This window comes from Miscanthus floridulus, chromosome 8 (assembly GCF_019320115.1).
Source record: "Miscanthus floridulus cultivar M001 chromosome 8, ASM1932011v1, whole genome shotgun sequence".
Lineage (NCBI taxonomy): Eukaryota > Viridiplantae > Streptophyta > Magnoliopsida > Poales > Poaceae > Miscanthus > Miscanthus floridulus.
Window position 1 is genome coordinate 64143902 of NC_089587.1, and position 72089 is coordinate 64215990.

Below are 72089 nucleotides of genomic sequence, written 5' to 3' on the forward strand. Positions count from 1 at the left end.
GAAAGTGCACTTCTCAAGGTTACCAAACAAACGTGCATCACGTAGAGCATTGAAAACAGCACGTAAGTGATCAAGGTGTTCATCCATGGATTTGCTATAAATCAGTATATCATCAAAGTAGACGATAACAAATTTCCCAATGAAAGCACGCAAAACCTCGTTCATTAATCTCATGAAAGTACTAGGTGCATTAGTTAACCCAAAAGGCATGACTAACCACTCATATAGACCGAACTTGGTTTTGAAAGCAGTTTTCCATTCATCTCCCAATTTCATACGAATCTGGTGGTACCCACTACGCAAATCAACCTTTGAAAACACAACAGCACCACTCAATTCATCAAGCATATCATCTAATCGTGGAATAGGGTGTCGATATCGAATGGTGATATTATTAATAGCCCTACAATCAACACACATGCGCCATGTTCCATCTTTCTTAGGCACTAAAATCACTGGAACAGCACAAGGACTAAGAGACTCACGCACATAACCTTTGTCTAGTAGTTCTTGCACTTGTCGCTGAATTTCCTTTGTTTCCTCCGGATTGGTCCTATATGGCGCACGGTTTGGCAAAGATGCTCCAGGGATAAGATCAATTTGGTGCTCAATCCCTCGTATTGGTGGCAGCCCCGCTGGTATCTCAATGGGGAACACATCAGAATACTCCTGCAAAATGTTAGCAACAGCAGGGGGCAAAGAACGTTGCATATCCTCAAATGAAATCAAAGCATCCTTGCATACCAAAGCATAAGCAACAGAGGTGGATGCATTGAACTCATTAATATCAGATTTCGTAGCAAGCATACAACGTCCTTTCAATTTTATCTCATCTTTGTCATCAACAACAGATTTGTCACTCTCACTCTTTGCTTTTGCAGCCTTAGTAACATCAGATTGCATAATAGCTTCAGGAGACATAGGATGCAACACAATTTTTCGATCATGGTATAGAAACGAATATTGATTTGATCTACCATGATGCATCGAATCCCTATCAAATTGCCATGGTCTACCTAGCAGAATATTGCAAGCTTGCATAGGCACAACATCACATTCAACAATATCTTTGTATGATCCGATGGCAAAATCGATTCGCACAAGTCTCGTTACCTTTGCCTTACCACTGTTGTTCAGCCATTGGATGTAGTAGGGATGGGGGTGTGGTTTGGTGGTGAGGGCGAGCTTCTTTACCATGTCGCTACTTGCCAAGTTGTTGCAGCTACCTCCATCAATGATCATGCGGCACGAACGCTCCTTGATGACACACTTTGTTTGGAATAAAGTGTGTCGCTGATTTTGCTCCGCCTTCTCCATTTGTGCACTAAGCACTCGCTGTACAATCAAGCTCTCATAGTGCTCCGCGTCACCTGCATTAATGTGTTCTTCTATGTGTTCCTCACTACCTGCATAGTCAGCCGCAAGCAATGCAAGTGTATCTTCATCAAAATCACTAGCAGATGAGCACTCACCATCATCTTTGACAATCATAACACGCTTGTTTGGGCAGTCACGCATCATATGGCCATATCCCTTGCACCGATGACATTGTATGTTGCTTGTTCTACCTGTCGATGCCACGGATGAAGTACTCGCAGCCGGCTTTTGCGCTGTCTTCGCTACTGAATTGGTGGGGGCAGCTCGAGTCTTGTCACTAGATGATGGCGTAGGAGTACGTGTAGACGGAGTTGTAGACGTGCGCGGCTGCCATGAACTAGCTTTCCCTGCAGAAACATTAGTCCTTGCGCCAGCACGTCGTCCCTGCACTTCCCGTTCAGCTTTACAAGCAAGATGAAACAGTTTGGTTACGTTATTGTATTCTTTGTAAGCGAGGATATCCTGAATTTCCCGATTTAACCCACCTAAAAATCTAGCCATAGCAGGTTCCTCATCCTCCTCTAATTTACAACGCAACATACCCGTTTGTAATTCCTGATAGTATTCTTCTACACTTTTAGAACCTTGTCTCAATTGCTGCAACTTATTTATCATATCACGGGCATAGTAAGATGGAACAAATCTAGCTCTCATGGCTCGTTTCAGCGCATCCCAAGTTTTAGGTATGTTATTAGGATTTTTCTTGCCATATTCAATCCACCAAACAGAAGCAAAATCTGTGAACTCACTAGTAGCAGCCCTAACACGTGTGTTCTCAGGAAATTCATGGCATGCAAACTTTTGATCAACAGCAATCTCCCAAGTAATGTATGCATCAGGGTCATATTTACCATCAAAAGGAGGTATTTTAAATTTAATCTTACTGAAAGCATCATCATTATTGTGTACCTCGCGTCGGCGGCGGCCACCCATACCTCTACGGTTGTGACGTAGGCGACGTCGATCACGAGTGTCTCGATCATCATGTTCAGTATCACCTGTGTATTCTTCATCATAACTACCATCCTCTCGATCTTCCTCCTTCTTTTCTTCTTTATGCTGGTCTTTATCATTGTTGTGGAGGTCATCAAAACGCCTCAGCAGAGCAGCAAGGCTTTTGTCCACACTAGCAATGGACTGCTCCAAACCTGCAAGCTTGTTGTTGGCGGCAATCTGCGTAGCCTCCAACTGCCCAAGTTTGTCATTTGTCACCTGCAAGTCATTATCAAGTCCCTCCGTGTGCAACTTCACTTTCCTTTCAAAATGTTGTATGATGCCCTTTGTGCGAGGCGAATGTGGAATTTGGTTATCTTCGTCGGTCCCTGGCATGGTTCAAAGACAAAGACAACAAGAAGACAAGTGAAGAAATAAAAGCCCTACAACTACTAGGATGTAGCTACAGCAAGTCGCTCACTCTCCACCTATTACACAAGTTCTTACCAGTTCTTATCTTGCTCGACAGGAGGGGTCATCTACCAACAAGTCTGCAGCAATGGATGAAGTGTATCGGTGCCGCAGCACGAGACCTGTCAAGCTGTAGAATATGTGGAGCTATAGGTGGGCTGAAACAAGGAACGAACTAGCACCACGTTAGTTACAAAAAGCAAGCTGAATAATCGTTCAACCGGCGGTACTGTGCTGGTCCTAGTCTAGACCGTGCTAGAGACGCGAGCCTGGACACAAAGGAGAGCACAACACACCACCCGAAGTGAACAAAAAATCTCTAAGATCAGCCCCTTTCTCTTCTTTTCTTTTGCTTCTTTCTCTTTTTTTTTTCTTTTTTTTTTTGAATAATTTTTTTTTCAGGGGGCACTCAAAACTGATTATATGAACAAGAACACTTCCAAAGAGTAACTCAGCACACACACTTTTTCCAAAAGGGCAGGGGTATTCCGGTAAGCCACTCGTTTAGATATGAATACTTGCTGCGTGGTTCGTTTGATATTTGTAGCACAGGGTGAACTGATTCCTCGTCCGATTGGAACTTCCAATTCTACTCGGACTTGGCCAACAGCGAGGAATACCCGATTCCTTGATCCGACTCAAACTTGAAAACCTACTTGGATTCGGCCAACAGAGAGGAACAACCGATTCCTTGTCCGATTCGAACTTCAAACCCTACTTGGATTCGGCCAACAGAGAGACTATATGATAGCGCGTGTTGTGATAGAACGTGACAAGAACTCGAAACTCTAAAGGACTAAAACTAAGACCAGCAACTTGACACAACCGATGCAACCGACGACTCAACAAGCCCTAACTAGGTAGCACTAGCCACGGCCCAAAGGTCTATAGGATTGTAGGAAACTAATCTACTATTTTTTTGGCTTTTTTGGACTGTAGGAAAAATAAAAACAGCGAAGAATTACAAGTCTCTCACCGATAAACCTTGCTCTGATTACCAATTGATATGAACCCGCTAGGGTTTATGGACGATCTTTCGATGAGAGGCGTGAGATCACTCGATTTGGTGGATGGAGATGACGTTCACGGCCCGACTACAGCCTTCCAAGACCGCGCCTTAGCAACCGATACACCACCTCCAAAGGCCGTCACGATCTTGTGGAGCGCGACAACCAGCCACTAGGGCTCCCGTCCTGCAAGCAATCGAAGAACTAGCAAGAACAAGGAAACAAGCACTGAATTTGCAAGATGAGATTGAAAACCTCAAACTGAATCTTATTATGAGTGGGGTTCCGAAGACAAGGAGACGGGCGGCTGGATCAGCACGCGCGCCTACAAGCAAGTAGCAAAGGCTAAACTTGATCTAAACAAAACCCAAGTGTTCCTGGTGGCGGCTAAGGGGTATATGACGTGTGGAGGACGACCACAAGAGAGTTTGGGTCGTGCTCCAACCCTAGGACGCGTCCCTACTGGACTCTAAACGATACAAGCCCATTGGGCTAACTTAAGGTGGCGCAGCACCCTGGACAGAATAGACCTCTCGGTGATTTTTGGACTGTTGACGCCGTTTCTGAGCAGGTATAAGTATGAGGTCAGATCCGTATGAAAGTAGACTTTATTAGCTTTCCAACAAGTCCAGAATCACCCCAATCCGAATCCGTATGTAACCGTGGCGACCGTCGCAAGTTGGAGGTGTGCTGCAGTCCGAATCCAGCCTACGCAAGTCCTTTTCCCTTTCGGTCTTCTCCTTGATTCCTAATCAAAACAAGAGTGCACGTGTCTCCAAGATCTAAACAGGATGGACAAGAGCTCAAGAAGGAACTCACTTGATGATTAAGTGTTCGAGCACGAGCACGGGTAATAGGACCAGCAGGTGTCGGCGTGGACGGCGTGGATGTATGATCGGTGTTGATGTCCTCATCACAATGCTCGCAGATCAAAGTGTTCCTGTTTGTACTCATCCCACACACGTACACTTTCTTTATTCCACAAAATGAGAAGTTCGTCAATAAGTGGTCTTAGGTACACATCGATGTCATTGCCAGGTTGCTTCGGGCCTTGGATGAGCACAGGCATCATAATGAACTTTCGCTTCATGCATAACCAAGGAGGAATGTTGTAGATACTTAGAGTAACAGGCCAAGTGCTATGACTACTGTTCTGCTCTCCAAAAGGATTGATACCATCTGTACTTAAAGCAAACCTTAAGTTTCTTGCATCATTTGCAAACTCCGGGAATTCTCTGTCGATTGCTCTCCACTGGGACCCATCAGCAGGGTGTCTCAACATATTGTCTACCTTACGGTCTTCTTTGTGCCATCGTAACAATTTTGCATGTTCTTTGTTTCTGAATAGACGTTTCAAGGGTGGTATTATAGGAGCATACCACATAACCTTGGTAGGGATTTTCTTACGCGGACGTTCGCCCTCAACATCACCAGGGTCATCTTGCCTGATCTTATACCGCGATGCATGGCATACCAGGCATGCATCCAATTTCTTGTACTCTTTGCCACGGTACAGGATGCAGTCATTAGGACATGCATGTATCTTCTCTATTTCTAGCCCCATAGGACAGACAACTTGTTTTGCTTCGTAGGTAGTGGCGGGCAATTCATTGTACTTCGGAAGCATCTTCTTTTGGATTTTTAGTAACTCTCCAAATCCCTTGTCAGATACACCATTCTTTGCCTTCCATTGCAGCAATTCTAGTGTGGTTCCCAACTTTTTCTGCCCTGCATCACAAGTTGGGTACAACAATTTCTTGTGATCTTCTAGCATCCGCTCGAACTTGATCTTCTCCTTTTCACTTTCACATTCTCTTTGTGCGTCACGAATGACCTGACAAAGATCATCAGCCGGCTCATCTTCTGTGGCTACCTCTTCTTCAGCTTCTCCCATTGCAGTATCATTGAAGCACGCACCATCAGGAATAATATCATTGTCGTCCCATTGTTCTTCTTCACATTCTTCCATTACAACACCGGTTTCTCCGTGCTTTGTCCAACAAATATAGTTTGGCATGAAACTCGACTTAAACAAGTGTGAATGAAGAGTCCTTGAGCAAGGATATTCCACCGTATTCTTACATATGGCACATGGGCAGCACATGAAACCGTCGCGTTTGTTTGCCTCGGCCGCACGTAACAAAGAATGCACGCCGTCAATGAACTCTTGGGAGTGGCGATCAGCATTATACATCCAATGACGGCTCATTTGCATTACATGACATACATATTAAAACCTAGATCATAATTAATTATTTATACAACATGCGTGCCACCACAAAAGATACAAATTTATGAAAGCATCGCTACAATGTAGACAATCCCAACTACCACTAAAAGAACTAAAGCTAAAATACATTTCAGGAGCACAAGGATTTCGCGACCAATCTCAACTAAAACAGACAGATCCCCCGATTGTGCAACATCTTTGGGCTTCTTTGGCTGGATCACCGCCTCATTAGCTGCCGTATCTGCCTGTTGTGCAAGATATTTTTGCATGAGTTCAACATACTCTTCCTCCCAGTAGAAGCCTGAACATCGTCCACTGCCATCCCACTGAAATTAAAACAAAAAAATTAGAACTTTAATCACAACCATCATGAAAATAGGTATAAACTAACCATAATCATTAAATACGATAAAATAACTCACATTGCGATCCGGACACTTATAGAAGATACGATCCTTGTTGGGACCCTCCTTCTTCACTCGGTACTCCATCACAATCTTCGTCTCATCATGACACTTGCCGCATGGAATGAGAGGAAGGCCCGGCCTAAGTCGCTTTGAAAACCCATGAGAGGCCGAGGACCCAGAAGCAGTTGCCATCTACTCTCTATACTCATTTTTTAATACACTATAAATTTCTCCTTTTATAAACAAATAAAATTAACAAACTATAAAATTATCTAGATCTCTAAACAATGATATTTTTAATGGTCATTGTGTTCTCGTCTTTTACTGCGGCAGGTAAGTAATTCACATGATATTTCCGCAAATTAACAGAAGAATGGGAGTGTACACACATAACAGACTACTGCGACGATATCGGGACGTGTGAATAAATAACCATCCGTACTAGTTGACCTTGCTTACGTGATCATCTCGGCGAGCATTTCTCCACCGGACGGCACCGTACTTGGCCACGGAAGAGCTCCAATTCTACGAGGAAGGGAACACGGTCTTCCACGACCGTTGCCGCTCTCCCTCGTAGAATCAAAGCTCCTCCTTGACGTCCGTTACCGCTCGGCAGAGAACATGCTCGCCGAAATGAACACGGTCCGCTAGTTCAACTAGTATGGATTTTCTATAATTTTCTAACTATTTTCTAAGTTTTTCATTTCATAAAAAGTTAAAATAAAAAGTACGGTGATTGACAGACTACTGCGACGATATCGGGACATGTGAATAAATAACCATCCGTACTAGTTGAACTTGCTTACGTGATCATCTCGGCGAGCATTTCTCCACCGGACGGCACCGTACTTGGTCAAGGAAGAGCTCCGATTCTACGAGGAAGGGAACACGGTCTCCCACGACCGTTGTCGCTCTCCCTCGTAGAATCAAAGCTCCTCCTAGATGTCCGTTACCGCTCGACAGAGAACATGCTTGCCGAGCTGAACACGGTCCGCAAGTTCAACTAGTACGGATTTTCTATAATTTTCTAACTATTTTCTAAGTTTTTATTTATATATACTACGTTTAGGTACGGTGATTGATAGACTACTGCGACGATATCGGGACATGTGAATAAATAACCATCCGTACTAGTTGACCTTGCTTACGGATCATCTCGGCGAGCATTTCTCCAGCGGACGGCACCGTACTTGGTCAAGGAAGAGCTCCGATTCTACGAGGAAGGGAACACGGTCTTCCACGACCGTTGTCGCTCTCCCTCGTAGAATCAAAGCTCCTCCTTGACGTCCGTTACCGCTCGGCAGAGAACATGCTCGCCGAGCTGAACACGGTCCGCAAGTTCAACTAGTACGGATTTGCTATAATTTTCTAAGTTTATATTTATATATACTTTAACCTTCTTTCATGTAAATATGCAAGCTTGAAGTGATTTTGAGCTCAAATTGCTTAAAAATGAAAAAAACCACAATAAAGAACCATAAATATATATAGTGAACAAAATGGCATAAGAAAATGGTGAAAATGAGAGTATGAGATTGGTAACCTTTACAACTGAAGAATCGACGGAGGAATCGAAGAAATCGACGGAGGAATCGAAGAATGGATGGAGGAACAATGGAGGGAGGGAGGAAGCAAGAACACTACTGCAGTGAGCTTCAAAATGTGCTGAGCTCGGGCTCGGGGAGGAAGGAGGAGACGGCCGATTTATAAAGGGAACATTTAGTCCCGGTTGGTGGATCCAACCGGGACTAAAGGTAACTTTCCAACCCCGGGCGCAGCCACGGCCCGGGAGTAGACCTTTACTCCCGGTTGGAGCCACTAACCGGGAGTAAAAGTATACCTTTAGTCCCGGTTGGTGGCTCCAACCGGGACTAAAGGTCCCTGCCACCTCTGTCTGGCGCAGTAGCCGTTGGGCAGGGACCTTTAGTCCCGGTTGGAGCCTCCAACCGGGACTAAAGGTATTTCTAGTCCCGGGGGCAAAAAATTCCGGGACTAGAGCCCATTTTGGCCGAGGATCAAAAGTCTGTTCTCTACTAGTGACAATTGCTGTCGTGCTGGCAAGGTTGTCATCCCCCCGTCTCTTCCTCGGCCGGAGCCCTTAGCAACACTTGCACGGTTTGATGGCGATGCACGGTCCAATAGATTTATGAAGAACATCAGGCAGTATAACTGCTTGTTTGCTTTCACATCCATGGGTGCGAATATCGATCGCACGATTAATGATGGCCACGGTCCTCCTGTGTTCAAAATCTGTGGTCAGACTACGATGGCATGGCTATATGTAGGGAATTTGGACCACCAGATTTTTTCGTTACCTTCACATGTAATCCTTCTTGAGGCGGGGCAACGAGCAACAGATCGAGCTGATATCATTGTGAGTGTTTAATATGAAATTGGAGGATCTCCTACACGATATAAAAAAGGGGACGTCTTTGGTCCATGCAGTACGTGCAGGTATCTACACTGCACTCCTTATTCCTGTTTTGCTTGGCTGTGGTACCAACCCCAAATGTCTTTGCGTTCGTCTATTGACGCTTTACTGAATCCATGCCCTTTCGCATGGCCTTTTCATTTCCAGTTCTTCATACCGTAGAATTCCAAAAGCGGGGGCTTCCACATGCACACATCATTATGTGGACATCTGCAGACACTTCGGAGCCAACACCATCGCTGATTAATTCTTTTATCTCTGCCGAGATACCTGATCCCTCTACTGATGCTCTGGGATATGCTCTTGTTGCGGAGCATATGGTCCATGGACCTTGTGGGTCGTAAAATGGCACCTGCCCTTGTATAAAGAAGGGGAAGTGCTCCAAATATTACCCAAAGCCCTACCAAGAAGAGACGTCAGTCGATGCAGATGGCTTTGCTGTTTACCAGTGTTCTCAAAACAGCTTATATATTGAAAAGGGAGGGTGCCAGTTGGATAACCGATGGATTGTCCCCTTCAATAGCTTTTTGTTGAAGAAGTATCAGGCCCACATCAATGTTGAATGGTGCAACAAAACAACTTTTATCAAGTACCTTTTCAAGTATGTAACCAAAGGTGCAGATTGCAGTAAAATATACCTTGAAAGGGTTAGAAATGCAGAAGATGCTCCGTATGATAAGGAAACTAGAACCGTCAACGAAGTCAAGGAGTATCTAGACGGCAGGTACATTTGTGAGCAGGATGCCTGCTGGCGGGTATTTGGATTTGATATTTACCCAGACAAGGGGGCCTGCTCCTCCCCCAGGAGCGCCGTCCACGTCGCCCGAAATTCCCACCACCGTCCGATCTGTCATCGTATGGCCAAGATTGCTTATAGCCGCTTCCGTTAGAATCAACTTCTTATAACTCCTCGTCGTCGCAGTTGCTCTGGCTAGCTTCTGCAGCTTCTCGTCAGGACCCCAGCCACTAAATATATACCTGGCTCCCGCTTCTCATTCCCTCATTCCAGATTCTTCTGACAAGGGGGCCTACTCCTCCGCCAGGAGCGCCGTCCACGTCGCCCGAAATTCCCACCACCGTCCGATCTGTCATCGTATGGCCAAGATTGCCTATAGCCGCTTCCGTTAGAATCAACTTCTTATAACTCCTCGTCGTCGCAGTTGCTCTGGCTAGCTTCTGCAGCTTCTCGTCAGGACCCCAGCCACTAAATATATACCTGGCTCCCGCTTCTCATTCCCTCATTCCAGATTCTTCTCCTGGCTTCCTCCTCTCTCCCCATCGGTCTCTCTCTGTCCCGACGCACGGAGGGGCGACAACGGCACCACCGGATGCGACTGCTGTGTGGCGGCGGGTGCCACCCTCCTTCGCCTCCTCCTCCTCCTCCGTCCAACCTCTGCTGCCACTCACCTCCGTTTTCCCCTCCCCTTTCTCTCTCTCCTTTCCTTTTGATGGCGTGACCGACCAAACCCTAGCTGCGCCATCGATATCCTCGTATGGAGGTACGACATCCTCTATCTCTCTCTGACCCTCTCACTTTCCATGCTCGTGGAGGTTGGTCGCGATTGCGGGTGTCCTGATTGCACGCCCAAGATTGTTGGGATAGGGGTTATGGTGGTTTCAGATGACAGATTTGTCTGTACCTTCTTTGTCTTTGGGGAGGAAATATATAGTCCTCGTCATAATTTGTAAGTATTCTTCTATCTGCAGCATGGACTTCTTCCAGTTTCATAGATAAGTGTTTCTAAATGCGTTCAGTGTTATATGATTTACCTTTAGTCACCAAGTGTTCTTCAATCTACAGCATGACCGAGTGATTATTGGTGCTGTAGCATAATTTTGATGCTCCTATGTATGAGACTGAAGTTTCTTTTCAAATTATATGTGTATGTGCGTGCTTGCTTTGCCCCTAATAGTTGTTTTCATGATATAGTGCCCGTTTTTATATGTATAATCTATTTATTTAGCATGATATGTCAAGCATAAATTTCATAATTATATCTTCAACACAATGATATTCATTAATAAATAGAACGTTTGAGACGGTGCTTATGCATAATTTATTTATCATGGATGTGTCAATAACAAATTCCTTAGTTATTTTCAATACAATGAGCATTATTAGTAAATAGAATATTTGAAGTAGTGCTAATTCCCGGTGCTGTTTTTTATACATGTTTTTTATGTGGACAGGGTGTGGTAAATCTCATTCCTTTGGAAACCAATGGAGCTACAGGCAATATATATAGGTGTGTGTAGCCTTGCTAAAGTATGTTCAGTTATTGTTGATTCTTAGATATCTATTGCACTCCTTTTGGGGGTTTTTATACTATACACATTACTATGGATCTTGCTTCTTGCCATGTGAAGAGAGCAGTTAAATGATAAATATATGTTCCACTTAACTGCTGTTTCTAGAATTTTATGCCATCAATTTAGGTGTGCTTCCCTAGATTTGTGTATCTACGATAAAAAACAGGTCACCCTCCATGTGTACAGCCACATCATGGCTCTCAACTAAATTTTTTTTTCTCCCATGTCAGGTTCATGTTGCTGTCATTTTTATCCAAAAGTTTGTCCATTGTTGTACATGTAACCCCCCCAATTTAGCTTCTTGCCATGTGAAGAGAGCAGTTAAATGATAAATATCTGTTCCACTTAACTGTTGTTTCTAGAATTTTATGCCATCAATTTAGGTCTGTTTGTTTACTTAACAATTTAACTTATTGTGCCTATTTATTGTTGTCTATGCAGCTCACATGTAGATAAATTGTGATGTGCCGTGTAGGCACAATATGAATACTTTATGTGCGGTATCTTTCTTGCATGCCTCCTCCTTCTGTTGTTATTTGTTTTCTTTTCCTTTTTCACAATGCTATTTCTGGTTACGTGTTACACAATGTTATTATTTCTATATATTTCCTTCAGATTTCAGCTAGACTCATATTTCTTTTAGATTTCAGCTAGGCTCCTTAAAGAGGTGTATTTTCCTTCCTTTGTTTTCCAGTGTTAAAGAGGTGTATATTCCTTCCTTTGTTTTGCAGGGTACGCTTCATCTAACTCAGACTATAAGCTCTTTTTTTACATTTTAGCTACTCTACTCAAACAAGGTATATGTATATATAGTGGTTCTTTGAAGTTCGAATATATGGTACCATCTACAATTCTAAAATATTTGAGTCTAAGTACATTTCACACTATGAGAATGAGAAGCAATTTCAAGCCCAGGCAATTCCAATAATTACTGGTCCTACACACAAAAAAGAGGTTCAACTCCAATCGATCAGCTATTTAGTCCATTGCATTTGCTTAAAAAAGTTGGGACTCTTATCTACGATTGTCTCCATGTTACTGCTTTTTATTATTGGACCACAAACATTATTTCTATAGTTCTTTTCATACACATCAGTTCATTATGTTAATGAAGGTCAATGTCGTCCTGTCCATATTTTTAGGTTCATCAAGTGTCTGGGCAGCACAGGTAAAAAAGATTCAGCACATATTTTCAGGTTCATTCCTATCATATTGTCTCAATTTGGTTAGTTCATGGTTTCATCTGTGATTCGTATTTATTTTGGTGGGTTCAAGTTTGATTTCATACATGTTCAATATTGAGAATAGTGCTTTGCCGTTTCTACAGTTTTGCAGTGAATAGAGTTTTTCTTAGAGAGTCAAGATTCATAGTTTTGGAGTGAGTTCGTAACAAATCTTTTTGCAGGATTGGCGCTGCGGACAAAGTCAAAGGCACTACCTGTTGCCTTGCCACGCTTTGGTCTGGTATATTTTTCCCTACCTGCAAATGCTATTCGAATTCATATATAATCAACATATCTTTTTAGCTAGCAATAATGCATTCCGTTTAGTACCAAATGTTTAAAGCTCACAACTACCGATGGATTGGTTGCAGTTCATTTGAAGATTGGTTGTTCCTTTACAATGGCAAGGCCAATATAGATTAACCTATTGTCATTACTGTAGGTCCTGGTAGAAACCTTGCGTGGATTTTTTTTAATGCTCAGATTATTAGCTCATTTTGTTGTTCCTCCAGATTAACTAAATCTGCAATAAAAACACTTGCTTACATGATGCTGCTGTGAATGAAAAATTGGATCATCAAGCAATTAGCTTCCATCTTCTTGAGAAGCAATCTATTCCAATTGGACCGTTTCGATGGTTCACTACGGTGCCAACAATGACTATGCACAACCGTGTTGGTTTAAACTATGAATCTATATAAAAAGTTCATAGTTTATATGATCTAATAAACTGTTGACATTCTCCCATATGACTATGCACAGCCGTGGTGGTTTGCAAACAGAAATGTCACTAGGAATTACTATTATTTATGTCGCAGTTTTCTCTGATCTATATAGGCACTGCAGTTGTATATCCTATTTCTATAGCGCTTTCCACTCCATTTTTTTCATTTCTTTCTACTTTGGTCAATTGGTTATTCCTGTTTTTTTGGCATCTCTTTCTACCTACTCTGTTTTGTGTATTTTTGAGGCACCAATGACAGTTGCCTGCTTACTTGCTTATGATCACTGCCTGCGAATTCCTGCTAATCGCTAATTGGGTTTGGGTACTGCGATAATATTGCCTGCTGAGGACCTTGTCGACAAGATCAGAAGACCAAACTTAGTGGATATCCAGGTGAGTACAGCCATCAACTTCTATATGTTGTTTCTCCACAGAAATATGCTGCTTGGGTGCGATGCGCGCTTTCCTACTTAGCTTCTTCTTGACCGATGTTCCCATATGATAGGCATTGCATAAATAAGATTATCCATTCACATTTTATTTTTAGGTACAAAGTAGCTGATGGGTTCCTAGGCTAACACTTTATTCTGATTGCAGGTGTGTGCCACTTCATATATTTGATTATATGTATAGTTATCTCATGGAGACAGCCTATCATGGCCAGTAATACTTGCCTGCAGCAGCCTTTTTTCCTTTGAATTATGTTTTTAAAATAAGACTGGTTTTGCTATTGACATGGCAAATTATCTTTTTCTCGATTTTGATGATCTTGGTCCACATGACTACTAGCCCTAGAAGGTGTAGCTTTATGGTTACAAAAATGTTGCTTCATTTTTTCTATAGTGACTCTTTTTTTTGGCTTCCAGCATGATTCAAATTCAGGTACTTATAACAGTTGTTATGCCTTTTCATAGTCAACGTTGATTTTCTTGTGTAGTTTCCCTTTGTCGATATATGTAGACTGACTGTCAATGTATTCTTCTTATATACATATATAGGAGTAGGCCATGTCGGGTGATATTGTAGGTTCAGAGGTAGACACCAAGGGTCAGCACATACGGCAAGGTGCTGCATTTGTCAGATAGGACAATGCCATTTCTGCTGCAGTTTTAGATTGCTACTGTCCAGCTTCCAATTGGAAGAACAAACATATGACTTCACAAAACGATCTGACAAACTAACTGTGGTATTTATTCTTTGCATTCAGTTCCAATTCATCTTGTGGTTCGTACTAATTAAGAGAAAAGAAAAAGACAGTTCTTCAGCCAATACAAATGCATGCTGAGGGTTGTTTCTAGGAACACTAATTATTTACGAGCCCTGTGAGTAGAATAAAAAATCCTTTGTTCTTTAGGTTTCAGAGAAGTACATACTGAATTTAAATTTAAGGGTTATTTGATTGTTCCCTGGTTTCAGTCATCTTTTGGTGGGCATACGTTCACCTATGTTGCATTGAACTGAGATTGTTTTGCTCCACTATGATATCTGCTTCCAATCTATGGTTAATTTGTACTCATACTGCTTATATTTTTTCCTGAATATTTTTTGCTTCCTTCCTGCACAGGTTGGTATTTCTTCTTTTTGTTGCGTACTTGCATTATTAACAGCATTTGTGTCTCCACTCCATGTTGGATTCCTTCATATGCATGTCGCATGTTGCTACCTTGTGGGTCATTTAGGCTTCCTCTCATTTATGTCGACCTTTTCTATTTTCCCATCTATTTACGCCTGCTGCTTGCTGAGATCAGTGCTGTGAAATTTTTACTCCCCTCAGATGTCTTCAGCTAATGTCACCTTCTTTGCTTTTGTCCCTTGCTTTTTCGGACCAGGTAGGTACTGCTATAGCCATCCATGCTTTTTCGGACCAGATAGATCCTGCTATATTCATGTCGTCGATATTTATCTTATTCATATGCGTTCGGCTAATGTTACCTCTTTGCTCATGTTTTGAATTGGAAACAGCAGCCCACACGCATGCCCCACCAAATTTGCACTGAGCTTAAGCATAGTGTGGTAGTTTCCAAGGTACAGTGCCTTCATGCCCCTCATATGTTACATGAAATGCAGATGTCGTAACATAGCCCAACTCTAAAAAATCGATTTTAGTTGTCACCAGATGTGGGTCAATCACTACATTGTTCTCCATGTCGTTGATGTTCATTTAGAGACCAAAGAAAATCATGACATACCATGTTCTAGGTTTGTTTTTCCACTCTTGCTATCATTACCGTTCTTAACCTTGCATGTTTGACAGTGCCAAAAGGTGCATTGGAAGACTTTAGGCAAATGTCATGGGTTAGTGGCTTTATATTGGGAAATGCGTGCTATCCGTGTGGAATATCAATTAGAATAAATTACAGTCGTAGAATCTGTAACTGTTTTCCACTGATACAAACTGTGATTCATTTGTTATGTGTCATTTGTTTCTAGGTCTGGAAGATGAGCTGGCAGAATACGTGGACAACAGATAGCGTTCCAAGTTGCTTCCAGTAATAACTGCCCACATACTGTTCCAAGCTATGTCCAGTAATAATTATGGCCAGGTATGACGCTTTTTTTCTTCCTTTCTCCCCTTTTTTGTGACTTCTTAGTCTGTACGCATCTTTCTCTTCAAACTACTATGAGGGAATTATGAATGCAGTTATTTTTTAATAAACGCAAAAGCCAAGGGCATGCTGCAAAGAAAGAATCCTATATCGTTGGATAAAATGTACCCAAGCCAACCAAGTTCAACATCTTTATCTGCGGACAAGAATCATGCCATTGAACCAGTGGTGTCTGATCATGAAAAGTGTGAGAAGAGTGAAAGTTCCCTTTCCGATAGATTCTCTAAGAGGTTGGCGTCCATTTTCCTTTCTGTGTTGCCACTGACAATCCAGGTTTTTACTGAAGGAGTCACTACAGGCTTCTCCCATTGCTAGGTGTTCAGATCTGGCTGGGGTCAAGTGCAGTTCATGAATCATATGTAAATCCCTCCTGGACAAGGCAACCATCATTCCTGAACATCAAAGAGTAACAGGTACCCCTCAATTTGCCTCCCTCCGTTTATTTCTATCCAAATTCCAATTTCGCTCAACCTTCTCTTGCAAGCATACATGCACACAATTGATCGGAAGGTTATTTTTGAGATGTCTTGATTTGAGTGCACACGATTTTAATAGCAGATCATTAGGTACATGCGGTCCAATAGCCTTAACTAGGTTCTAAGAAAGATAATCTGGCAGGATAGAGGATGTGTTCCATGTGCATACTTCCCGAAAGGAGTCCATCAAAGGATCGGATCGTATGATTCATTGTTTCCCAACTGATACCAGGAGGATCAAATGAAAGTGCAGATTAACCAATTTTTTTTCTCCATATCAAATACTTGCATGTTAGCATCAGGGCTTGGATTGTGAAATAACAGTTTGGTTCAGAAAATTGGTTGTGTATCTCCAGTTTCCTTACATTGAGTTTTATCAGTTGTTAAAATTTCAGATAGGTTCACAAACTATTTACTCTATCTACCGCTGTTCTTAATCTATATTTGGCTGTGTAATGTTACCAACTACATACATGTCTACTTGACTGTTAACTCGGTTGTACATCGAATGTTTCAATATATATTTTCGACTGTGAACTTACCTATCCCTACGAACGCGCGCAATGGCACGCGCCTTTCACTAGTGTTCCATACATATCAAGTTAGAAGATTCACATATTGTATCCATATTCAAATACTTAAATCGGTTGTATATGCTATTGATCTATTCATATCTTATTTGTATCTGAATCAAAAAAGATTATAGCTATCTTTATTCGTATTCGTAGGTATAATATGTCCATATTTGACCGTTTGTACCTCTCTAGATGGTACCCTGGTGGATGGTGCTGCTATATGGCCGGGTTGTCAGGGACAGGGCATCATTGTGTGCCACACAGAACTAAATATTCGTCCTGTTCTGCAGCACTACTTCAGCAGTATTTTTTCAGCAAACGAACAATGTTTTCCTCTCATAATATTTTAGCATAAGCCAAACTTCAGCGAAACGAACAGGGTCATGTGTACCACTAGTCCACAGACATTTCCCCGCTGTCGAGAGAATGCTTGTGCATCTGCCCAATGAAAATTTCATAACGTTTAAAGCTAGGACTAAGATGCATAGAGTTCTTTCACAAGATTTCCTGCGGCGTACGATGCTAACTCAATGGTTTATGGTTAACCAAACACATCCTGGAGCGAGGGACCTAACATACATACAGTTTCCTTCAAGGTGGAGATGGGAACCAGAATCAAGATCGTGGAAGGAAAAGTTGTTGTGCTCGGTGGAGATATCCGACAAATATTACCTGTCATTGAAAATGGAACCCGAGCAGAGGTCGTTAGCTCTGCTATAATAAACTCCACACTCTGGTCGTACGTCACAGTACTAGAATTAACCCAAAATATGCGCCTCTTATCTTCAGGTGAAGATTCAGCCTCTGAACCAGCCCTCGCTGCCTTTAGCAAATGGATACTAGATGTAGGTGAAGGAAAAGTTGAATCTACAGCAAGAGATGGTGAGCTTGAGGAATCGTGGATTAAAATACCAGATGATCTCCTCCTCAAGGCACAGGAGGACAAGTTGGAATGCATTGTAAATGCCATTTATCCTTACCTCCAAACAGAGTACCACAATGACATATATTGTCCCCCTTCAACACTTGGTAGGACTTATCATCGTCTCCATCTTCGAAACTACTTGATATGTCACTTGATGATGCATTTGTTGCCTTCTCTTCTTTTTTGTTCTTCTTCCTAGCTTCTCTCCTTCTTCTTCTTGCTTCTCTTATGAGCTTTCTTTCTTCTTTTCTTGCTTCTTGTCTTCTAACCGCTGCTGCTCTTTCTTCTTCTCTCTTGCTTCTCTTTTGAGCTTTCTTGCCTCCATCCTTCTTCTTCTCTCATTGTCATTGAGAGCTCTTTCGGCATCGGTAGCCTCAAGATGTGGTAGTATGGTGTTGCTTGCTGTTGATGCGCTCAACTCACCGTTGTCCGTGTCGACATCCACTAGCTTCACGCCACTAGTTCCTCCTTCGGGCTCCATACCTCACGCTGTGAAGCGCTCACGAGGTAACCTGCTTTGATACCACTTGTAGGATCTCTGGTTAGCCTAGAGGGGGGGGTGAATTGGCCTGTTAAAATAAACACTCAAATTTTTATCAAATTCAACCTGAGGCACTGCCGCTCTGACCTCGCGGCACTGCTGGACTGCGGCACTGCCGGGCCAAAACAACGGCACTACAGCACCTGCAGACAACTTCGAGTCACAGTTCAGAATCAGTGAATAAAAACTTGAATCGGAGAAATTCCTTAGCTTCCTGCAGGTATGTGATTCACAGATCGAGAGCTAGAAATGGTAGGAACACCACACATAAGTAGATCGACCACAAACCCTAGAAATCACGTCAATGACAATATGAAATGCAAATAATATAGATCAAGCACAAGATGACACAATGATTTATCCTGTGGTTCGACTCGCCACCAAGGCTTGCCTACGTCCACGTTGTTGAGGTTAGCCACTAAGGCTTAGGGCTTTGCAACCCTTCCTCATTCTCAAGTCAAGAGACTCAACTCTTGAGATGAGGGGTAAGTTTACTAGCTTCAAGAGATGGTTACAAACCTCCTGGGGCTGCCACACAAGTTGGCAAACTCCACGGGCGACGCTCTAGTCGGTTAGGAGCCAAGCTCCAAGAGTAATAAACACAACTGCCGGTGAAAACGTGAACCAAGTGCTCTTTTGAGTTGGGGAATCAAAGGATCTGCTCTCTAATTGAGTTTGGGACCTTTTTCTCTCAAGGATTGATGGGCAAATCAAGAAATAATGCTTAGGAGCTCAAGGTCACCAATGGAGGAGAGAGAGAAGGGCACTCTTCTGTTCTTGGCTGAGCTATGAGTGGGAGAGAGAAGAGAGATGTTGAGGAGGAAGGGGAAAAGGTATAAGTACCCCCAGCCCCAATGGTCACTTAAGTCGTGGTAGTGCCGCACTGCGGCAGTGCCTCTCTCCAGGTGCGGCACTGTCGCACTAGGCAAGACAGCAAGGGTAAGAGTAAAGTGTTGGTTGTCTTGGCTGAGTAACTAAGGATTTATGTGTAAGATTGAGCACTTGGTAGCACATGTTAGCTTAAGCATTGTGTCCCCCTTTATAGTATGGCTTTTCTTATACTCAAATTCAAAATATAAAAGAATTTAATCCTTCTTTGAGTTTGAAGCCATCAACATTTGTAATTGGGGGCTCCTCCATTTCGTGTAACATCCTCGAATATAGATTCCCTGCTTGTCATCTCGATAAATCTCATTAGTTCTCTAATTGCGTGGTCATTATCATAAAAACCCACAATTAGGGCTTGATTGCATTTTCACAAATTCACCCATCCACTTTAGCTGCTGCATATTACCCCAACTTCTTGCCAGCATGGCGATCAAGCACCCACCAGCAAGGGCAACCTAGCAACCTTCGCCCAGAAGCCAACCTCACATACATAAACCCCAGACCTCCGCACATCACATTCATTGAAACAAACCAGCCACACCAAATCCACAACAGGCAGGTGGAAGCCCTACCACCACCACCGCCGCCAACCCCATCACAATTAGCTGCCCCAAAAATGAACACAATCCAGAAAACTAGCTTAACCCACATACACCCCTACCCACAATCGGCATGATACTACCAATAGCCAGAGGCTCCTCAATAGAGTTCCAGACCAACAAACAGAAGAAAGATCATTTCAGTCTTGTCAACAACATAGCAGTGCAAGGGCTAGTAAGATGCACAGAATGGTCGAAGACACCTCTAACATTTTTAGAACAAGACCTCAAGCTAGAAAGCTACCCACATACTGATGCCATGGTGATCAAGGCCAATATAGTAGGCTGAGAAATCGATAGGGTTCTGATCGACTCAGGAAGCTCTGCAGACATAATTTTATCAATGCCTTCGATCAGATGAAGTTGAGCAGAAGCCAGCTCTAGCCTTCGGACTCCCCATTGATTGGCTTTGGGGGAAAAAGAATTGATGCCTTAGGAAAAATCTCTCTGCTAGTGTCCTTCAGAGGCTAGGAGAATGCAAGAACAAAGTACGTGACCTTTGATGTGGTCGACCTCTATTACCCATACAATGCCATCTTCGGTAGGGGGTTCGTAAACAAATTCAACACGGCCATCCACATGGGATATTTGTGCATAAAGATGCCCACCCTGCATGGTGCCATCATAATCCACGATAGTCAGAAGGAAGCAAGAAATATAGAAAGAGCCATATAAACAAGTCACAACGCAACATCAATTCCGTTGAGACAGCTAAGAACAACACCTAGGAGCCTCCGGACATGCCAAAGGGCAAAACCAATCTTAAAGGTCAGGAGGAAACAAAGTCAGTACCACTGGAGGATGTAGTTCCAGACAGGAAGGTTACCATTGGGGAAAATCTTTCCAAGGAAGAAGAAGCAGAGCTCATAGAAACTCTAGCAAAGAACAAAGACGTCTTCGCCTAGTTAGCCTCTGACCTTCAAGGAGTCAGCAGGGACATTATATAGCACTCGCCCGATATTAACCGCAAAATCAAGCCAAGAAAGGAGAGACAAAGGAAAATGTCAGAAGATAGAATCCTAGCAGCGAAGGCCGAAGTGCAAAGACTGCTAGATGCAAATGTCATCAGAGAAGTTAAATATTCATATTGTCCAACAAATGTAGTTTTAGTAACAAAGAAGAATGGTAAAATGAGGATGTGCATAGATTTCACAGATCTGAATAAAGCCTGCAAGGAAGATCCATTCCCACTGCCAAGAATAGATGCCTCCATCGATAAGGCCGTGGGCTACAGACGCTTTCCCTCCTGGATTACTTCTCCGGGTATCATTAGATCTGGCTCAACAAAGAAGATGAGGAAAAAAACTAGTTTCACTACTCCCTTTGGAACATATTGCTATGTCAGAATGCCTGAAGGGCTAAAAAATGCAGGATCAACCTTCACTAGAATGACCACCGCAGTTCTCGGGCCACAGCTACAAAAAAACATCATAGCCTACGTCGATGACATTGTGGTCATGAGCAAGAATGAAGAAGATCACATTGCAGATCTCAAAGAGACCTTCGTCAATCTCAGAGCAGCAGGGCTCAAGCTAAACCCAGAAAAATGTGTCTTCGGCGTAAGCTGAGGAAAAATGCTCGGGTACATTATAGGACCCGAAGGCATAAGGGCAAATCCTAAAAAGACGGAGGCCATAATCTCAATGATAGAACCATCAACCAAGAAGGAGGTCCAGAAGCTTACAGGAAGAATAGAAGCACTAAACATATTCCTTTCAAAATTAGCAGAGCATAGCCTTCCATTCCTCAAAGCTCTAAGAGGAGGAGACAAGGTGGAATGGGGGCCCGAACAGTCCAAAGCTTTCCAGCAGCTTAAAAATTATAAGGCCAACAAACTCTTAGTCACCGTGCCAAGTCCGGGGGCACCATTGATATTGTATGTCATAGCCTCTGACCACGTAGTCAGTGGAGTACTTGTCCAGGGGAAAGAAGGAAACTAAAAAATCATCCAGCAGCCTGTCTACTACATCTCAGAAGCCCAATCAGGAGCAAAGTTGAACTACTCAGAAATCAAGAAAATAGCCTATGCCGTCCTCGTTTCATCAAGAAAGTTAAAGCACTACTCCCAAGCACACATAATTACAGTACCATCATCCCAGCCGCTCGGAGACATATTTAGTAACAAAGAAGCCTCTGGAAGAATTGGAAAATGGGCAACGGAATTATCCCAGTTTGGCCTAAACTATGTGTCAAGAACAGCAATAAAATCGCAAGCACTAGCAGACTTCATGGCAGATTGGACACCTTCGGCATATCAAAACTCAAAACCTCAAGCTTAGGTCTAGACACTCTGTATAGATGGGGCCTGGGGGCATCTGGGAGTAGGAGTCTCCATCGTGCTGATTGCACCCTCAGGCCCCCGATCAAAATACATAGCCAGATTAGCATTCAAAGCAACAAACAATATAGCAGAGTATGAAGGCCTCATACTAAGACTCAACAAAGCAAAGGCACTTGGCGCCAAAAGAATACTAGTGAAAACAGATTCCCAGGTTGTGGTAGGTCAAGTTGAAAAAGAATACACAGCACAAGAGCTAGAGTTAGTCAGGTACTTGGCAACAGTGAGAGCTCTAGAGGGGAGGTTCCTGAGAAAATACATACCAAGAGCAGAAAATTTAGAAGCAGATGAGTTGGCGAAGGCAGCAGCAAACAACCTGCCCATGCCAGAAGGAATGTTCTACCAAGAACTACAAAAACCAGCAACAGAAGGAACCCCAAAAGCATTCAAATAAATCCTAGTCACTGAGTCCAAAGACTAGAGGCAGCTGATCATTGATCAGATAAACAATGTGCACCACTCAAAAGATGAAGCAAGCATAGCAAGAATGGCAGCTAGAGCAAGAAGCCATACACTAGTAGATGGGTTCCTAAACAAGAAAGGCGTAGTCCAGGCACTACTCAAGTGCATAGCTCAGGGCAAAGGCAGAGAATTCCTCTAAGAAATTCACTCAGGAATATGTGGATCTCACATAGGTCCAAGAGCACTGTTCGCAAAGGCCATCAGGCAAGGATTCTACTGGCCCACCCACATCAAAGACGTAGAAGAAATTGTCAAGACATGTGAAGCATGCCAGAGCAGCTCCCCACACTAGTCAAAGCCTTCAGCAGCAGTGCAGGTCATCCCACCCACCTGGCCATTGCAAAGATGGGGTATGGACCTTGTTCGGACAATACCACCTTCGCAAGGGGGGAACAAGTTTGCGGTGGTAGCAAATCGAGTACTTCACAAGATGGACTGAAGCAAAACCACTAGCAACTATCACATCAGAATCAGTGAAAAAGTTCTTCTGGTAGAACATCATCTGCAGATTTGGGGTACCAAGAACACTTACAGTGGACAATGAAAAGCAATTTGACTCAGATAAATTCAAAAAGTTCTGTAAGAGCCTAGGGACAACTATAGCCTTCGCATCAGCCTACCATCCGAAATCAAATGGAGTAGTAGAAAGAGCTAATAGGGTAGTGTTCTCAGCAATTACGAAGACATTATTCAATCTCCGTAAAGGAAAATGGGTGGAGGAGCTGCCGAAGGTGGTGTGGTCTCATAACACCACAACATCTAGGGCAACGGGCGTTACACTGTTCAAGCTCCTATATGAAGAGGAAGCAATGCTACTGAAAGAAGCCAAGCATCAGAGCCTCTGGGTGATGAAACATGCTTTGACAACAGACGAAGAATATTCTAAAGAAACAATTGAAGGCACAAGACTAGAAGCAGTAGAAAACATCAGTAAATACCAAGACCAAACTAGGAAGTGGAGAGATAGCAAAGTAGTCAAAAAGCACATACAGGACGGAGACCTAGTCCTAAGAAGGAAACCAAATGCAGCTAGTATGGGAAAGCTTCAACCAAAGTGGGAAGGTCCCTACACGGCGAAGGCCGCGGGAAGACCAGGGGTCATTCTACCTGATAGATGTCGAAGGCAGGACATCTACTCATACCTAGAACATCGATAACTTACGTAGATTTTACATATTATTGTAAGAGGATGACCTCCACGGAAGTATAAGCGAAGGTCACCTCAGTACTTTCCCGTGCTTTGTTCCTTCTTACTTTACATTCCATGTAAAAGGGCCTATACTCTTTTCCTCACAAAGGGGGACTCCTAGCGGAGGTGAGGTTTTTAACGAGGCAGGACCCATGTAAAAACCCTCTAAAATATAAAGAGGAATTCCCCCAGAAAAACTATGCGAAAGAAATGTCAAAGTGGCTAGCAACGAAGCCACAACATCCGACAGCTCAATCATGAAGAAAATAGGACCTCTCGCCACCAATAGCCGAAGGCTACATGGTGGGGAACGCCCTCCATGGCTAACATAGCCCACTACCTTGATGAAGACCTGTCCACCATCAGGCATCAAGGGAACAAAACTTGGCCAAAAGGCCACAACCCCGACCAAGACCTGCCTTCGGCGCAAGCATCAGGGAAAAACCTGGCAAAGACCTATCCATTTCAGGCACCAGGTGGCCACCAAAATATAGTGGCTGAAGTATAGGAGCACTAAAAACTAAAGATATCAAAAGTACAAAGAATCTGCTAGACCTAAATACAAATTAAACACACAATCCATAGACTTAAACATTAGCCAACAACCAGAATTTATGGCGATCAATGATCGAGGACTATAAAAAGCAGCGCCCCCTCACCCTAACCCTAGTCAGCATAACACAATAGCACAAACACAACACCCCCTCAGGGGGAGAGTCACAATCTAAAAACCTTACCATGATATACAGCAAAGCAACCAAATCATGGAGGTAGGGGTGTCCTTAGCAAATCAAGACATAGCAGATACCGTGCGAAGGCTCGTAAAATTAGCAGCTCACGCTGCCTAGCGAAGACCACAGAGAGGTAGTACGCATCTGCCACATAGTGTTGTATAGCCACCAATGTGTGTTGTGCAGCCACAGCTCGCCAAGAACCGATCAGTACCGGAGGTTGCAGAAGGGTATCGCACAAAGACTCGTAAGATCCCCCCGCAACCAAAGACACTAAGCTATTGGGACACGCCTCAGCCAAGTTCAATGGGAGCACATCTACCTTAGGAAGACCAAAGACAAAACTTTCAGCACCTAGGCACAAGCGAAGACAGCGCTACGAGCATGAGTTCAACGACATCCGATGAATGCTCAAATTGAGCTAGAGCCTCCGCAAAAGGCACAAGATCAAATACGAGTACCTCAGCTTCTTCGCGTTCACGAGCCGAGCACACCTCTAACAACTCGCAGAGAAGAAAAGGCGGAGGATAGAGCAAGAAAATAAGCGCCATTAGCTAGAACTCTTTGGTATAAACAATAATTGTAACTAGATTCTACAATCAAACAAGTGTCCAAGCTGACTTTGAATAAAACTTTATGTGGCTTATAACAAGTGCCTTCGTAGCACAATCATCAAAACAGATAAAACTCAAACCTACAAAAGGCCCAAAGGCAATAAAGGGCAAAACAGAAAAAGCGTTAGCCCTGGCCAAAACACGCAAATACATTATGAAGGCACGAAGGCCCCTTGGATAACACAATATAAACTCAGATCCTAAACTGGCGAATGTGGCCCTCGCCAGGCAAGGGACCTAACAAATTTGGCACGTTCGTCATCAATATCATCCATAACAAAGGCCCACATTTCGACAATAGAAGTTTGAGGAAAAGAATCACGCTAATAATCCCACAATTCACCGCTAATGTAAACTCCATCTTGCATAAAGGTCAAAGGAGTCACGTCCTGCACAGGCCCCTGGAGGCAACCTGCACAGGACAATATTTATAGTAAGTTTCAAGAGATGAAGGCACCAACTAAAAACACAAAAGTCTACTACATACAGGAAGAATACATTCTAGTGACCATCGCCTTCGGCTATCACTAAAAACGATAAAACTAAAAACCTAAATTAGACCTCCGGAGCCTCTGGGGCGGAGGCCGTTTCCCTAGGCTTCTCAACTCCGGCTGCAGGAGTAGCTTCCTAGTTGGTCACCATTTGAGATTCTGAAGCTTGGGCCTCCGCAGCAACACAACGAGCCCCCGCCTTCTTCAAATCCTATATCAAGAAACAAAAAACACATAAACATAAAAATGTGCAAAATAGAGAAAGCAAAAGAACAACTACAAAAGGGATAGTTGTTAATTAACGAACCGTAGCCCGATGTGCCTCCGCCAAGGAACGAGCGTCCACCGGCCAAACCTAAGCCAGAAGGATTTCATGAAGCTCCTCATCGCCTTGGTCAGATTCACCGACAATTCCCCAAGATCAGCCGGGCTCTTGAACTCCTTCCTATCCTTCAAAACCTCTACATGACTGCAACCATACTTTATTAAAGTCTTTGAGAGGTTGGTAGCCGAGGAGAGCGCCCCAAAATCAACGGCACCCCCAACAAAACTTGGGAGCTTGGCAAAGTTAGACTTCATCTAGGCAAAAATGCCATACGTCGAAGGCTCGGCGGGCAAGGAAGACGCAACTCCACCAATCTCGCCAAGCGCGTTCACATATAGGTCGACAGTCGGGAGGACCCAATCGCCTTCGCCTCCTCCAGATGGTTGGTTAGCAATTCCACCTGAGCGCCCAAAGCATAGCTAGATTGTCTCTCTGTATCAACCTCCTCGTGAAGGCTAGCGGTGGCATCATTGGCCTTTTGTGCACGTTCTAGGGCTAACTGTTCCACAACCTTCGACCGATCAGGAGCCTTGCTCAAAGACTCTATTTTGCCCTTCAGCTAATCAAAATCTTTTTGATCCGCGCGAAGGCCAACAACCTCCTCAGGAAGCTATTTCTTCTCAGCTTCAACCTTGTCCAGCTCAGCCTGGAGAGCCTCGAGGGCCATATCACAATTCATGACTTCTTGTGTAGCTCATTCCTCAAGAGCCTCTGCCATATAATGACTGTGAAGAGAAAAAAAATTACCAACAAGAAAAGGTAGCAAAAAGGAAAAGCAAACACAAAAGCCACCAACACTTACCAAGCATTGCTGCTCCAAGTTGTACCGCAGCAACTGGTAGAACTTCACCTTCTTGAAATGGTGACGCGCTCGGCCTACCAAAAAAGGAAGCATAAGCAACGTAAGGAAGAAACTACAAAACAGTGAGAAAGACGCAAATAACCTCCTATCTCCTTATAAAGAGCACTTAGATACTCCGCCCACCCACTTAGTGTGTCAGCAGAGCTCCCTATAGGACACACCAGACAAATAAGTGTTAGCGCCTCAAACAAATGGAGAAAATAAAGATAAGCAGACCAAACAGACCTTCGCCGCCAACACTGCCAGCCCGAGAAGGGCCAACGGTCCCTAGAAGCAACGGCGCCTTCGGGGGAGCGCCCAAGCCAACACAGGCAAGATCCACGCTGGGGGAACAGGGATCTCCCCCTCCAAAGGGACCCCCATGGCCTTCATTATGTCACCTACAAAAGTGAAGGTAAGGAGATCTTGCAACCAACCAAAAAGCAACAACATAAAGGAAAGACAAAAGACAAGCAAGCACTTACCCAAAAAAATACCTTGAGCGACATCCATTTTGATATCCTCTTCGCGGTGAGAACCAACCGGAGGAATAGGATCCAGAGGCTACGCTAGTGGTGGACCATCTTTAGACTCATCCTCAGACTCCTCGACAAGAGGAGCTTTCATAGGCCTACTATGGCTCTCTGACGCAACTCACTTGCCAGTGCCATCACCACCGCCCTCGGAGCTAGATGACTCATCGCCCAATACATTGGGCATGGGTTCAACATTAGGGAAATCAGCGATGGCGAGACAGCTCAGTCCCTAAAGAGCAGCGTCAACAAAATCACCCCCTTCAAGAGCAGCGGAGGTGGCCGACTGCTCGGCCTCTACACTCGTCGCCGCCGAAGCAGAGTCATCATGAACGCGCTGTGCCACCTCCTCACCAGAACCTACGGAGGTAGCACCGGCGGACGCGGCACCAGTAGAGGCCACAAACTTTTGCCTCTTGCTAACAGTCTTCGGACGGCCAGAACACATCCTCTTCTTTGCTTCAGCCACTGCAGTAGCGTTCTTGGCGGCGGCCGTCTTCGCCTTGTCCTCAAGCGACTTTAGTACTTTGGCAGGAACTTTATGTTCCTCGTGATGTATCCCAACCTCCTCAAAGATGCAATTGAGGTGCGGCATCATGCCCACGATGGCCCTCCGTACCAGATACTCCTTGTTTGACATTTTGCCAAAGATATCACATGCACCCTCCTCGGCAGCCGCAACAAACTCATCAGTAGTCATATCCTGCGCTCGTGTTATATCGAAGCGAGGGAAGGGAACCCCGACACCTTCACCAAAAATAGGAAGACTGACCATCTCGATCTTTATCGCTGGTCTGTTTTGGCTGAGTGGCCAGCACTTAGATGCTACCATCTCCTCAACTAGATCACGACCTCCAGAGTAACGATAAGCCAAAGCGAAGGCCCTATCACAAGCTTCACGCCCTTGGTGACGTTCGGTCCAGGAGTCCCTTGGGTCGAAGGCTTCATTGGGGTCATCACAGAAGCCAACAGATACCAAGTGTGCTTCTTCCCTTCATCATCCGTCGAAGTCATGCCACCGGTCCTAACATAGAACCAATACTGCATCCAGTCCTTATTCCATTTATTCTTCTGAGCAAAAGAAATCTCTAGTCTCTCACCCTTATTCTACCTCTTAGGCATGAAAGCACAACTGCCATACTGAGCAAACAACTAGTCTTCACCAACTCTCTTAGGCTGTCGATGGAGCTCATAATACTCATAGAAGGTGCCAATATTTGGCTCCGCACTGAAAGATAGACAGGCCCAATACAACTTACTAAGGGTAAGAATGCCATTGGGGGTCAAGTGATGCAGCTGTACCTCAAAAGCCTCCAAGAAATGGCAAAGAAACCGCGCCATAGGTGTTGGTATTTATCAACTTGTCACTTGTTTAAGTAGTCACCTAATGTTGTACACATTTCTTAGCATCACTTTTATTAAGTTGTCATCCCTAGCGATGGTGCCAGAAATGCTTGTTGGTACTACCTAGTGCCACTTCTAGAATGACACTAAGAAGTACTTTAGTATTTCATGCGACTAGAAAGAATATATATGAATGAAAGGAATCTCTAAGCGCACAGATAATATACCATTGTAGCACTTCACTCAGGAGTATTCTAGGTATCGTTATTTATATTTTTACCACAGGGAAGGACGGGCAGTTGGAATATATTGATAACTTATACACATGATGGAGAGACTAACCATAACCAACTTCTACTCATAATAGGGGTAAGTCAAGAGATAAATATATACGAATGGTAAATAATAACTAATCATTGATCACTCAGAGTACTCTTTTCTATGGCATTAGCATGGCTAAGTAGAATATTAGAGGAATAATTCCAAAGTCATTCTTAATTACAAGTCAAAGCATACGTTGATTAGTGCAATTACACTTAGTAATCATGGTTAAGATCAACTTCATATATACACATAAGTGATATTACTAAGGAAGATTAAGAACAGAGCTTGTTTCCTTCGTAACTAGATCCTACTTGTCCTATATTCAGGGAGTGGACTACAAAGGACTTAACGGGAGTGTCACATCCGCGATCTACCACATGGCCTCTACTTCGGTGTGGTGTCCTCTGGAATCTTCTAGAGCTGTTTATGCGATGATTAAGCACGATTAATTCTGACATGTAGGTCCACCTTGACGGTTTTCTGGATAAACCCTGCAGAAAATATAGATTCACCAAAACTCGTCGAATTTATTAGTTTAAACCCCTAAACCTTTGTTGGTGATTATATGCATGCCCTTATACATGTTATATTTATGGTTTATAATAGTTGTCAACTACCGTCAATAGCAGGTAAGCGAAGGCCGTAGGTAAAGAAGTCACGAAAGATGACGGCGTCAGCAGCCAGCAGTTTAGGTACTGTTTCCCCTTGCAGAGGCTTCGCCTTCTTCTCGCTAAAACAACCTGCCTCCTCCAAAACTTTGATCATGTCCTTGGTCATGAGCGAAGGACCAAAGTCCCATGTCCTGCCCGCACTAGCCATATCCTCTGCCTCCTCAGCAGTGATCAGATCTTCGACCAAACTGGCTAGCTTGCACCATGTTGATGAGAGCTGGTTTGAGTTCAAAGCCATTGTCTCCGACATTGACCGTCGGTCTAGTACGGATATTGGCCGTAATTGGAGCAGAGAACTCATGGAGGATCTTGTCAGCCATGGCTTTGAAATCAGGTGTTAAGCTTCGCCTTATCTGGTTGTCTTCCGATTCTAAAGCTGAGACTTTCTTGAGTTTGGCTCTAGTTCTCATGATTAATGCTTCTAGATCTTCAATGTAGTTTGTCGGAAGGTCAAAACCGGCCATACATTACCCTGCATAAGATATAAAAGTAGACAAATAAGGGTAAGCCTGTTTGAGCAGAGGTTAATGGTTTATCTCGATTACATCAGTAAGTACAAGTTTATCAATATTTTCTTCTTGCCTAGCTACCTTCCCCGGCAACGGCGCCAGAAATATTTGTTGGTATTTATTAACTTGTCACTTGTTTAAGTAGTCACCTAATGTTGTAGATATTTCTTAGCATCACTTTTATTAAGTTGTCATCCCAAGCGATGGTGCCAAAAATGCTTGTTGGTACTACCTAGTGCCACTTCTAGAATGACATTAAGAAGTACTTTAGTATTTCATGCGACTAGAAAGAATATATATGAATGAAAGGAATCTACAAGCGCACAGATAATATACCATTGTAGCACTTCACCCGGGAGTATTCCAGTATCGTTATTTATATTTTTACCATAGGGAAGGACGGGCAGTTAGAATATATTGATAACTTATACACATGATGGAGAGACTAACCATAACCAACTTCTACTCATAAAAGGGGTAAGTCAAGAGATAAATATATATGAATGGTAAATAATAACTAATCATTGATCACTCAGAGTACTCCTTTCTATGGCATTAGCATGGCTAAGTAGAATATTAGAGGAATAATTTCTAAGTCATTCTTAATTACAAGTCAAAGCATACGTTGATTAGGGCAATTACACTTAGTAATCAAGGTTAAGATCAACTTCATATCTACACATAAGGGATATTACTAAGGAAGATTAAGAACATAGCTTGTCTTCCTTCGTAACTAGATCCTACTTGTCCTATATTCGTGGAGTGGACTACAAAGGACTTAACGGGAGTGTCACATCCGCGATCTGCCACATGGCCCTCCGCTTCGGTGTGGTGTCCTCTAGAACCTTCTAGAGGCGTTTATGCGATGATTAAGCGCGATTAATTCTGACATGTAGGTCCACCTTGATGGGTTTTTGGATAAACCCTGCAGAAAATACAGATTTACTAAATCTTTGTAGATGGTGAATTTTTTATTTGAGATCGTTTAGGGGCTCAGTTTTTGAATTTTGAATTTTAAATTTTTCATATGACCTTGGATGGAGATATGTCCTCTATCAAAATTGTAGTGCTCAAGAAGATATAAAAATTTGTAGTTAAAAGTTTTCTCATTTTAGTTTGTTCACGAGTTATATTGATTACAAATAACTGTGGGGTGTGGTGGCAGGGACCGAACATGCGAGGTGAGAGGTTCTGGGTTTGGATCTTGGTGGCTACACTTGTTCAGAATTAAATCTTATGTGTGCGGGGTAGGTTCACTCGGCTTCGGGCCACATTTTTTTCCTTATTTTTACAAATGTTTTTTTTAAAATGGTCTAGAATTATTTTTAGAGATGGTTGACTTAAGTCAATGAACCCTAAAAATGATTTTTAAGGGCGGTTCTCTTAAAAAATAGCCATCCCTGAAAATCAATTTATAGGGACAGTTTTAAAACCGTCTCAGAAAGTAAATTATTTTTATATTCGATGGAATAGTAACGGTTTTGCTGACTCTCTCTAAAGATTGTTTTTGACCATCTATAAAAGCATTCATGTACTAGTGTATTACCGAATGAAAAATTAAATTCGACTATACCAAGTTATATGAACCATGACCTATATATAATGAAATGAAGTACTCCCTCTATACTAAAAAAAGAAGTCGTTTTGGACAGTGACACGGTCTCCAAAGCATAACTTTGACTACTTATTTTTATAAAGATATTTATCAAAAAGTGATATATGTAAATTTTTGTGAAAGTATTTTTCAAGACAAATCTATACATATGGTTTTCATATTTCTAAACTCAACAACTGAAAAAGTAATTCATGATTTATATTCCTAATGTTTGATCCAAGTCTTTTTCAAAACGACTTCATTTTTTATATGGAGTGAGTATATTTTGAATCAGAATGTTTAATTTACTTGAGTTGTGGACGTTTGTGGCTGTGAATACAGTACACTACATGACTGCAGACGATGGGTCAATTCAGCAGCTTGCATTGACGTCCCCCAAAGATATTTAAATTGTTAATTAAATATTATATATTGTGTAGTTTTTGCACATGCTTCATTCATCTATAGGCTTGTCGTACGGATAACTTGAGAATGCCATGTTTTGGACCCGTCACCTGCATGCCATGACCGCCTGAGCTTCGTTCGCGCTGACGATTGACGAAGTCGACTCGCTTCATCTGCAGCTTCGTCCGAACCTACCTCCGAAATCCACGTCCACGACCTGTGCAACGCCTGCTTCGCCACGCCGCTTCACGCTTCACTTCCCTCCCCTATATAGCCAAACCCTAGCTCTCCAGCTTCTCCTCACCAAAGTAACCAGCCCTCGCTAGCTAACGAGTTCAGAGCTCGATCGCCTGCCTCGATCAGCTTCGAATTCTTCATTTCGTCCACTGACCGACCACTGCTTGCTCGATCTTTAGTAAACTCTGCTAGCTACTCCGCTAACAAAGATCCTAACAAGAATGGGCAGCTTGGACACCAAGCCTACCGCCTTCTCCGCCTTCGGCGACGACGCCAGCGGCTTCCAGCCGCTCAACCCCGACGACGTCCGCTCCTACCTCCACAAGGCCGTCGACTTCATCTCCGACTACTACAAGTCCGTCGAGTCCCTACCCGTGCTGCCCGACGTCAAGCCGGGGTACCTGCGGAACGAGCTGCGGTCCGCGCCGCCTACATCCTCCGCCCCGTTCGACGTCACCATGAAGGAGCTCAGAGACTCCGTCGTCCCGGGGATGACCCACTGGGCCAGCCCCAACTTCTTCGCCTTCTTCCCGTCCACCAACAGCGCCGCCGCCATCGCCGGCGACCTCATCGCCTCCGCCATGAACACCGTCGGCTTCACGTGGCAGGCCGCGCCCGCCGCCACCGAGATGGAGGTCCTCGCGCTCGACTGGCTCGCGCAGCTCCTGCGCCTGCCGCCCAGCTTCATGAACCGCACCGGCGCTGCTGGGCGCGGCACCGGTGGCGGCGTCATCCTGGGAACCACCAGCGAGGCCATGCTCGTCACCCTCGTCGCCGCGCGTGACGCTGCCCTCCGCCGGAGTGGCTCCCAGGGGGTGTCCGGCCTGCCGCGCCTGGCCGTGTACGCCGCCGACCAGACGCACTCCACCTTCTTCAAGGCGTGCCGCCTCGCCGGCTTCGACCCGGCCAACATCCGGTCCATCCCCACCGGCCCGGAGACGGACTATGCCCTCGACCCGGCGAGGCTGCTCGAGGTCATGCAGGCCGACGTCGACGCCGGCCTCGTGCCGACCTACGTCTGCGCCACTGTCGGCACCACGTCGTCCAACGCCGTCGATCCGGTGGGAGCCATTGCCGACGTCGCCGCCGTGTTCAATGCGTGGGTGCACATTGACGCCGCCTACGCCGGGAGCGCGTGCATCTGCCCGGAGTTCCGGCACCACCTCGACGGCGTGGAGCGCGTCGACTCCATCAGCATGAGCCCGCACAAGTGGTTGCTCACCTGCCTGGACTGCACGTGCCTGTGGGTGCGCGACACGCACCGCCTCACCGACTCGCTGGAGACCAACCCGGAGTACTTGAAGAACGACGCCAGCGAGTCCGGCAACGTCACCGACCTCAAGGACATGCAGGTCGGCGTCGGCCGCCGTTTCCGGGGGCTGAAGCTCTGGATGGTCATGCGCACCTACGGCTCCGCCAAGCTCCAGGAGCACATCCGGAGCGATGTTGCCATGGCCAAGATGTTCGAGGATGCCGTGCGCGCCGACGACCGGTTCGAAGTCGTGGTTCCCAGGAACTTCGCGCTCGTGTGCTTCAGGATCAAGCCCCATGGCGGCGGCATGACGGAGGAGGACGCCGACGAGGCTAACCGTGAGCTCATGGAGCGCCTCAACAGGACCGGGAAGGCGTACTTGGCACACACGGTGGTCGGCGACAGGTTTGTGCTACGGTTCGCCGTGGGTTCGTCGCTGCAGGAGGAGAGGCACGTCCGGAGCGCGTGGGAGCTCATCAACAAGACCACCACTGAGATCATGCAGGAACAGATCGTTGTGGAGTAGTAGTACTGAAGTCGTTATACTTGGATTGAGATATTATTTGATTCTTTGTTGTTTGACCACAGGAGGAATAATAAAGCCAATTAATATATTTCGTCTTAAGGAGGAATCTATTTATATTTTTTCTCTGTGGTGCCGTTTGGATCTTTCATTTGGAGGAATTAAAATCTACTTAATAAATTAAGCTATTTGGCTCAGAATTTAACATTCTACCACTTTTCAAAGTTCACATATAAGCCAATCTCAGATTCATAGGGTGCGAGATGGAAATTGATTCTATAGATCACCATTCTATGTTTCTACTTCGCAACTTATAACACACTCTTCAGTTCGCTCTTCTACGGTAGAAATGCAGCACATAAGTATCTCTCTCGTATATCCAACACTAATATACAAATATAATCCATATATAACCATATTAGCTTAATTAATATGTGTTTAAACTATGATTATTAAAATGAATTCAATTCCAAGGATCCAAACATGGCCTAAAATGAAAATGTGAGGCATATATGCATGTTTAGTGCTCAAAAGATTTATCAATAGATTCATATTTTTACATGCCCTGTTTTATTAAGATGTTGGGTAGTAGTAATTTGTTATAATAGATTATACTAGAATCTAATGTTCAAAGTAATCCTCCAACTATATGACATGATGGGCATACACATGACCAAGATTTTTTAGCTGCTGGCTGCAGCTGACACTCTACTCAGAAAAAACATTTTTAGGATCGGTCAAAACCGATCCTAAATCACAAATGGCTACAAACTTGCTTACGTGCATTCTTGATAATTTGAGTCCATGACCTAAGCCTCGTGTAAAACCCCCTCCTTACCACCGTACTAATTCTTTAATATTGACTTTTACAAATCTTTTATTGAATATGCCCCCCCCCCCCCCCCTCTAAATGGTGTCAAATGAAAAAACTTCTGCAAAGTTTTATATCTCGTCAAACACTACAACCTTAGTATAGAGCGTGCCCCGTCTAAGATCGTTTGAAAATTCAAAAAAGGTGAGTAAAATAAAAAATATATATAATTTACATAGTTTTATATATCGTTGAGCTATAGAATGTTAGTATAATGTTTAATTCATCCAACTTTATTTGAAAAGTTATGAATTTATTTGTGTGGCACCTATTTAGAGGTGATCCATAGAATACATGCGACTGGTAAAGTGTTTGTCACTAGAAAATGCAGGTAATTTCAGGTGCGATCAATATTACTAACCGCTTATAGAAATATATTTTTAGGGGTGATTCGTTAGCTAAGTCCATCAAATGACGTTTCTATGGGCGACCAAAATTATAATTGCCTCTCTAAAAGAAGCAAGCCTCTAAAACTCATTTTTGTAGTAATATGATGGAAGTGTGACTTGGCAGCTGGTTCCAAACTTGCGAACTTAGCTGGTAAAGGCTCCTTTTGGTGGAACTTATCCATCTAGATTTAAGTTCTCGACTTGATACGGGTGGTAGGGCTACGCGCCTGTCACAGTGAGTGTGCTTGCATTGCATATACATGGGCGTACGTCTGTACCATGTGATTTGAAAAAGAAAATGAGTGATATTGTTGTTGTAATCTTGAAACTTCTTTCCTCTTAATGAAATACGGGCAAATAAGCACGTTCGTGAAAAAAAGATTTAAAAAAGAAAATCAGATTCTTTACTCTCAACATTGGTAGTAGCTAGTTTGTACCTTTTTTTTATGATGTTGGGAACATGACCTAGCGTGTAATTTTCGTCAAGGAGGGGAAGAAGAAAAGAGAGAGAATAATACAAGAAATAAGAATGAAGAGAAGTGGAAGCATTGCGTATGTCCGCTCTATTTCTCCGGTCATATGTCAGTCAAAAACTCAAAATTATCACGTTTTATCTGATCACTTTGGCTCACATATATGCACGCATCATCCGTAGATATTTGCCAAGAGCAACGGTCAATGAAATTGTCCAACCTGCTAACTAGCCGGACTACTAGGAGCGGACGAACTGTAACAATCAAGTTGGTGAGTCAGTAAGCAATTACGCTGGCGATTGAGCAGTCAGCGTTTGCATCTGATGAACCATTGCATGCTACAAGGGTAAATGCTGTCATCAACGAGTGAGGTTAACACTTGACTTGAGTTAGGCATAGGGTCAAACTATACCCCTTCTGGCCGTGGTAGAAAGTAACATTTTTCTTAAGGTGACTGCTGGAGTGCTGGTAAAATAAAATTAGAGTGAAGGCCCGGCAACGACAAATGACTACTACAGAAATAATTTTTAGAAATGCCTTCATTTTAATCAAGCTTACGGCTCTATCAAGATTGTCTCTAAAAATGGTTTCTAAATCGGCCTGTATCTAGAAGCCGATTTTTAAAGGCGGCTGGAAAGCCCATCCGCCTCTACAAATACCCTCTATTTTAGAGGAGGCTAGAAAGCCCAAGCACCTCTAAAATAACATTTCCAGAGGTAGCTAGCTAGAAATTCTACCAGTCTCAAGGTAAATGGATTTCTGGTTGGCAATTTGGCTGCCTCTAAAATAGGTACAACATAGTAAAATTTATATTTTTTCTACAAATCAAGTGAGATGAAGATAAACTTTATTTGAAAGTTGTATCTCCGTAACTCACCTTACACTTAACAGTAGTTGGAGGGAGACATCGATAGAACTGGCATGCGGAGACACATTATTTAACTTTTTTTTTCTGTACATGAATATATGGCCATATTATCAACCCTATTTTATAATACACCAGTTAGAATAAATCTACAGCCACACAACAAATGCCTGCTCTACAGTCATGACCTATGCTACATCCACACCTATGAATGCACCAAAAAATATAACATCATTAAAACGGATGCACCAGATTATCTCTTAGTCATTCTCTCTCATTACTTATCCAAATCCAACGGCTCATGTGTAGTGTGTCTGCCCTCCATCACCCTCCCGTGGACTCCCAGGGCGTGGCGCTCCCTACTCGCATGTGCCCGACGCAAGCCGCCCTTCCATCGCTCCGCCCCACTATCGCCCTTCCATTGCTACCGCCGTGATTGACGCTAGCCGACGAGCCCTGCGCCGCGCGGGGCCTGGAGGACCGCGCCCACCTGGGACGCACCATGGTGGCCCTAGACGACCTCCACCTCTCCGGCCTCAACGCCACCCACTTCCTCACCGTGCTGCGGCAGCCGTCAAGTCCGTCCACGCCTTCGACAGGGCAATGCTCGACTCGATGCGGTCACCGTGGGCGGAGAGGCGGCGGGTGGAGGTTTCCTGCATCAGTGTGGCCGACACCAAGCCAAAGAACCTCGGTGGGCTGCGCCTCCACTCGGACGAGCCGTGCGCGTGGTGGTGCCGCAGGTGGATGCAGTTGGTCAAGTGCATGTGGCAGTGGAGATGGTCGCCGCCACCGCCACGCATTGGCAGCGGCTCGCGGTTGGGAGCCACTGCCGCGGGCATTGCACTGGTTCCGTGGTTCGTACTCTCCCTTCCCCTATCAGAAATAGGATTTAAAAATATAATATAAACTGCGATTTCATCTGTGCGGTGTTTCTAATAGGTTAGTTCAGCTTCTCTTGACTAAAATCAGGTTGTATTACTGCTTAAACATGATACTGAAAATTAAAGATGTGGACCGAATCTTTTGTTGCTTTTGCAGGAGAAATTAACTGATGAAACATTCGTAGTTTCTATTGTATGTATTGTTATGTATTGTGCAGGATGGAAGGCCAATCCAGTTGAGTTTGTTTTTGCTATTCAATCAGAGTCTGCACACTGTCTTCTCACAGTACCTGGGACACTTACCCCCACTACTGAACTTTGATATATTGCCACTACTGAACTTTGATATAGTTTACAGAAAATGGGAAAAAAGAATGAAACTATTATACAAGTTGGAAGAGTTGGAGGCCTGAGTGTTTCTGCTAGCAGTAAGGTTGTAAACACACAACCATGTAGTCGGGAACCTTAGCTGGATGCTTGGATTCATTGCTGCAAATAATCACTTTGTTGGGAAGTTGTCGTGTTGTCACTTCACTAGCTAGCATGATAAGCTTCAGAGGAGCTGGAGGTTGTAGATTGACATGCTGTAGCATGATAAGCTTCAGAGGAGCTGGAGGTTGTATATTAGGGACCGTTTGGTACAGCTCGTGATGGCTCCGGCTCCGGCTGCCATGGCACTGTACCGTCCTGTGTAGTGCTTGCACAGGACTGCTACAGGGAGAGAGCCGGAGCTGGGCGGAGTCTAATATGCTTCAGTGTAGAGGAGGGAGTAGGAGCTTCTTGATTAAATTTCCAGCTTGCTCTGTTGCTGCAAAAAGGCACATTGATTCCAATACGACAATTCTGGATGTCCAGGGCGTGGTATGTCACTGAAGATTTAGTCTTTCATGATGCTTCTCTTCATGAAAACTTTTAGTTGATGAGAGCTAATTTGATATGTATGCCTTATAGGGGTTGAAAAATTTCAGCAAAACTGCACGCGAATTAATTCACCGACTACAGAAAATTGACAATGATAACCGAATTTGATATGTTGCTGTTTTTTCTTTCTTGCTTGGAATATTGTGTTAATCTGAATACCAAATGTTTATGATGCTACGTAATTAAGAAAACAAATCCTAAAATAATGGATGCTTATGATTATTGTTTTATTTGTAAAAAAATCTCAGGGAATTGCCAGAATTTCTTGGTGGCACTTGTACCTGTCCTAAATACGGAGGTTGCCTTAAGGCTGAAAGGGACCATGGAAGGACCCAAACATACTTAAGTCATGTATACTGCTTCTGAGGTCAAACAGCCCAGGATAGACAAAAACGAGGATTGGAAGGAATGGATTCCCAACGATGATTCGTTTTACTCATTGCTTGTCTTCACGAGAGGTAGCACAATACTGCATGGTCTTATTTCATTAGTTTGTGAATTTATGTTTCTTTCATCCGTTGATTTATTGCTTAGTTTTATGATTTATTTTTTCTAGATGCCACCGTAGCGTTAGCAGGGCAATATACTATAAGCTTGAAGAATCCAACTTTCCCGGTTCAACGCAAAAGGTCCCTTCCTCCAATTCGACCTCGTTGGACAGCGAGGATGCTGCAATAACTCCTTGTATCTCGGGCATTTCTGCATGTGCTTGGTACGACAAGTGGGGACCGAGGTTGACCCAGAGTCCATTGTAACACCTCTGGTGTTACGAGCTCGCTAAGCACTGAGATTATGACCAGAGAGATAGATCTATAAATATAGTGAGTTAGTTACTTAAATGTCTATATGTGTTAATGAAAATTCTAACGCGAAGAGTAGAATAAGTAGTTCTAAACATTGGCACGGAAGCATTTTTTTATAAATAAAAATACAATACGACTTGTATATAGTACTTAAATAAAATTCGAAGTGTAAGTTTAGTAGATGAAAATGCAACTTTTGTTTAGGTAAATAAAAGTTGTTCAATAGTATTTTTGATAGCTCAAGGATTGAAGTTGGAATTTAATTCCAGCCTCTAGAACTAAAATGGTCAAGTCTGAAAACCTAATGACGATATAATGCTTGATATGTGTTTCGATCCACAGTTAGAAGAATTGTTGAGCAAGTGGACATGTCACTTCCAGGTGTCAGGCGGACAATGCTGTTTAGTGCGACGTTCCCAAAAGAGATCCAGCTTAGCTGTTTTTATTTTTTGGCATGCTCTTCTTGAGTAAGCATTCCTGTTTCGTTCTTTTAGTAAATCTATTGTACTTCCTACAGTATATTTCTTCTCCTGACTGTTTTGTCATGTATACCCTCACTAATATCCTGTATTTGATCAGTCGTTGGGGTTATTATCTTGTCATGTTTTTTTCTAGATGGATAACATTTCTTTCCATGCTAGATATTTTGAGAAATAGATAAATCTTACATCTATTTTTTGTGCTTCAGTGTGCTACACAATTTCAGCATGCTTGCATTTGTTTCTTGATAGTCAGTTGATCCTAAAGTACTTGTATTCTTTGAGCATTGAAGTTAGTATATACTGCTCGCACTCTATGGTCATTTATCTATCAAGCATCAATTTTGCCACCATTCATGTCATTATTGTGCCAACTACTTGAGTTTAACATGTTCTTTTGCAACCTAGAGTTATTTTATTCCGTATCCGTACTCATATCTCTACATGTGATACAATTACATACTCCGTATGTGTTAAACAACCACACATATAGGATCTCTAGCTGTTATTGATATGCCCATAATGCATCTATATGTGCTTCATCATTTACAACAGTAAGAACTAAGTGGCTGATGATGAGATTTTTTCTGCTAACCGAAGGGGTAAATTTATTAAATCTAATTCTTTGCTGAATGGGTGTATGGGTTTGTGTTTGTTTGTTAGTGTTGAGGTGGCGCGACCCGGATAGGGCGGCGCACGGCGTGGCCGGTCAGAGTTGCCGGCGCTGGAGGCGTTTCGAGTGAGGAGCGAGGAAGATGCTGCGCCGCGATCGTCAGGGGCTTGGCAATGTAATTGGCTACAAAGTTTTAGTGGAGTTGCAATGTAATTGTTGAAAAAGGAAAGAATTGGAATGAAAAAGTTGGCTAAAAAGTTTGAGGTTATCGGTTTGTGAAATATTTTTCATGTAGCAAGGCATGGGTTTTTTTTTGTCTTTGAAAAAATTTAAGTTTTGTCAGCTCATAATTTAGTTGTTTTAGTTTGTATGTCTGAATCAAGGCAACGACGGTGGTAATGATGACGACAGGGCCATGAGTTTCCTAATCCCCGCTGATGTTAGAGTTTTGAAATTTTAGGAAAAAATTCCAATCTGAGATGAAATTCCCCTATGAGATGGCTTTATACATATGAAAGTTTGGACAATATAAATAATAGATATTAGTATGTATACATGTGAATTATTTATTTTGGTATTTAACTTTGTATTGTTTCAAAAGATTATATAAATTAATAATAACGATATTACTTCGTCGTTTGGTTGTTTTCACGTGCATCACTGAAATTAAACCGTGGCGTTAACACGAGTATGGTTAAAAGTATTGCTTGCATCCGTTGCATCTGAGCAGCATGCAGGCATGCAGTCGCTGTCATCGGATCAACGCATAATCTCAGTAAAACCAGCACGCATGCAGTCGTCGCGATTCCACTTTCCAGAGGTCGAATGCAACCAATAACGTACACGTACGTGTAGCATGTTTTATTTTATACTTGCGGAAAGGAGCCGGCACCACACGCATGAGATATATAGCACTACGGGATACAGTAATTTTGCCGAGTGCTAGGGGCACTCGGTAAAGGCCCAAAAACACTCGGCAAATGCTTTGCCGAGTATAACACTCGGCATACAATACACGGCATTAATTTATCGGCAAACAGTAGTTTGCTGAGTGTTTTTTATCGCGTACTCGGCAAATAGTTTGCCGAGTGTCAATAAACACTCGGCAAAAATAAACTCTCAGCAAAAAAATGTTAACGGGATGGCACGGTGACAGTGATTTTGCCAAGTGCACGACGGAAAAACACTCGGCAAAGTTTCTCAACTTTGCCAAGTGTCAAGACGAAAACACTCGGCAAAGTTTCTAAACTTTGCCGAGTGTCAAGACCAAAACACTCGGCAAAGTTTGTGTCCAGCCCAAAACACTCGGCAAAGTTTCTAAACTTTGCCGAGTGTCAGGGCTATAACACTCGGCAAACTTTAGAAACTTTGCCGAATGTCACGCTCAAAATACTCGGCAAACAAGCGAGCAACGACCAGATTTTATGGTCACTTTGCCGAGTGTCCATTAGAATACACTCGGTAAAACCAAAACACTCGGTAAAGAAGGTTCCTAGATAACAGAAAATGGCCTCTTCGCCGAGTGTTTTGCCTTGACACTCGGCAACTCCTCTCTTTGCCGAGTGTTACACTCGGCAAAGCGACCAAGACCCCCCCTTTTTTACTAATCTGTCACGTATAACGGATCCCTCTCAATTCACAATAAACCATGACAATTCATAATAAAACATCATCACAGGCATAATTATATGTCACAGGCATAATAAACCATCATCATAATTCATAATAAACCATCATCACAAGTCACAATAAACCATCATCACAAGTCACAATAAACCATCATCACAATTTACAATAAACCATCATCACAAGTCACAACTAAGTCACAATAAGCCACAAATGCAAATGCAATCACTGTGGAGGCCCTTGGAACCTCTACGACAAATCCGGGTCTTGAGACTGATTATTTGATGCCGCCGATTGATTCTGCACAAAAGAGAAGTATTTGAAACAGTGTTAGCTTCCTTTTTAAGTTGCAGGAAAATGATATATAGGTTAGTACTAACAACTCTAGCAATGTTTACTGACAATAAAACATATATATTTTTGTTAAATTCAACATGATAATAGATTCAATTGTCTTCGCCACATTAACTGAGCCATCTAGATTCAACTGCTGCCGCCAGTTGCAACATGGTGTTAAGCACAGCTTGTTAATTTCGAGCAATTTATATAAAAAAACAAATCTACTTGCTTCCACCAGTGAGTAGCTAGCTAGCTGGTCCATGAAAAGCAGTAAAATACTTGCAGATTTATATCAAGAAAAGCAGTAAAATACTTGCAGATGTAATGCAGTAGCTAGCTGGTCCATGAAAAGCAGTAAAATACTAGCTGGTCCATGAAAAGCAATTTATATCAAAAAAATAAATCTACTTGCAGACACAATGAGCTATATCAGCAGTAAATGTTTCATTTGACGCTAAGTGCATACCGAAGAAATACATGCTTGTGAAACTTACAGTCATGCATATAACGTAAATGTTTGTTGTGGTTGGTTTCTGTTCATCTTTCTTGTAAGAAGTCATTATTTTTCGGTTCTTTTATTTATATATGATCCCCGAAATACAGTTTACTTCAGCATTATGTATTGATATGAAGTTTCAAGAACTGAAATTTTTGCATGTGATGAAAACAACAGGCTGCAAGCAACTCCTCCCAGAATGTGGAGCTCATGCTGCAGGAGACCAGCACCCACCCTGATGGCGGGAGCCTTGTGGTGTTTGCGACTGTGGATGTGGATGCCATCCAAGTGACAATGAGTGGCGAGGACCCTTCCTACATCCTCCTTCTCCCCCTGGGCTTTGCCATCTTCCCAACCACCAACCCTTCGCCAGCAGCAACCAGCACAAGCTCCAGCAATGGCGAAAGCAGCCCAGGTAACACAGATGAGCCTGCCAATGGCTGCCTCCTCACCACCGGCATGCAGGTGCTAGCTAGCGTGGTGCCCTCAGCTAAGCTGAATCTCTCCAACGTCACTGCAATCAACAGCCATGTCTGCAACGCCATCCACCAGATTACAACCGCACTCAAAGGCCAAGGCGCTGGGGTGAGCGGGTTTTAACTGGTGGCTACTGCTGGCTTCGACTAGTAGGAAGAGTGGGAACAGAGGAGAGCATGTCCATGCAGATCAAAATGCCTTCCAAGTCCGGTTATTTTTGCTAACAAACATATCGCAGGTGCAAGCGAGGATTTGACAAGAGCTCGAAACATATCGCAGGTGCAAGCGTCAAATGAAACATTGAGACCAACCACAACAAACATTCAATCTGCAGTATAAGGTGTCAAGTGACTCACATGAGTAGTTGTGGGTGGCTGAGGTGTAGGGAATAGCATCGGTGGCGGTGGCGGCAAAGGTTGACCCATACTCGATGCAAAATTATGCATGTATTGGAACATTTGGTCCATCCTCAACCGATTTTCTTCCTCCATCCTCTGCCGCTCGGCCTCTATCCTCTGCTGAATCATCTCCTCCATCCTCGCCTCCATCTCCTCCCGTTGCTTTGTTTCTGCTTCCACCCGGGCCTATAACATTTCATCCCAATGTTACAATGCAAAGCTAAAGTACGTAATAATCAACGAACGATGAATAAAACAGAAATAACCTGGAGAGCCTCCATCTGGAACTGTGTAGCGGTTGGCCGTGGGCGTATCGTCGGGCTCGCGCTCGTGCTCCTTACTCGGATCTAGGAGAGAGTGGGAGTAGAGGTCGTGTCGATTGTACTGTCGTCAATCCAGTACCGGCCATGCTTCTTGCCTCCTCCCACTCTCATCACGATTTCTCCATCAAGATCCTGGGTGCTCGGATCGAACTGTGGCCCATGAACCTGCCTTGCCATTGCTGTGTACTCACTAACGCGACTGTGGATGCTGGGATCGCTGTACGCCTCGGGCGGGTCCTCCGGGTTGAAGTCAATGTTTGCCGTCGCCTTGCCCTTTTTGGACAGAACCCATGCCTTGAACTAGGAGCAAGGTTGGCCATCATGTGACGATGACTGCGGCAAAAATGCAAAATAATTAGAAATTATGCAGAATTGAGCGTTAGAATAAAGAAATGAATTTGCGTACCCATTTTTTCCTATATCCGTCGAGGCTCAGGCTGCCTTGATGGTGTGATGCACGTGGCATCAGCAAATGCCAATCCTAGCAAGCGTTGTGCGTCTCCACCCACCCGGGCTCCAACCACTTGTCCACCATGTATTCCCAGCACTGGGTATGCTGGGCGCACCAGTACGGAGGCACCTACGTCATCAAGTGTATGACATATTAAAAAATGAAATTAAACGTAATTAATCTCATAAAAAGTAAGTATTAATGTTCTATATTTACCTTCAAGAATTATTCCCAGGTCAGGTTCATTGTTCTGGCCTCTTCTTTTTTAACCTTCATCCCTCTGTATTGAGCATAGTAGTCGATGATGGCCTGGACACGCGCTTCGTAGTGCATGTCCTTCACGAGCTTCTTGGCGGCTTCTTCAGAGATGGAGGCCGCCTTGGCCTCGTACCCCTCCTGGCATCTGTAGAAGTCATGCATATAGACGCGATGTATACAATCATTACTTCAAGAATGTCTAGTGAATGTGATGTATTGAGCAATGTAGTGCGAGGAATACTTACCCACAACTCGCCCTTCACCCGCTCCGCCTTGTTGGGGAATACCCTGCCATCATGATCAGTGGTGTCGAGGGCAGTGACGTAGTGGTCCCATGTGTAGGTCGGCTGCAGCTCTTTGCCGAACTACACTAAGCCAGGGAAGTGTAGCCTGCACAAAAGGCCAAGGATGCCGTTGACCTTGCGGTTGTGGTCACCCCCACTGACCTTAATCAAACCCCTACCCAAGTGATTAAGATAAATTATTAGATTCCATTGTAATTTTCAACATATCAAATGAAAAATTATTGAGAACATCTAAAGTTACTTACTTTTTTCCAGAGGGTCGAATCATCGGGCGTCTCTCAAGAGGTATCGGTCGCCTCAAAAGGGTCGAGGGACCTCGCAACCAGACCTAGGAACCAACTGCCTCCTCCACCTGCTCCTGCTCCTCCTATACCTCCTCCTCATCATAGAGGCGTGCACGGCAGGTAACTCCTCCTCGTCACCAGAGGCGTGCGCGGAAGGTATCTCCTCAGACGACGACGAGGGAGCTACAGGTGATGGGGGCCTCGCCCCTTTACCCTTCCCTTTACCCTTCCCTCCACCCCTGCCTCGACCCCTCCCTGAAGCTGACCCTGAAGCTCCGATCTTTCTGTAAAGCACCGTGATCTTCCTCGTACCGCCCACCATTGTTCAATCACCTGCAATTAAAAAGAGTAAACCAATCAGCATAGATAAACAAAACATACTTAGAAAGATATGACAAATAATAAATAAATTAGTACAGCTCATACATGTATTAGAAATAATCATCATGATTGGGATTCGCTGGATCATAAGTCTCATCATCACTATCACGCGTGTCGATATAATCATCATGATCGGGAATGTCGTCATCACTATCATTGCCTAAATGTAATCGCTGAAGTAATTCTAAGTCCTTCACATTCTAAACCTCGTCTCCAGCATCCTCATCAGCAACCCTTTCATTGTCTACTTCCATTCCAATCGCTTCGATTAAGTCTATCTCAAAACTCCCTTCGAGCCCATCTTCTTGGAAGAACTCTCCGTCATATGTGTTGGGGTCTATGTTGTAATCTTCATTGTTTGGTACAGGTAGTTTATCGTGTGGCGATACCTTGTACACAGCATCCCAACCCTTAAGACGGTCATCGGTTTGGCACGGGTATGAGAGATAATGAACTTGTGTGGCCTGTTGAGCCACAATATAGACATCGTCTCCTGGTAAGACGGATGATTGTCGAATTTCGACCAGCCCAAGATTAGGGGTCCATCTCACTACTGATGGATCAAACCAATGTCATTTGAATATGACTGGATTAAGAGGTTTGCAAGCCATATATTTCTTCAATTCTTCCATAGTACTCGACCCCATCAAAGCCTGGCGTAAAAACTCCGGTATTTGTGGTTCTTTGATTGGGCCGACTCTGCTCGTGGCTTGTTGTGTGAAAGCGATAGCCATTAACGTCATAACCAGTAAACGACCTGACCCTATAGGCACAACCATCGGCAACCTGTCTCAACTCAGCACTCATAGACGCATCAGTTTGGCCCTGCAAGTTCAAGCAGGGTGGTTTGTTATATTATTCGCATGTACGAGCAACTTGTAATGGCAAACTAAGTACGAGCTAAATTGGACTATACCTTCTGTTTGAACCAAGAAATGAAATCGGGCATTCCATTTCCCGCACCCTCTCTGAGAAGGGTCTCAGCTTCCTGCGGGGTAGGTTCCCTTGATTCATGCCAGAATTGACGATGAAATTCCCTGTACCAACGAGAAACATGGGAGTTAGACACAGAATAGTGACTACTTGAGAATAAGTTTGTTGAGAACTTACAGCATGTACGACTCCACTTCGGATAGGTTGGTCAACACATACATCATGATAGTGCACCACTCTTCATGTTTCAAGGTCTTGTTGGTTGCACCACTTGCACTTCCGAGTTGCCCTCGGAAAATGCTAAGGCTCGATTCATCTTCGCCGACATTGTAATGAGGGGGTGGATTATGCACGCTAGGAAGGTTGTCAGCATAGTATTTTGTTGTGAAGTTTGACACCTCCTCCAGAATGTATGCCTCTACAATGGATGCTTCAATTTTGCATTTATTTTTACATTTAGTTCGAAGAACCTTTTGACATCTCTCAATTGAAGAGCACCAACAGCCCTACACAGGCCCCCCCATTCGTGCTTCATACGGGAGGTGCAGAATCATATGCTGCATCGGATTGAAGAAGCCGGGTAGAAAAATCTTCTCCAACTTACAGAGCAACACAGGTGCCATTATTTCCATTTCTGCAACCACGGTACGAGATAACTCCTTGGCACAAAGCTGGCGGAAGAAATTGCTCAACTCCACTAGCACCTGCCAGACATGCTCAGGGACATAGCCTCGAACCATCACCAGAAGTAGGCGCTCAAGCCATATGTGGTAATCATGACTCTTGAGCCCGTTGATTTGCATAGTAGCTAAGTTCACTCCCCTCTTCAGATTTGCTGCATACCCATCAGGGAACATTAATGTTTGGAACCATTCTAGTACCTCCCTCCTTTGGGCCCTCATCAGGACAAAATCGGCCTTAGGCTTTCTCCATGACTTGCCGGCTCTAGGAGGCGCCATGTCTAGCTTTGGTCTATCGCATAACCTCGCTTGATCCACTCTAGCCTTAATGTTATCCTTTGTCTTATCAGGAATGTCCATGATTGTACCAAAAATTGCCTCGGCGATATTCTTTTTAGTGTGCATTACATCAATGTTATGTGGAAGAAGAAGATCATCAAAATAGGGGAGGTTCCACAAGCACGACTTCTGAGTCTAGGCATGTTGCTCGCCATATCCCACAAAACCACCTTCTTGTTTATTGACCTCGAGAGCGTCTAATTGAGCATGAACCACAGCTCCTGTCATCATCTATGGTGCAGGGTCTTTAACTACGACACCTTTCATAAAGTTCTTGATGTCTAGTCTATATGGATGGTCAGGAGGGAGGAATTGTCGATGTTTGTCGAATGAAGAATACTTGCCACCCTTCGTCAACCAAATGAACATCAGAGAAGCCTTGCATACTGGGCATGGGAACCTCCCATGAACACACCACCAGCAGAAAATCCCATATGCTGACAAGTCATGTAGGGAGTACTGGTACCAAACATGCATTTTGAAGTTTGTCTTTGTAGCTCAGTCGTATGTCCATACCCCTTCCTCCCAAGCACGGACCAAATCATCAATTAGAGGCTCCATGTACACACTCATATTATTCCCCGGGTGTTATGGAATTATCAACGACAAGAATATGTTATGTCATTGAAAGAGGATGTCAGGGAGGAGATTGAGGGGGATAACGAACATGGGCCAATAGGTGTACGGGGCAGCCGCCATTCCATAAGGATTGAACCCATATGTTGCCAGCGCAACACGTACATTACGAGCCTCTAGAGCTTTCTCACGATGAATCTCATCAAACCTTGTCCAGGCTTCACCATCGGATGGGTGTACCATCTTCTCAAGATTGTATCGACGTCCATTTTTGTGCCATGTCATCTGTTTCGTGGATTCCTCTGTCATGTAAAGCCGTTGGATCCTCGGTATGAAAGGAAGGTACCATAGGATCTTCATAGGGATTGTGAGCTACCTCTTCTGACCATCACCAGAGTGTACCTCTAGGAACCTAGACAATTCATACTTCACATAGTACTTTTCTTCCGCATACTCTTTCCTAAATAAGATGCACCCCTTCAGACAAGCATGTATCTGCTCGTGTGGCATCTTAAGTGCATGAAGGAGTTTCTGTGCCTCATAAATGTCTTTGGCAAGATGTGATCATCCGGGAGCAGGCTGCCAACAACTATGAGCATAACATCGAAGGCGTCTTGACTCAAGCTAAACTGGGATTCACGGCCATTAGGCGTGCAATGGCATCAAGTTGAGAAACCTTGGAATACCCGTAAAGGGGTTGCTGTGCCGCAGACAACATGTCATAATACGCCTTTGTGGTAGCCTTTGGCTCCTCCTCCCTACGTCCTTCATCGAAGTGTGCTTCATGATAGTCATTTAACATGTCTCCTACCCTGGCATCCCCATCATATTCCTCGATGCGTTGTCTCATGACCTCGTCTCTCCCACGATCGGCTTCACCATGGTAGATCCACCTGGTATAGTCTGCCATAAATCCATTCTTGCAAAGATGTTTACCCATGACCAGCTTGGTTTGCCGACGCGTGTTTGTACATTTGCTTCAGGGACACCAAGTGACACTAGCTCCTTTAACCCTTGCAAATGCCCGTTCCAAGAAAGCATCGGTCTTGTCAATCCATTCTTTGGTCCATGAACTCTGACTAAAGCAGCCCATGTACATCCACTCATGGTCGTCCATCCTCTAGCATATCAACGAGTAATATAAAAAATCATGTTGCATCTACACGTTCCTATACTACCTAATAGGTGAAGATAGGTCCTAATCCCACCCAAGGATGTATAGATGGGGTTAGTTTCCATGCTCTACTCCTATCCGAGACAGAATTTCGGCAGCACCTCCCTGCTGTTCTCCAAATACACGTCCTGGAAGGGAGATTGTGTATCCAGAGAACAACAGGGAGATGCTGCCGAAACTCTATCATGGATTGAAGTAGAGCATGGAAACTAACCGCATCTACACATCCTCGGGCTGTCCAAAAAACGTGGACAATTCGAAACATACACGGTTATAGATATGCAAAGATTGCATATTTCCAACCATATCTCTTTCGAACAGGAGACGCCAAGCTAGGTTACGTGATATACGAACATGATATGGAAAGAAGGGTCTTTTATGCCTCACCTTGCTATCCTGCAAAGTGACGAGTCGAGGATGTTGCAATAGCCTCTCCTGCAATAAAAGAAACATAGTAGTGTCAAATCTAAATTTTGGCAGCACCTCCCTTGCACGGGGAGGCTTCCAAAACCTGCAACAAATAAAATGGCACGATGGCCGACAACCACATCCACACCAAACTGTCGACATAGGATTTCGTCCCATGCCAAGGACACACGCAGCAAGCCAGAAGGGTCCGCTTGATGGAGCAGATCCGCCTAGCTTCAGCGCAGGGGTGGTCGATCCTGCGCAATCCTCCCGAGGCGTGCCAGTCAATTTGACCCTGTAATTGACAAGGAGAGAAAGTTCATCAGTAATTAAGGGCAGAACTTGCCGGTGTTACCAGATAGTCCCGAATGTATGGCTGTGAGAGCCGATATGAAAGGAAATCGGCTAAATAGCCGATTCCAGTATATTCATGAGAATAAGTCAGTTAGAGCTCATGGGGTCGTGTGAAGAGAATCGGTTATAATTCAGGATAAACATCATTTAAACGAATGTTAATCAATGGCAATAAGATATCAATGATGATCGGTCCATACTGAGACAATGATTATGAGTAACCGAACTCCTTTTTATATAAAGAAATAATTCAACATCACTTAATCATTTAATAGAGATAAATCTAATGAACATGTTAGATCTCATCTATCGCCATGACCAGTGGGGCATGAGGCAGAATCATATAGGCCGTAGAAACAACAATAGACTCAATGACCCTAACTCATTACTAATATCAGTGGGGCATGAGGCAGAATCATGCAGGCCGTAATACAATAACAAGATCATGGGGCTAACACCTCTTTCAACTTATCTCTACTTCAACGATCTCATGATGTGAACTGTTCATGAAAGCATTCGATATCGGCTAAACAGCCGATTCAGGCATAGCGCACAGTTAAGGTCATGTCTTATCAGGAACGGGTCTATCAACCAACGATCCCCACTCCACGGTGCCAATAGTGGGGTGAGAGGCAGAATCCCACAGACCATGATGATGGGCCATGAAATGGTTCTCGCTAACCGATAGATCTACTCAAGATCGAACATACCTTAACCGCACGCTATGCACGATTAAGATTGACACAAAACAACCGATAAAAACATAACTCATCGCTTAAGATGTAGATTAGATCAATTTTAGATTAGCAAACGATGTGTTAAACAAGATATAAGGCCGATCCAGGTCAATCTCAATCGAGCAGAGTGATATTGCTGTAATTAGATAAGCAATGAAAGCAATAAGCAATATCAGTAACTTAATGAATCTACCAAAGACTGCCACTCTAAGATAGAGCCGATAACTTGACCTTGATCCAATTCAAGCAGTGGGGTGTGAGGCAGAATCACACATGCCATACTTGAATCAGGCAAGAGTCGATAACTAGCTTATACAAGAGCCACAGTGGGGGTCGACTAGATCGGTGCAACCATACGAACAGAGGTATAAACTATGACGGTACTTACAACAAGCAGTGGAGGTCGACCGGATCGATGCAGCCGTACTTGCTAAAGAACTCGCCGAGATCTACTCTACTCCTACTCCTAAGGGGTGGCCTGAGCCAAAAAAAGTAATTGACTTGTATTTGATTAATTGATTGATTGATTACAATAGCCGGGGTTTGGTATTTATACCTGGAGCCTAAACACGAGTCCTACTCGAGCATGATTTGTTACAACCTTTGGCATAAAATGAAAACATTCCTAATTTAAGATAACTTGGACTCTAATTTTTCCCTTTTTGTAGAGTCTGACATGTAATTTCTCGGTGCCAGCCGTAGTTCATCATTGCTGTCTATTGACGTCACCCTAATATATCTGATTCTAGAGTTGTATTTGAATTGGCTGACATCGATCTTTATTGACTGGCACAACCTTGAAAGCCTGCGAGTTCCCGCGTTCTTTCTCCCAAATTTTGGTGTAAACACATGCCCCCCAATTTTGGGATAAAATGGTTTTATCCCAAAATTCTGACTCGTCGGTTTACCGTGCCGCGACCGTCCTTATCTGAGAAATACGCATAACTCCTGACTTTTCGGCCAGAGCCTCACATAACATCAATAGTGCCTCTTTCGACGCACTCAGCCTTTTTGTTTTCCCCTCTTTTCTGGAGCCAACTTCAACAGCCGACGCCGCCATTACCGGGGACCCAAACCCTAGCAAATCCACCGTTCCGTCAAACCGTTTATTCGAGCTATCTTTGTTAGATCTGAACTTGCTCCGGCTATGATGGCGACCTATGATCATGTTCTTGAGGTATGTTTCCAGTTTCTGTTCTCCAGGTGTTGGCCGTTACCCCGTATTTCTCCGGAGCAAGTTCCGATTTCTAGGAAATGAAGAACGAGATCTTGATTCCATCGGCTATTGTCCCTAATGCTTACTTCTTCGGGCCAATGGGAGACCCTGATCCATCTAATTTTATCTGCCAAGAAAACCACCAGATCCCTTTTAAAAGGTCCATAGTGGACTTGTCTTCTTGGAACAAAACTCCCTTTAGAAATTGGCCTAAAGCGCATAAGGGATGGAGAGACTGGTTTTGTAGGGTATCCGCGAAAAAGGGTGGAGATTGGGAGCTTTATGATCTGAACCAGTGTCTGACACTTTCATTGTCCAAAATGGAGAGAAATGATTCACTCCTGATCTCTGTTTCTTATTTTTGGTCCAATAATGTAAATGCTTTCATTTTTGGCCATGGCCCGATGACCATTACCCTGGCCGATGTATACATGTTGACCGGCCTTAGAACTACTGGATCAATGCAACCTTATGATTACTTGAGTGCTGGTTCCAAAAGACTGGCCAAGATAGCAGACTGTACCGAATGGGCGAGTTACATTTTGAATCATGTTGAGGATGGATCATCTGTTAGTGAACGAGAGTACGTGGCCTTTCAAAATATGTGGCTGGAGAAATTTATCTTTTGTGGGTCGTCTTGTGGCCTGACTTATAATTACAAACTTATGGCAGAACACCTGGCATGAGGTAAGGATATCCCTCTTGGAAAATATCTACTGGGAGCTGCTTATCATCTTATGTACCAAGTGGTTGCTCAACTGCTGAAGAATGAACCAGTACAGACTATCAGCGGCCCTTGGTGGCTGATACAATTGTGGCTCAATCTATACATGCATAAGTCGGTAAGGCCTGATCTCAGAGATATGAGTTTTCCCTCCTCCAATTTTGATGAGGAATACAGAGGCGAAGAAGGAAGAACCCGACAGTGTATGAATTATGGTGAGGCTGCATCGGCCATAACCATTGACTTCGATGTTGGCCACTTCTTCAAAAAGCTTTACAGAGGGTTTGATGTAGCCGTCCTGACTTGGCTACCTTACAAGGAGGATGATGAACTGATCTTTCCATTCAAGTTCTGGTTTGAGTCCGGCTGCTCGGACGAGATAGCGGCCGTGATCTTTAATACCTTTGTCAAGCCCTATGTTCTTCCGACCGAATTTCATCATGGTCGTGGCAAAATGGTCAAAGGCTCCTCCACCCCGGGCAATCCTCCAACCTACGAGTTCTACAACCCTTCTTTTGTGGCCCGTCAGTTCGGCCTCGGCCAACTTCCCCCCGGCCTATTCTTTGAGAACATCTTGAAGCCGAGGGAAGATGTCAGCGACGTGCTGGAAGCTTCCAGAATCTTTCAATTGGGGTCAGACCTTCCTTCTTTTTCCTTGGTTGACTGGGTCATAGCCAGTTTCTCTTCCAGCCTCTTCGACACCTGGTGGCAAGAATGGCGTTCCCATCTTTTCTGTGGGCCAGTCCACCCTCTGTGTATAGCTCTGGATGAGGAATTTGCTTCTGGTAGTGAGGTAATCTTTTATTTCCCTTTTCAGATAGACTACTTGGCGAATCCTTTTGCCAATCATTCTGATTGATCCTTTTAGGATGTCGAATTCGACCCTCCAAACCTGGACAGGAGAGGGTGTCCCATAGATTACCAACCCTCATGCCCAGTTTCAAGGATGGGATCAGCCGCACCTTCCTTGAAGAGGTTGATGAGAACCCTTGCTGCTCCCACAATTGTGACACGTCACCCCCCAAAGCGCAAGGCATCTCTAGGGGTAACTCAGAAGGCTACTACTGGGAAGAGACTGCATAGAACAAGACCATCAGCTGTTCAGGTAATCAATTCTCCTTTTCCTCGGATTGGTGTTTAACTTTCTAATCTCGTTCCTTCATAGTTATCGAGCATTGCGTCACAGTCTACTTTGGGCGCCGGATTGCTATCCCAGGCATTTGATTCAGCCCCAACTGAACCTTCATCGGCTGATCCATGAATGGAGCCAATCTCGGCTAAAATAACCGATACTCCCATAATGACAGAAAATGTAAGTTCCATCTTTGAAATTTACTGGACCATCCTTCTTGATTTCTTGATTCATTGTTATCCCCACCTCTTATTTGGCTATTCATTATTCTAGACATCTTTTGATGAAACATTCGTGCAAGAACAGGAATCTGGTAGTTCACCTATTGGCAATGATCCAATTGACATTGGGAATAATCCTGTGGTCGGTGTTCAGACTGCCGATCCCCCAATCCAGCACACACCTAATGGTAAGGAAACTATATGTCTTTTCCATCGCGATGATCGTGAACTAAAAATTTCCCCTATCATTGCAGATGCCAACGCTGGAAGTTTAGAGCCGACTCAGCTGGATGTTATTGGAGCATCATCAGCTGCCCCTTCCCCTCCGACAGAGGCCGCTATAGAGAAGGCGCCATATCTTCTTTGTTGTCCACTTTGCGATAAATCAAGCCAAACCTTCTAATCAAGTTTTCTCTTGTACACAAGCATCCAATCTTCTAGCCCAGAGCCATTCTCTTAATTTTGAGGAATATTTTGATGAGGATGAAATCAAATCATCAGCTATTTCTCCTAGTGAAGCCCTGTCGGAAGAGACCAGAAAGCGGCTAAGACATATATTGCCAATGCTCGAGAAGGACGTAGCCGATCTGATCCAAGACACCTACTCGATGCAGAGAGTCTTCTTGGCTATAAAGGGTGATCCATCTCCAACCCTCTCCAGAGTCTTGTTATATTTGTCTTCTTTTGAAGATCAAGCTCTGAAGGCGAAAAAAATTTAGAGAAACCTATCCAACCGCAAAGCTTTGATGGCCCAGGACAGCTCCAACAAGCAAGAGGCTAAAGAGTTGATGCGACTAATTGATGATCTAAAAAATTCCTCCTCTAGGACCGATCCGGAGCTTTCCTAGCTAGAAATCAAATGTGCTGAACTTGAGAAGGAACTGGAAAGCGTGAAAGCTGCTATTGACCATCGCAAGTTTACTCTGGCCCAAATCCCCGATGCCGTCAAACAGAAGAAACAGGAATTGCTGGCCAAAGTAAAAAGAAGCAGAGCCATTCGTAGCAGTCTTGAGAACACTCCTGGAACAGCCAAAGAGTATGAGCAAAAGATTGCAGAAGTCGATGTCGTCCAGCTAGAACAATTGAAAATTATCCAGGATGTCTTGAACTTGTAATTCATAAGTTAATGCATGTATGACCATACTTTCTTGTTGTCTCGTTGTATCTTTGTTTTGACTAAAGAGCCGATTTAAAACAACTGATCTCAGACTTCTGATCTTAATCCAGTTGAGTCTAAAAACACAGCTTCTATTAAGAGAATCCTTCGATTTCCCTCCTTCAGCCGTTTGGTACCTTTGCGTATGACTGCTTTTTCTTTTGTCTTTGTTCTATAGGCGATACATATCATATCGGCTTTTACTGTTTTTGAAGATTTTTATTTTTTGAACTAGAGGCGATACGCCTTTGTTATCGGCCATTAGAGCCGAGAATGAATCGGCTATCGAATGTTGCCTGGGTGTCAGGATAACGTACCATAGAAACTTTCACATCAAAAGTCGAACGAGCAATCAACCCAGGTCGAACATCCTGTTAAGTGAAACATGACTTCTTCAAATCCATTAACTCTGAATTTGCCTCCCTATCTAGCATTCATACATCGGCCTAAACCTCATAACTAATACTTGTTTTCCTTTATTCCAATGGCCGATATGAAGCCGTAACCTTTTTTACTAAAATAAACTCTCAGAGCCGATCGCTTGCATCGGCTGTTGGCTTTCATTGCTGATCTTAATGAAGCCTCCTTCCCATGACTTGCCAGAAAAACACTCGAAATCTCCTAGTTCCCAAAAGACTGGATTGGCTATTGCGATGCTTACGGACTCATCAGCACGAACCAGTTCGACATCATCTCCATGCCATTGAATCAAACACTAATGCATGGTCGATGTTATGCAGCAATTTGCATGAATGCAATCACGACCGAGGAGTAAACTGTATGATCCTTTCCCATCAATGACAAAGAACGTGGTGAGCAGAGTTTTACTCCCGATTGTCAGTTCGACGTTTATTGCCCCTCGGGTCTTGGATGTATTTCCTCCGAAGTCTCTAAGCATCATGTCGGTCGCAAGCAAATCTCCTGGTCCCTTGCCAAGCTTACGGAAAGTGGTGTATGGTATAAGATTGACAAAAGCACCTCTATCCACCAACATCTTGTTCATCGGCTTCCCATCAACAAAACCTTTCATATATAAAGCCTTTAAGTGCCAATGCTTGACTGGCTTATCAAATATTGCTTGCTGCACAACTGTTAACTTGGCAACCATCTCTTCATACTCTGACTCGTCGAAGTCTGAATAAACTTCCTGATCTGCCGGAGCTCTGAATTTGGGTGGTAACAGAAAAGTCATTTGGATATTAGCTGATGGTTGCCTCTTATCAGCTATCTGCTTGGTACGCCATACTTGAGTTTTACCGGGTGCCTGAGCCTATTCCATCTCTCTGTTCCTTAGGCGCTGCACCCTCCTCTTTTGGCTTCTTGTCAAATCTCCTGGGCACCACTGGCCTTCCTACCACGTGTATCTTCTTTCAGTGCCTTCCTCTTCATGATCAGCCCAATCCTGTCCAATGACTCTTTTTACCAACCGATCATGAACACTTTCATTTTTTAAGCGTCGATCCATGTTGTTATGATGATATGCATCTTGAGCATGGATAGACTGGCGGTTGGTTCGAGATTGCTACATTCTAGACAGTCGTGTCTGGTAGGCAACTTCAAACCTTCATTCCAGCAATGCCTAAAGAAGGGACAATTCCAATGTAATTTGGCTTGTTCCCTTTCATACCTCTCTTCTTCTAATTGATGCTGGTATGCTTGATCTTTTAACCAACATTGATAATCCTTTTCCTTCTGCCGCTGCCATTTATTCAACAGAATCCGAGATGTGACCCGCGGCTTTGATGTCTCTGCTTTCAATGTCTTCCTCTGCTTGTATCGGCTCTTTTGTTTGGCACGACGTCTTCTAATCTCTCTGTACTCATCAGCCGATATTTGCATTTCGGGATCGACTGTCCTAGCTTCTCTCGATTTGGTCGATGTTAGGACCTTGCATTTTCCTTTGAACAACCTAGCATCAACCATGTTCTGATCTCCTGGGAAAGGATTATCATTGACTTTCATCTTCCGAGGTGTATCGAATTTGAGCCTCCCTTGCTGAATAGCTCTCTGTATATGCTGCCTGAAGATTCTGCATTCATTAGTGGAATTAGAAGTAGCATTATGGAATTTGTAGAACTTCTTGTTCTTCAACTGATCAGGGGGCAACATGACATGACCATCGGGCAACTTGATCTGCCCCTTCTCAAGCAAGAGATCGAAGAGCTTGTCTGATTTGGTAACATCAAAGTCATAGCTCTCCTCAACTCCTCTTCCCCAAGGATTTGGCACCATCAATGTCTTCTTGCCCCAATTTCATTCAGCTGCAGCAACCTCTTCTTCATCTTCATAGCCGTCATCGACTGAATATGGATCGTAAGCTTCGGCTACTGTGGTGTTCTTCTAGAATCGGGTATCTCTGCGCATACTCTGGAATTGGCTATTGAGCGCTGCTACCCATTGAGCCAATTGTCCCAAGTTGTCAAACTCTTGTCCTAGCAGTTTTTCTTTCCACATTGGCAGCATTCCTTGGACGGCTAAAGCAACTAGTTGATCATTGGCCAAGCTCAATGAGAAACACATATTCTTAGTCTCTCAGAATCTCTGAATAAACTCAGTGCCCGATTCATTAGTCCTCTGTCTCATGGTTGTCAAATCGGTTATTTTCTTCTCTCTAGTCCTAGTGTAAAAATATGTATGAAACTTCTTATCCAGGTCAGCCCAATTGGCAATGGAGTTGACTGGTAATGACGAGAACCAAGTGAAGACCGGCTCTGATAGGGACAAGGAGAAGAAATGAACTAAATGGGCATCCTCAACTGATGCTTTGCCCAATTGTGTAAGATACTGACTGACATGTTCTATTGTGCTTGTACCGTCTTGACTAGTGAACTTGGCGAACTCTGGGAGCCTGTAATTTGTAGGAAGAGCGACCAAATCATACCATTTTGGATATGGGCATTTGTACGAAAAAGTCATTCCTTTTGGCTTTAGATCGAACTGATTCTTCATCATCTCGGTCACCTTCAGCAGCAACTCGTCAGCCTGCGGATTTGGATTTCTCGGTACTTGCTGACCCATCTGTGGATTGAAATCCCGTGTGCCTTGATAATCTGGATTTGGTATCATGTGGAGGGTGTTATAATCCGTGCCATAGTTATAATCTTGCGGAATCTCAATCTGTTGGGTCCTTTGCTGGCTTGCTGCTTGAAGTCTCTGATTATAGACATAAGGATCTATATCTCTACGGATCCGTTGAATTGATGGTGCTATCTTCTGAGTCGACGATGGTATGTGGCCTGATGTGCCAAAATTGATCATCTGGTTTTGACTTTGCCCCGCCGGCTGCTGCACATACTGTACTGATAGTCCAGGATTGTACTGTATCTGATTTGTAGCAGTAACCGGAGTTTGTTCAGATGAACCTTGAAGTGTTTGGACGCCACCATTACCAGTTGGTGCTGCTTCTTGATGACTGGTACCGACTTGATTAGTCCCTTGGGTCGACGGATCTGGAATATTATAACAAGTCGATCCAACCTGACCAACTAGAATTCCATGAATCGCCTCTTTCATGGCGTCGCGAAATGCGTCAACGAAAGCTTCATTGCGGCTTGATAGAGCATCACTAACAGACTTGTCTATGGCTTCCGTAAAGAAACACCTTTCTTTAGCTTCGACTGTATCTGTCTGTCCATGTAGTAGAATTCTTGATAGTGGAAATTTCCGAATAATTGTGCTGTCACGTGTTTTGGTGTAGGACAACAAACACTTCTTCTGAAATTCTTCTGTAGCTTTGTTGATGGTATCCTTATCTTCATCAGGTAGGTCTTCATAATGTACCATAAGGATGTTGTCGTTGTTATGAACCGCCATGACGATTGTGGTGTCCCACCAGGCGTGCCAGAAACATGTGTCGACACAGGATTTCGTCCCATGCCGAGGACACACGCAGCAAGCCGGAAGGGTCCGCTCGATGGAGCAGATCCGCCTAGCTTCAGCGCAGGGGTGGTCGATCCTGCGCAATCCTCCCGAGGCGTGCCAGTCAATTTGACCCTGCAATTGACAAGGAGAGAAAGTTCATCAGTAATTAAGGGCAGAACTTGCCGGTGTTGCCAGACAGTCCCGAATGTACGGCTGTGAGAGCTGATATGAAAGGAAATCGGCTAAATAGTCGATTCCAGTATATTCATGAGAATAAGTCAGTTAGAGCTCATGGGGTCGTGTGAAGAGAATCGGTTATCATTCAGGATAAACATCATTTAAACGAATGTTAATCAATGGCAATAAGATATCAATGATGATCGGTCCATACTGAGCCAATGATTACGAGTAACCGAACTCCTTTTTATATAAAGAAACAATTCAACATCACTTAATCATTTAATAGAGATAAATCTAATGAACATGTTAGATCTCATCTATCGCCATGACCAGTGGGGCATGAGGCAGAATCATGCAGGCCGTAGAAACAACAATAGACTCGACGACCCTAACTCATTACTAATATCAGTGGGGCTTGAGGCAGAATCATACAGGCCATAATACAATAACAAGATCATGGGGCTATCACATCTTTCAACTTATCTCTACTTCAACGATCTCGTGATGTGAACTGTTCGTGAAAGCATTCGATATCGGCTAAACAGCCGATTCAGGCATAGCGCACAGTTAAGGTCTTGTCTTCTTAGGAACGGGTCTATCAACCAACGATCCCCACTCCACGGTGCCAACAGTGAGGTGAGAGGCAAAATCCCATAGGCCGTGATGACGGGCCATGAAACGGTTCTCGCTAACCGATAGATCTACTCAAGATCGAACATGCCTTAACCGCACGCTATGCATGATTAAGATTGACGCAAAACAGCCGATAAAAACATAACTCATCGCTTAAGATGTAGATTAGATCAGTTTTAGATTAGCAAACAATGAGATAAACAAGATATAAGGCCGATCCAGGTCAATCTCAATCGGGCCGAGTGATATTGCTGTAATTAGATAAGCAATGAAAGCAATAAGCAATATCAGTAACTTAATGAATCTACCAAAGACTGCCACTCTAAGATAGAGCCGATAACTTGACCTTGATCCAATTCAAGCAGTGGGGTGTGAGGCAGAATCACACATGCCATACTTGAATCAGGCAAGAGTCGATAACTAGCTTATACAAGAGCCGCAGTGGGGGTCGACCGGATCGATGCAGCCATACGAACAGAGGTATAAACCATGACGGTACTTACAACAAGCAGTGGAGGTCGACCGGATCGATGCAGCCGTACTTGCCGAAGAACTCGCCGAGATCTACTCTACTCCTACTCCTAAGGGGTTGCCGGAGCCAAAAAAAGTAATTGACTTGTATTTGATTGATTGATTGATTGATTACAATAGCCGGGGTTTGGTATTTATACCCGGAGCCTAAACACGAGTCCTACTCGAGCACGATTTGTTACAACCTTTGGCATAAAATGAAAACATTCCTAATTTAAGATAACTTGGACTCTAATTTTTTCCTTTTTGTAGAGTCCGACATGTAATTTCTTGGTGCCAACCGTAGTTCATCATTGCTGTCTGCTGACGTCACCCTAATATATCCGATTCCAGAGTTGTATTTGAATCGGCTGACATCGATCTTTCTTGACTAGCACAACCTTGAAAGCCTGCGAGTTCCTGCGTTCTTTCTCCAAAATTTTGGTGTAAACACAAACAAACAGCACGATGGCCGACAACCACATGCACATCTTATACCTTGCAAAAACACGGCAACTCAAAGTTGTGGGGCGGCAGGAGGGCAAGGTGGAACCAGGCGGCAGGGCGGGGCAGGGAGCGGCAGCAAAAACCTGCAAGTTGAGACACGCATATAGTCAGTGCATGTTTAGATTGCTAACAATTGCATGTGCACTATCTGTTACAGCTACAAGGTAGATTGAGGCTCAATTTTAGAATAATAAGCATTTGATCATGATATAGCTAATAAATCAGTATTATGGTGACATATAGGCACTTGAAACACCTAACTATATTTATCTGCTAGAGGCATCCTCACTTAATAGTAGAAGTGCTTAGACTGAGCAGGAGCTTAGTAGCTACTTATCACATGTTCACTCTTTAACAATTTTTCTGTACATGCAGTGTATTATTGTTCATGGCAGTGTAACCAAAGCAAGAATATAAGACAATTATAAGTCCAAGAACAAGAGACAGGGAGGCATGATGCCAAAAATGAAGACAACTTTTTTAAAAAAAAACGTGTTTCCATTTGTTTTAAAGCAAACTGGTGTGGGCTCTGGCGCTCTGCATTTTAACTGAGGTCATGACTGACTTGCTTTTGTCCATGCAATGCTTCAGAAAATTCTTAAAATAAATCAGAGATATTCTTAAGTTGCAATACTGATGAAACCATTCATTGCAAAGAATTATAACATAAATGTGAAATTTCTTAGTATCCGGAGTTCCCTTACAACAGTTTCCTTGATTGGCTTGGAATATTTTTTTTTTTGTCCGATGTCACGTTGAAATCAGTTTCCTCACTGCAACAGCCTTTGTCACTGATTGATAAGGACTAAAGCTTGGTCTTAGTGCCGTAGGAAGGGCACCAAAAACAAACTAATAGAATGGAGTGCGGCACTCTGCTCTGCTGTCTAATTTCAGGTAGGCAAACACCGACAGTATCATAGTATGGGGAAAAGGAGGCCATGGTTTTGGCAATCAGAGCAGCAAGGTGTAGACACTGTATGATATAGGTTTCCAAATTCATTTGTTGGTACAATCGTAAGCCAAAAGGATGTCACTAAGATAACGGAAAAATGTAATTGGTAAAAATTAATCGGCTTTGAAGAGCATAAATAATTCAGGGGGAAAAGAGGAGCACAGGTGCCGCCGAGGCAGGAGGGTGAGGGTGGTGGTCCACTTACCTTGTGAAAGGGGCGTCTAGGCGGCCGGTGCCGCTGCAGCGGCCCGCGAGGGCGAGGCGGCGCGGGGGAGGTGGCCGAAGGCGCTGCGGCGCGGCGAGCGAGGCTGCTGTACGCGCCGCGCCGGCTGGCAGAGGGCCCCCGCGAGGGAGTTGGCCGGAATTGGGGGCGCGGCGCTGCAGAGGCACTACGCGGCGTCCTGCGGAGCGGCGGGGGCCCAGGCGCGGAGACGGGGCGGTGCCGTGGAAGGGAGCGGTGGAGGGCGCAGGTGCCGAGACAGGGCGGTGCCGCGGAGGAATTCGGAGCAGTAGCGGGCTTTCTCGACGACGTTGACGCGGCGGCGGGGCACGGTGGGGCGGGGAGGCGGCGAGGGGTGGAGGCATGCGGTGCGGCGTGTGTGTGAAGGGTGTGTTGTGTGCGCGAGGGTGAGGGCCGGTGGTGCGGGCCGCTGGGGGCATATGAAGGAGTATGCCGAGTGCCAAGATTGGTGGCACTCGACAAAGTATAGATATGCCGAGTGCCAAGACCTGGGGCACTCGACATTTTTTTTATTTTCATTACGGCCCGATACTGTGAAGTGGGGCTGGGTCGATGAAGTTGCCGAGTGTCCCCTATATGACACTCGGCAACTATTCTTTTCGCCGAGTGTCAGGTAGAAAACACTCGACAAAATAAATTGATATTTCATGCTCCACCGTCCTCCTTCTTCATAGCGTGTTCTACTAAATTTGTTACGATGTAATTTAAAAATACCTTGTCAAATTCACTCAACAATGCATATTTGATTTTTCTACGAATATTAATCCATTATTTAATGCAATTATAGCTCAATTTCAATTTATATCAATTAAAATTCTATAATTGCTGTTAATAAATTTGAAATTATCAAACGGATCAAAAAAATTACCAAAATTTGACGTGAACCAATCTATGTTGTCTATTGCCTATACAAAAACTTTTGAAGTCAAACCTCAATTCAACCGTCACTTTGACTGCAAATCTTACCAGATCCTTCTCAACACTACGATTCTTCTTCGGTGATGCTTCGGTTTGTAAAGGTCGTACGTGACAAATTATGCGAAACCTTCTCAATTTTTTCCACAGTCTCCACGTATGATATCATGAGATTTTGACAAATCATGTGATTTTCAGACTTCGTTTGCTTTTTTTAGAATTTAAAAACCATTCGGCCACACGTTTATGGTCATGTTCCCTGAACAAAATGTTCAAAAATTCTTTTCATTTTCCGAGTAAGGCCCCAAAATGGACTCAATAACATGAATATGATTTCTCTACTCAATTTATTCCATTATTTGAATCACTTGCGGTTCAAATTTGACTTAAACCAAAAATTCCTCTAAATGCAATAAATTAATTAAATATAGCAAACAGATCGAGAAATATGCCAAATTTTAACATGTAGTATCACATATTGTATGTGGAGAGTAGAAAAAGTTTGGAGGGCAGGAGAGGAAAAAAATTATTATTTTACTGAGTGCCAATAAAAAACACTCGGCAACAACATCATTTTACCGAGTGTCAAATAAAAACACTCGGCAAAAATATCAGTTTGCCGAGTGTCAATAAAAAACACTCGGCAAACCTTGGCTTTGCCGAGTGTCTCTAACGGACACTCGGTAAAGTTATAACAGCAGGGCCGCGCACCCAACGGCCGTCACATGGCCGCCGCACGCCCAGCACACGTGCATCTACTTTGCCGCGTGTCCGTGTTTGCCGAGTGTTTCGTTGTAGTTTGCCTAGTGTTTTTAATTAGACACTCGGCAAAGTTGGTTTTTGCCGAGTGCTGTAGGTTTGCCGAGTGTTGCATTAAAAACACTCGGTAAATAGTATGTTTGCCAAGTGTTCGATGAAATGCACTCAGCAAACCCTCAAGCGCTCGATAATTTTACTGTTTCAGGTAGTGTAGGGCGTGTTTATCTCACCGCCACACTTCGCCTGCCAAAGCTGCGGCACGCCACAGAGAAAGGCAGCTGTTTGGTTCAGCTTTTAGATGGCGGCCATATTCTCCGCCACAAGTGCTGGGTGACGCCATAACTCAGTGGCTGGTAGGGGCTGTGAACCGAACAGCCCCATAGACTTCCTGCTAGACTAGAACGGGGACTTGAGCCACGCCATTTGAGGGCGGGTCACGGTACGGTCTTTTAGCACGATCCGAAGCATGACACAGCATGAAATATTTTGGGCTATGCCGGCACGACACGAACACGAGGGCTGTGTCCTGCCCAGGATCTCGACATGACGGGCTACATGACCCAGCCCACATTTTGGGCCATGCTTGGGCCGGCACGGCATGAAAATGGCACGTACATATATCTACAACTCTGCAATGCAATTTTCTAGTATTTATTATACTACATAAATAATTCATAGATAGATTATGAAAATCATTAAAACTTTCATGAAAATAGTACACACAAGATATATATTTTTTATATCACGAGCGAAAACACAAAGGCGTGCCGGCGTGCCATGGGCCATGCTTGGGCCGAATAAAATATTTGCCGTGCCGTATCGGCACGGCCCGATGTGCCTCACGTGTCTAGTGGATATGACCCAAGACGGCACGACACGGCCCAAGTCCCACCTCTATGCTAGATGATCAAATTAAAAGGCGCCGTTTATTTCACAGGTTGACCAGATATTATACATATATACAACAACAACAAAAAGTATGTGCGCGCGAGGCTACTTCTTAGTTCAAACATCAGAATATAATATAATATGTGACCGGAGACATAAAAAAACCAAATGTTTTGGACGACAGCAATACATGTGATGTGACATATTTAGGCAAGTTTAAAGGTCAACTGAAATCTAATATGCGATGGGCATACATATATGCATATCACGTGGCACGAAAAGAATAGTGAAATCCACTTTTTACAACCTTGAACCATGCATGGCCCTTTTTTTCAGTTCTCAAAAACAAAACAACGGATTAGCTAAGGCAACCTAGCTCCACCAACTTAGTACAAAATAAGGTCACTTTCACCCTAGGCTGACATGGACTGACGTGACATGCTGGCATCCTGATTGCTGACGTGGGAAAGACTAGTCCGCAAATTAATTGGAAATTCAAAAAATAATTACATACTAGATCATCCATTCTTTTTCGTTCCGTGTAGTATATATATAATCCATGCATGCACTGCTCCTTCCTCCCCTCCTGAGTTGTTCAGCAGACCAGAGGAGGAGGGGTGCGGTTTGACTGTCACATACCCCATTCGTTCCGAATTATAAGTCATTTTAATTTTCTTGGAGATCCCAAAATCTCAACTTTGATCAAAATCATGGAGAGAATTACAAAGATTTATGACATCAAATAGGTATACAATAAAATATAATTAATAAAGAATCTAGGGATACTTATTTGGTATGATAACGTTATTATTTTATTATATAAATTTGGTCAAACTTTAGATACCTTAACTCTAAAGAAGTTAAAATGACTTATAATTTGGAATAGATGGAGTAAAGCATAATCACATTCTTTTTAGGATAGAATCTAGACATGCATTTCACTTTGACCACGGCGGTGCAGACAATGGGTCAATTCATCAACTGAGATCGAGATCTGGTTTTTTTTCTGTGGAAGAATTCGAGGCTGCCACATACAGTAGGTTGACGTTAAAGAAGATTTGACGCAGAAATGAGTTGGCCCAAGAACTTGCCTATACTACTTCATGTAATGTATATACCCAGTGGGCGCCCTGAAGAATTTCCTATCTTTTATTTGAAACATAGTTCTTCATACTCCTTCCATCCGGGAATAATTACGCGTCTCGTATTGTAAAGAGTCATTCAACAAATTAGATTTATAGAAAATAGTATCGACACTGCCTGTATCTCAAAATCGGTTTAGTACAAAAATATATGTTACCATTAAACTAATGATGCTTATTTGGTATCATAAACATTACTAGTTTTGTATATATTTGGTCAAATTTAAGATTAATTAGTTGACTTTTCGGTGTGTGAGATGTGCACTTATTTTAAAACGGATAGAATACTTTAATTAAAGTTCTTTTCAAGGAAATAAGTTTTATGAAATGCACAAAATGGAACGGATGTTCACACAGCTCTATGAATCAAGATTTTAGCTTAGCTTTTGAGTCCTTAATTAAAGGAAGCGGTATCGGCACTTACCGTTTGAGTCCGTTCTCTTTTGACTTGATGCAAAAGCCATCAGAAGCTAGTAGTTTCAAAAAAAAATCGGCGGAACAAAGGATTCATCTCTCCGTGCATCTATGGGTATGTTTAATTTATAGCTTCAAACAGCTCATGAAGCCGGTAGACAAGCTGTGCCAAACAAGACCTATATGCCAAACAATAAAAAGCACGCACTAGGCCTTACTCCGCTCCTGAATTGAGAAACAAAAATGCAGACCAGGGGGGGTCTGTCCATTACCAACACCACTGCATGCGCAACTTCATATAGAGTTGTTGTATAGTTTTCCTTCAATAGCCGTGCAGACAATGGATCAATTCATCAACTGAGATCGAGATCTGTTTTTTTTTCGTGGAAGAATCCAGCGGAATTGACGAAAAAAAAAATATGTACAAGGAATTCGAGGCTGCCACATACAGAGGTTGACTTGAAGAAGATTGAAGCATGCGCACATGGACGAGACACTGAGTTGGACGTCGATGGATTTGTGTCCTTGGGACGCAGAGCTGGCCCAAGAAGTACACTACTTCCTGTAATACTCCATCCAGGGAGGGATGGATTCGTCCTAGTTAAATAGGCGGCGTGAAGAATTATCTATCTTTTATTAGATATTTCTTACTCTATCCGTCCCAAAATAAGTGTACATACCTTAATTTAAGGAGTCAACCAATATCAAGTTTTAATAGATTTATTTATAGAAAATAGTATCGACATTTGTATCTCAAAATAGATTTACTATAAAAATAGTGGTGTGATTAATCTAATGATGCATGCTTACTTGGTATCATAAAGATTAGTATAGTTTTGTACATATTTGGTCACACTACTACATAAACTTTACTAGAGGCGGGCATTTTTGGTTTTCCGCGGCGGACAAAGCCGTCCGCCGCGGCCTAGAGGCCACGGTAAATCGTGGCTTAACCGCGGCGGGCGGCCTTGCCCGCCGCGGTTAATCGATTTACCGCGGCGGGCGGTGTAACGTGCCCGCCGCGGTAAATATACTTTTACCACGGCGGGCACGTTAGGATGCCCGCTGCGGTTAATCATTTAAAAAAAACAAAAAAAAAACCAGGAGCCCGCCGGCGAGCCCGTTCTCGAGCCCACTGGCGAGCCCACCGGCGACGGATCCGGGCTTCCCACGGCCGCAGATCCGTGCCGCTCGGGGAGGGAGAAGAGGAGAAGCCAACCGGGCCCCAGCGTCTCTGGAGAAGCCGGCTGGACACGGCGACGCCACTGCAGGGCCGCCACCGCCTCGCCAGTCACTCGCAGGGGACCAGGCCGACGCCTCCTCGCAGATCCCGCCGCGCCGTGGTGGAGGGAGGCCGCCGCGCCGACGCATCCTCGCCCGCCGTGGTGGAGGTCCCAGCGTCGTGGCTGTGGTGGATCCCGGCGTCGTGGCCGTGGTGGAGAACCACCGCTGGATCCGGTCGCTCCACCGCCAGATCCACGGAGGAGGAGGGTGCAGCCGCCAGATCCATGGGGGAGGAAGTCGCCGCCACCGGATCCGTGGAGGAAGAGGTCGTCGTCGCCGGATCTGGAGAGAGGAAGAGGGAGGAGTGAGGGAGATGGAGAGAGGAAGAGGGAGATGGAGAGGAAGAGGGAGATGAACTCACTAGATTTGAAACCCTAGCCCCGCGCCGTCGTCGTTTCATGGAGGATCCATGGGGGAGGAGGAGGGCGCAGCTTCGCCGTCGTCCCGCGCGCGCCGTCGCCCCGCGCGCCCTCGATCTGCCGTCTGGAGGCCTCGCGCGCCCTTGGAGGAGGCCGCTGCCTGCATCGAGGGAGAGTAGAGGGAGAGTAGAGGGAGGCAGAGGGAGAGTGGGGGAGGCGGAGAGCTGAGAGAGAGAGAGTGGGTGAGGCGGGGAGCTGACAGAGAGAGTGGGGGAGGCGGCGACGATGGTGCGAGGGATGTGGGTGATATGTTTCAGTGAATCGATTTACCGTGGCGGACATTTTAGGATGCCCGTCACGGTAAATCAATTTACCGTGGCGGACGTCTTAAGATGTCCGCCGCGGAAAATAGGGTATTTACCGTGGCGGACATTTTAGGATGCCCGCCACGGTAAATCGATTTACCGTGACGGACGTCTTAAGATGTCCGCCGCGGAAAATAGGGTATTTACCGTGGCGGACGTCTTAAGATGTCCGCCACGGTAAATCGATTTACCGTGGCGGGCATCCTAAAATGTCCGCCGCGGAAAATAGGGTATTTACCGTGGCGGACATCTTAAGACGTCCGCCACGGTAAATCGATTTACCGTGGCGGGTAAAAATGCCCGCCGTGGTAAATAAAAAAATGCCCGCCTAGGTAAAACGTGGCATTTACCGTGACGGGCAAAAATAGGTGCCCGCCTCGGTGGCCTCCGGAGGGGTGTCGCGCAAAATCATTTGTGTAGTAGTGTCAAATTTAAGATTAGTTGACTCTTGGGATGGAGGTAGTACTTTAATTAAACTTTTTTCTGAGGAAAAAAAAACTTTATGAAATTAATGCACAAACGAAACGAACTAATGTTCACACAGCTCTATCAATCAAGATTTTAGCTTAGCTTTGACTCCCTAATTAAATGAAACGGTGTCACTTCCTCTATCCTGTAATATAGCACATTATAAAAAATTTAAGACAACTCAAGCGAGCACTCAAATGACGTATGTACCCATAGATGATTTCAACTAAATAGTTTCCCCTCAAATCATGATTTCTTTTTTTAATAAACTTTGATAAATCTAGACAAGAAAACGATCGTAACTCCTCATAGGAAGGAGAGATCAAAAGGATGGATTACGTATGTGTCTCTCTTGTCTTGGTCTTGGATTAATTTTACGCATACTGTTTACTCAGATGTAAATAAAGCTTTGACCGTTACAAAACCAATAAATTCATGTAGATTACTATTTGAGACGTCAAAATCGAATCAGAGAGCTGACGTACTTTTGAAACACTACCCAGATCCTTAAAAACCGACACTGATCTACAGAAAAACAGTGTCGGTTCCGGGCTCCGCCCGGCAGTGTCCAGTTGAACAACACTGCCGGTTTATAGTGCCAACCGACAGTGACGGTTGCTTTAAGAGTGTCGGTTCTTGGCTCAAGCCAGCAGTGTTGACCAAGCCTACACTGTCGGTTCATGGATCAAACCGGCAGTGTTGTAGTAAATATCAGTGTTGGTTCATGGATCAAATCGGCAGTGTTCTTGTAACTATTAGTGTCGGTTCATGGTTTAAGCCGGCAGTGTTGAGCAAGACAACACTGTCGCTTTGCTTCTAACCGACAGTGATGGTTACGACAACACGGCCGGTTTGTTGCTAACCGGCGGTGATGGCCCGTTCGTATTTTATTGTTTTATAATTTATTTTAATTTATATTTTTTTGTGGAATCGGGTTTCGCTTTATATACGCTACGTAGACGATAGGTCCATCAATATTAAACATTACAAATGTTACGATTATAATTCAAATGTTCTTATCCACATCTCGATCCCTCAAAATAAAAAAGAAATGTTCTTGAACTTCACACATGCTTCTCGAACTTCTTTCAATATTCTGGCGAGCCGCTCTAGGCCATACTGGTCCTTGTACTTCACGGATTGTGCAATGGAAAATACTCCATCTTTTTCCAATACCTCGGCTAAGATAAATTTTGCCAGCTCCGATTGTAGTGCGACGATCTCCATGTCTAGCAGCCTTTCGTGCTTATACTTCTTGCGCTGTTGTTCAAAAAAGATGATATCCAAAGAGGACAGTAAATCATTTTATTGAATTATTAACAGACATAAATGAAATGGATATTATACACACCAACTTATCGGCTTCTTCTGATTTCCCGTCGATGTAGCGAAGCATTGCCCACATTACCTAAAACTCGCATTTATTGTTTTTCGCCGGCTGTGATAGGTACTTCCCCTCCATTTCAACAACCTTGAATGAGACCGGCGTCCCACCGATATGTTTTCTTCGGACACTGAGCAACATTAAAAGGAGAAACATTAGAAAGCGGTATGTGTGATTAGAAAATAATAGTTATTAGGATCGCTTACTAATTCAGCACTGCCACCAGTGCATCGAGATGATGAAATGGTTTTTTCTTCGAGTTCCACACCTCGAGCAGATTTTTAGCAAGATTAACACAAATGAAGACGAAATGGTTGCTGCAATCATAGAATCCTAATTATCGAATAATCTTACCAAAAAAGAAGCATAAAATTAAAAGCCGAGAACACATACTCGCAGTTATAGGCTAGAAGTATGTGGGTTTTCTTCTTCATCGTGAATTCGTCGAAAACAATAATCAATCTCTGTTTCAGGTCTTCCACGTCACATCCATAAAGGCCTAGACATGTCCTCTCATTAACTCGCATGGGGTCCAAGAAGCCTATGTAATTCCATTTGCTTTTTAGAACGCAAAAATTTGCTATACACCTACATAAAATCATGGGAAGTGCTCAAAAGTTAACAATTTGTGTCTCGAGAGAGTAGTTAATTGTAATATCACGCGTATAGGGTACTTACATAGTCCACAGCGTCAACATTTGAACATCGAGAGAGCGTTTCTAGTATAGCTGGAACAAGCACTCCCACTCGACATCGAACTTCTCTTCTTCAGGATATTGGAAAACATGTGGCAAACGAATAATAACCTCAAAACCAAAGTCGTCCGTCTCTGTTGCTTGAGCCATGTAATATTCATGTAACTGGCGCATATATGTTGTCAGATTTTTATACTCATGATCGGGAACCAAAAGATTGCCCCTTTTATACTTCATTGTCGGTGTTCCCGTCCCTTGTACATCATAATAGATGTTTGCAGCCTCTTCCATGGTTAAATCAGGGCTATCTTTGACTAACTTCATAATGTCCCTTAAATCTTTATTGTGTATTTCTTCGTCTCTTGTTGTAGCGTATTTATTCTGTGTTTGCCTTTTGAATTCGGACTTCAACAAAAACGGAGGCAGTGAGGCACATAGATTGAAGAAACTAACACAATCTTCCTTCGAGATGTGTGCTGTAAATTTTTTCTTTCATCAAGGTGGTAACGCTGCCACTGAATGGCCTTTTTCTTTTCTGTTGGTCCACTTTGGGAGCATTAGCGACCGAATCCAAGGACCTTTTCTGCGACTATGAGGATGTCCTTGATCTTGTTTTGGGCTGAGGTGGAGGAGGAGGATGACGACGAGAATTCTATTTTCCTGGCGCTGATGAAGATGGAGGAGGGGGAGGAGTCTCTTTTCTCGGGGCTAATGAAGATGGAGTCGAACGAGGATGAATAGAAGGAGACCTCTGTCTTCTCGGGGGTGGTGGCTCCGGATGAGGAGGGGAGTGATCTCTGTTGGGAGATGGTGAGTGATCATCATGGGTGGGCAAAGACTCACAGTCATCCTCATCATCAGAGGACAATTGATGGTCAAGCTTAATGAAGCGCTTGAGCTAGGCCACTTGAGAGCCCTTGTTTCGACCAAGTTTCGGCCTGTCTTCCGCTATGGGGTACTCAATGGGTATCTTGTTATACTTCTTATTAAGTATTCTGTCAATGGTGACACGAGCATACCCCAGTGGAATTGGGCGGCCATTAATTGTCCCGTCTCCCGTAGGCCAGGCCTAGCCGAGCGCCGCCTTATCCTTTGTCCATTCCTAATGGATGTACAACCTAACATTGATGGGTTCAGTGA

At 44.0% G+C, this 72089-nt stretch overlaps 1 protein-coding gene across 1 annotated transcript; it reads left to right on the forward strand.

Moving 5' to 3' along the window:
- Positions 1-32242: 32242 nt before the first annotated feature.
- Positions 32243-34109, forward strand: LOC136472333 (tryptophan decarboxylase 1-like). The gene has a single exon (XM_066470052.1). It carries the CDS (start codon positions 32553-32555, stop codon positions 34107-34109), a length of 1557 nt encoding a protein of 518 aa, XP_066326149.1. The 5' UTR covers positions 32243-32552.
- Positions 34110-72089: the final 37980 nt, after the last annotated feature.

Bases quoted from the DNA above. Each gene is read 5' to 3' on its own strand.
- LOC136472333 (XM_066470052.1), top strand. From the start codon at position 32,553: ATGGGCAGCTTGGACACCAAGCCTACCGCCTTCTCCGCCTTCGGCGAC.